Below are 72089 nucleotides of genomic sequence, written 5' to 3'. Positions count from 1 at the left end.
TGCCTAACAAAAATCCGCGTCTACTTGGGTTCGTGTGAATACTTGGCAGGAAAGCACGAGCCAATAGCTATGTTTATACATCTCTCAGACGGTTAATCTATGACTTCGTTGGGGACTTCTCGAGATACCAACTCAACCGGTTAATCCACGACTTCGGATTATGGTCTCGAGACACCAGCTGATCTGGAAGATTTGACCTTTTCTGTGGCGTTTTGAGTAGGATCGCCAAGAGAATGAACTGCTAGAGCTTCACCCTCTGTCAGATTGAATGACCACGGGCAATGGCGTTCATTCTGCAGCAGAGAAGATCAATGACTACGGGCAATGACTTTGATCACATACAGCCTGCCATAGAAGAAGATCATTCACAAGTAAAGAAGACAGTAGTACCAGAGTTACTTCAGAAAGACAAAGCAACTCCAACTCTCAACTCTATCCTTAAAGTATTAGCACCCTATTATAATAATCTCACAAATATTTATCTATCAACCTTCTGATCTGCCTGACTAAGATCTGCAAGATAACCATAGCTTGCTTCAAACCACAATCCTTGTGGGATCAACCCTGACTCGCTCAGGTATTACTTGGACGACCCAGTGCACTTGCTGGTACAACAGTACAAAAGTATGGGGATTCGTGCTACCAAGTTTTTGGTGCCGTTGCCGGGGATTGTCGAGTTTGGACAAACTGACGGATTGTCTTGCTCCCTAGATCAGATAATTTATTTTATTTTATTTTGTTGAGTCTTTTATTTTTATTTTCTTCTTCTCTCTTTTTCAAAAATAATTATAAACCTTTTTCAAAAATATTTTTCCTTTCTTTGTTTGATCTTTGATTTTGTTTGAGTCTTTCCTGTTTTCTGTTTTTCAATTACAAAAATTTTAAAACCCTTTTCAAAAACTTTTTTCAGGCAGTTTATTTTCATGTATCCTTAGCTTTTTGTTTGAGAGTCTTTGATTTTTGTAAGAGTATAACTTTGATTTGCATCTTTTATTTTTATTTTCTTCTTCTTCAAATTTTTGAAAAAATTAAAAGCTTTTCAAAAATAATTTTTATTTTATTTTGTTTAATTTTTTTTCTTAGTTTCAGTCTTTTATTTTTGTTCTTGTTAAAATTTTCGTCCCCTATAAGTTCTTCTTTCAAAAAATTTTCAAAAATAGTTTCTTTGGTTAAATCTTGTATCAAGTCTTTGAGTTTGGTGTTTTCCTGTTATTTTTCATTCAATTTTCGAAAATTTATTTGTGGTTTTCTAAAAATTTTAAGTTTGGTGTTCTTTTTTTTGGTTCTTGTGTTCTTTGAGTATTTAAATTTTGTTCTTTGTGTTCTTGTTAGTCTTCAAGGTGTTCTTGAGTCTTGTATGTGTTTTGATGTTAAAATTTTTAAGTTTGGTGTCCCATTGTGTTTTCCCTCCAAATTTTCGAAAATTGGATACACTAGATCTAAAAATCTTAAGTTTTGTGTCTCTTGTGTGTTTTTCTCTTTCATCATAAAATTTAAAAATAAAAAATATCTTTTCTAACTTAATTTTAACCATAATTTTCGAAAATTAACATAAAAATTCAGATTTCAAATTTCAAAATTTTATCTTATTCATATCTTAGTTGTAAGTTTTCAAAAATCAAATTTTTCAAAAATAAAAATCATATCTTTTTCAAAAAAATCTTATCTTTTTCAAAATCTTATCATATCTTTTTCAAAATTTAAAAATCTTATCTTATCTTTTTCAAATTTCAATCTTTAAAATTAAATCCTTTTCAAAATCAATTTCAAAATCTTATCTTTTTAAAATATTTTTCAAACCTTTTTAATTTCTTATCTTATCTTTTTCTAATTTCAAATTTTAACTTTAAATCTTGTCTTATCTTATCTTCTATCTTATTTTAAAATTCAAATCTTTTTTAATTAATATCTTATCTTCTCTCTCTTCTTTTTCAAAACCTCCTAACTAAATCGTCCCTTCTTGATTTTCGAAAACTATATCTCTTTTTCTCTCCCTTCTTTTTCAAAACCTCCTAACTAACTCTTCTCTTCCTTAGTTTTCGAAAATAATATCTTCTTCTCTCTCTATTCTTTTTCAAAACTACCTAACTAACTCTTTTCTCTCTTACTTTTTGAAAACTTATTCCTCTTCTCTCTCTTCTATTTTCGAAAATTTAACATTTAAATTTTAAATTCTTTTTAAATTAATTAACTTAATTTTTGAAATTAAATAAATAAATAAAATAAAAACAAAAATATTTTAACTCTTATTTACTTTTTCTATTTATACTGCTCTTCTTCTCACATCTATATCATTCGAACTCTACCCCCTCTCTATTCTTCCTTCTCATCTTTCATCCTTTCTTATTTACTTCTATCCCCTATTTTCACAGTATTCTTCTTCTACTTCTTTTATTTCTTTTCTTCTTCTTCTTTCTTCACATCTGACTCTAAGGAGGAGCTTCTTGCCTATTGGTACAGAAAGTTTTCTTCTCTTTCTTTCTTTTCTTTTCTTCTTGTTTATGACCAGGAACAAGGATAAAGAACCCCTCTTGACTCCTGATCCTGAACCTGAGAAGATTCTAAGGAGGCATTTACAACAAGTTAAAGCACAACACTCCGGAAGAGACCTTTCAGAAAGTTTCGAGGACATGGCCGAACCTCAAGAGGAGCCAAGGAAGGTACTTGGTGACTTCACCATGTCTACCTCTGACTTTTATGGCAGAAGCATCTCTGTACCTGCCGTTGGAGCTAACAATTTTGAGCTTAAGCCTCAGTTAGTCTCTCTTTTACAGCAGAACTGCAAGTTTCATGGACATCCAATGAAAGATCCACATCAGTTAGCTGAGTTCTTACAGATCTGTGATACTGTAAAGACTAATGGAGTTAATCCTAAAGTCTACAAGCTGATTATCTTTCCCTTTGCAGTAAGAGACAGAGCTAAGCTATGGTTGGAAGCCCAACCTAGAGAGAGTATTGACTCTTGGAAAAAGCTAGTTAATGCTTTTCTGGCTAAGTTTTTTCCTCCTCAAAGGATGAGCAAGATTAGAGTGGAAGTTCAAACCTTCAGACAAAGAGAAGGTGAATCCCTCTATGAAGCTTGGGAAAGATATAAGCAACTGATCAGGAGATGTCCTCCTGACATGCTCTCAGAGTGGCCCATCATAGGCGTGTTCTATGATGGCTTGTCTGAGATGTCTAAAATTTTATTGGACATCTCTATAGGTGGATCCCTTCACTTGAAGAAAACACCTGCAGAAGCAAGAGAGCTTATTGAGATGGTTGCAAACAACCAATTCATATACACCTCTGAGAGGAACCCTGTAAACCATAGAATCCCTCAGAAGAAAGGAGTTTGTGAAATTGAGACTCTAAATGCCATTCTGGCTCAGAATAAGATCTTGACTCAGCAAGTCAATATGATCTCCCAGCATCTGACTAGAATGCAAACTGTAGCTGGCAGTGCTCAGGAAGCTTCTCCTAAAGAAGTAGCTTATGATCCTGATCAACCCACCATGGAGGAGGTGAATTACATGGGAGAGCCTTATGGAAACACTTATAACCCTTCATAGAGGAATCATCCTAACCTCTCATGGAGGGATCAACAAAAATCTCAGCAAGGTTTCAATAACAACCAAGGTGGAAGGAACTAGAATAGGTTCAATAACAGACCACCATTTCCATGTTCTCAAGGGAACATGGAAACCTCTAAGCAGAGCCTCTCTGACTTAGTTATTTTGGTTTCCAGCCTCACTAAGACCACCCACGGTTTTATTAATGAAACAAGGTCCTCCATTAGAAACTTGGAGGTACAGGTTGGTCAACTAAGCAAGAGGATCCCTAAGACTCCTCTTGACACTCTTCCCAATAATACTGAGGTAAATCCTAGAGAAGAGTGCAAGGCCATAACCATGGAGGTTGAGGCCGAAATTGGAGAGAATGGGGTGGTGTTGAATGCCAGTGAAGGACATATCACTGGGCATTCAACGCCCACAATGGCAGCAAGCCTGGCGTTAAACACTAGTGAAAACTCCCTCACTGGGCGTTTAACACCCATCCTAGCAGAATAGTTGGCGTTGAACGCCAGCCAGGGAGCACTTGCTGGGCGTTCAACGACCAACCATGCAGCCATTCTGGCGTTGAACGACAATGAGGAACCCTTCACTGGGCGTTCAGCATCCATACACCCAGGGAAGCTGGCGTTGAACGCCTACAAGGACATCCCTGCTGGGCGTTCAACGCCCAGAATGCTAGAGGGACTGGCGTTTAACGCCAGTCAAGGTAGAAAGTAAGGGCGTTTAACATGCAATAAGCTGACAAAGCTGGCATTGAACGCCAGCCAAAGCACACCACCCTTTGAGTGCTTAAAGCCCACTCAAGAACCCTCTATCCCAGAACCAAAGGAAATCATAAAAACAATTGAGGTTCCTTTGAATGCACTCCTGCAGTGCATGAGTTCTGATGACTACTCATCCTCAGATAAGGATGAAGACACTAGGGAAGAGCAAGTTGCTCGGTACCTAGGAGCTCTAATGAAGCTGAATGCCAAGTTATTTGGTACAAAGCCTTTGGAGGAAGAACCTCTATTGCTTTCCTAAAAACTCCATGCTTTGGTTCAACAAGAGCTACCTCAGAAATTTCCAGATCCTGGATGCTTTCTGATTCCTTGCACCAAAGGCACTATGACCTTTGAGAAGGCTTTGTATGACCTAGGTTCAAGCATCAACCTCATGCCACTCTCTGTAATGGAGAAGCTGGGCATTCTTGAGGTACAAGTTGCACACATCTCCTTAGAGATGGTAGATAAGATAATGAAGAAGCCAAATGGCTTAATAGAAGATGTCTTGGTGAAGGTTGAAAACCACTATATCCCTGCAAACTTTATTGTCTTGGATATAGGAGAGGATGAGGATGAATGTGTCATCCTTAGAAGACCTTTCCTAGCCACAGCTAATGTTATCATTAATGTGGCTAAGGGAGAACTAACCCTAAAGTTAGGGGAGGACCACATCTTATTCAAGATGCCTCATCCCAATTCTCCCTCTAAAAGAGAGATAACTGTGCAACACCTTGTGTGCCAACCCTCTCTTTCTATGCAGAGCTCTGCAAAGCCCCCAGATATCAATTCTAAGTTTGGTGTTGGGATACCATCAACAAGCTCTAAGCACAAGGGTACAAAAAAGAAAGTACTTAAAGGCTGGAGGGACAAGAAAGTTCCTACTGATGGCCTCTCACCTGGCATGAGAGTTGTCTTCACTAAAATGCTAGTCTTACCACATACAGTGAGTCGTGTCCTATCTCTAAAGCATGTAGAGCTCATTCATGAGAGGACGAAAGTTCACTGTAAGGGGAAAAAATATGAGCTCATACTCACCTCCGTAAGGAGCTAAATGTCAAGCTAGTGACGTTAAAAGTGCGCTTGTTGGGAGGCAACCCAACTTTACTCAACTATATTTTTTTTTGTTTTGTTTTGTTTTTTTCAGAGTCATGATCATGTGCTTCAATCAAGAGACAGAATTCACAGCAGCGAAAATAAAACACTCCAGAAAGAGTGTCAAAGTTGAACGCCAGCCAGGGTAACCCTGCTGGGTGTTCAACGCCCCAAGAGGGGAGCATTGCTGGCGTTGAACGCCAGCCAGGGAGTAGCCCCTAGGCATTCAAACGCCAATACAGAGAAGCAGGGAATCTGAAATTCCCTAGCCTCTCAGGACATGTGGGTCCCACAACATCTTTCACCTACCCCACTGATGCACCACTATTTTGTGGTACATTTTATGCTTAATTGAGTGGATTTTATCTACTATTCTCACACTTATTCATAGATTTCGCATGTTTTATATTTTCCTTCCTAATTTTGTGCTATGATTGAAAACATGCTTCTTTGGCCTTAAATTTACTATGTTTAATCCTCTCTTATTATCATTCGATGCCTTGATATGTGTGTTAAGTGATTTCAGGGTTTATAGGGTAGGAATGGCTTAGAGGATGGAAAGGAAACATGCAAAAGTGGAAGTAATACAAGAAAATGAAGAAATTGCTGAGCTATCAACCCCGACCTCTTCGTACTAAATCGATCATAACTTGAGCTACAAAAGTCCAAATGAGGCAGTTCCAGTTGGGTTGAAAAGCTAACAAGGATATTGAGGTATTCCTCTTGGAAGATGAACCTCTTGGCAAAGAGCAATGAGCTAGTGAAAGTCCAACTTAAGGACATTAAACCAAAGTGCTAGGTGGGAGACACCCCACCATGGTGAGATCTATCCTTTTTACCCTTTTGTATATAGTCCTAAATTCTTCATTATTTTGTGACTACTTAGCTATAATATTGTTTGATTAGATTTGATTGTGAATACCTTAGATAACTTGTTCATGAAGATTTGTATTGATTTTCAATGGATGGATCGATTGTGTGGTAGAAGAACACCCCATCTTTTGTTATTGCATTGAGTTTTGGGTGTTTTTGACCCTTTTGGCTTGTTTGGCCACTAAATTCATGATAATTAGGCATTCTTCATGTTTCTGAAAAAAAGGGGGGGGGTGCGTGCGCGCACTATGCGTGTACGCGCCCATAGGCACTCGCAGCTCCTGGGTCAATTTCCAGAGAGTTGTGCCAATGTTGTGCCAATTCTGAGCCCCAGGCATAACACCACTCTCGCGTGCGTGCACTTGACGTGTACGCGCCCATGGCCCCATTCGCGCAAAGCGCGCGTGCGCGCACTAGCCGCGTCCGCACCGATGTCGCTAAATGCAATCCTGAGCCATTTTCCCGAGAGTTATGCCCAAGTTGGGCCAATATCATGCCAATAGCCTAACTCCACTCACGCGCAAGAGCACCCGGTGCGCACGCACACCTCGGAGAAAATGCACATCGATGCGTAAGCGCACCGTGTGCATCTGCGTCGATCGCGTAAAGTCATTTTCTGGTACTTTTTCCCGAGAGTTGAGCCAGAGTTGTGCCGACATTGTGCGGAGGGCACAACCTAAACGCACGCGTAAGCGCACCTGGCGCTCGCGCGCACACCTGTACATCACCACTTCATGCGTACGCGTACTGTGCGTGTCCACGCCCCTGCTAATTTTTGCCGATGCACGCGCACACGTGCATGGCGCGCGCGTGCCGGTTTCGCAAACCAATTGCATTGCAGTGCGCCCTTTTCTTTCCATCTCTCTTCCCCCTTCTTACCATCACCCTTCCTCTTCACTTCTACTCCCTTCTACCACTTCTACCACCTCTCCTCTGACCACCACCGGCGGCAACCATCACCTCCGGCGGTCCCACACCTCTCTTTCCCCTCTCCTCTCTAATACTCCTCACTTCCTCTTCTCTCACCTATATACCCCATTTCTCTTCTTCTTCTCAAGGTACTTCTCATTTCTTTTCTTGTTTAGCTCTCTCTTTTCCTTCTTCTTTTCATGAGTTACATTCCCTTACTCTTCCTCTTAGTTAGTTTCCTTTCATGTTTTCTTTGTTTGTTAGTTTTTCTTTCCTTTTCATTTTCTTATGGGTATTAAAAGTAGGGATTACTCTTGCATTGATGAGTTGGATTGTCTTAATTGCTTTTCCTTACAATGTGTGGTATGCTATGATGATTGATGATGCTTTATAGGATGTTACATTGTCACCCTTCTCTCATTTTTGTCATAAAAAGGAATGCACACCAAGTGTTTGATGGAAGACCCACATGACTTTTTGGAGTTACATTTGACTTAGCTCTTCTATTTTAGTGTTCTTTCTCATTCACTTGCGTGTTCTTATATGCATTAAGATTAATACTCTTGTTGCTTCATTTCTACATGCTCATCCCTTAACTCTTGTCTCTTGTTATTGATGTTAAGAGTGTATGCTTCTCATGCTTATTGTTTGCTTGCTTATACCACTCATACATCCCATGCTAGTGATTAGCCATGATTTTCATTGTTGCCTTAGTTACATGTTGCAGCTGTCATGTATCTAAGCCACTTATTCTCTTATGCTTTATCACTTGCATGATTATTATTTCTTGGTGCTTCTTTAAGTTTAATTTTGCCACATTTCCTTCCTTTCTAGGATGGTTATCAAGAAAGACAACGAAAAGGCGTCCAAGAAGGCACCCCCACGGTCCACTAGCAAAGCACAACAAGCGCCTAGAGCCAAGCCCCTCCTCAATAAGACAATGAGCGTTGCCAACATTGATGTTTTGGAAAAGGACAACCCGGCAAGGGACCCGAACAAGTTCCCCAACCGCTATTGCGAACTTGTCTACCCCTTGATCAAAGGAAGGAACTATCATGCGGAGCCTCTTCTAGCCCCTCCGGCTCATGTCATTCTGCTTATCATGCCCCGCATCGAGCGGCGGCAACGGGAGTTCCTATTGAGAAAGCCACGTGAAGCAAACTTGTCCTGGGTGGTAGAATTTTACACCAATTACCACTCCTCATCCCTTGTATCGGTATTTGTGCACCGAAGACAAGTTTCCGTCACAGAGGAGGCCATTCAAAGTGTGCTTAAGACCGGATCGTTAGCGGAAGGGATTGATGCATATCAAGAGATTTTGTCGGCACGATGCGAATATGAGTTTGATTGGGATGCCATCCTCAAGGTCATTGCTATACCCGAATCATTCTGGATTCGAGGGAGGATGAGACCCCGGCCCAAGGGTATCACTGCATATTTTCTCACTAGAGAGGCTCAGACATGTGCCCAAATTTTAGCCCATTATATGCTCCCAAGCACCCATGGCTCATCTATCACTGCCGAGTTAGCCTTGTTGCTTGGTGTGTCCTCACAGAGAGACCGATTCATATTCCCCGTCTCATTCACCAAGCTATGGGCCGCATCCACGCTAAGGGGAACTTACCCTTTCACACTCTAGTGACCGACTTAGTTGCCGCAGCCGGTGTTCCCCATGAGACCAAGGATCGGAGGGCCATGATCCCGATAGACGGCAATTTTGTTCCAAACGGGAGATATCTCTACCTTCTGGCGGACACTGAGGATCCGAACTTGGCCATCCCTATGAGTATTCCCACCACCTCAACCGCACCACCAAAATCATCCATGCAACGCATAGAGGACCTCTATAAGAAGCTTGATCGCTATGAGCAGCGCAACCAATGCCGATACACTTTTGTCAAGAAGCTTCTAAGTTGCCTAGCACCACCGATAATGAAGATAGCGATAATGGAGAAGATGATGGACACTCGGAAGCCGATCAACCACTGCGTCTCACTCACGGCACGGAGGACCGTGCCAACTTCTAAGTGTAGGGAGGTCAGTCGGTTGACCGGTCTTCATAAGTAACACCCGAATAAATTTTGAATCTCTTTTGTTAATTAGGATAGATTGCATGATTTGGTTTTTCACTTTTTGACATCCTTTGCATGTTAGTTATCTTTTAATAAGTCCACTTAGTTAGAGTAATGACTTCTTTCTTAGGAAGCTAAGAATTTTGGGGCAACCCTACCAATTTTGAAAATTTTGAAAACTTTTGATGCTAAGCTTGTTTGAAAAATGTAATTTGGAACATGGATTTTGAGCCAAGAACACAAGCGAGTTTTGAGCCTAATTGCGTGGCTACATCTTCTAGCCACTTACTTTCCTTCTTGTATGCATTGTTCTCTCTCTACGATTGTGATCTTTAACTTGTTTAACTCTATATGTCCATTGTTATATGTATGAATGCATGTACATGATTGATGCCATCTTCTCACTTAACTACATACCCAAATTGCCTTACCTTATAACAACCTTTGCAACCAATTTTGAGCCTACGCTTAACCCACTTATTCTTAATTTTAGCACATCACAAGCCAAAAGCGAAAAACCATGAATGTCCCTATTTGAATCCTTAAATAGCTTAGGCTAGTGCGTGTGTGCCATTCAAGTGTGGGAAAACCGGGGGGGGGGGGGGGAGGGGAGCATCGGTTGAGGTAAGAGCATGTTGTTGTTTTTTTGTTAAAAATATTGGGAAGTGGATACATACTCATGTGTTGATTGAATGAATAGACCTTATGCATTGATGTTCTTTTATATAGTTAAAAAAAATAGAGAAAAGAAAAAAATATATAGAAAAAGAAAGAAAAAAAGAGAAGCAATAAAAGGGGACAAAATGCCCCAAAGTATGACCTAAAGACAAATCAATGCATATGTATAATGATCAAAAGTAAATGCATGAGTATGTGAAAGAGTGAGGAATGGGTAGTTAGGTTAGTACATAATTGTATAGGATGTTACATAGGTTAGGAGGGGAGTTTAAGTTAATCAAAGGATTCAATCTTTAACTCACTTAGCCAAATATATAACCCTACCTTAACCCTAACCCCATTATAACCTAAGAAAAGACCCCATGATATATGTATGCATGCATAGAACAATTGTTGATTGTTAGAGGAAGAACAAATTTTGGAAGAGCATGAAGAAGGGGAAGATTGAGTGATCAACCCTATACACCGAGCGAATAGAGTACAAATACTTCCGATGAGGGGTTCGAAGCTCAATTCCTTGTTCCTGGCTCTCACGAGCGTTCTTCATGCAAGATATGCATATTCCACCTTGGTGACCAAAAATTGGTAGAGTTCATACATTGCCCATCATCTTGTCCTATGTGCATATATATATATATATATATATATATATATATATATATATATATATATATATATATATATATATATCAACCCTATACACCGAGCGAATAGAGCGCAAATACTTCCGATGAGGGGTTCGAAGCTCGATTCCTTGTTCCTGGCTCTCACGAGCGTTCTTCATGCAAGATATGCATATTCCACCTTGGTGACCAAAAATTGGTAGAGTTCATACATTGCCCATCATCTTGTCCTATGTGCATATATATATATGTGTGTGTGTGTGTGTGTGTGTGTGTGTGTGTGTGTGTGTGTTCTAGGAAGATTGAATTGCTCTTGACCAAGTATATAGTAGCATACACCCTAGTTGCATTCATGTAGGTAGATTACATCCCATGAGTCTCACTCTCTTGTGATCCTTTGGTCTTTTGCTTTCCTTTAGCATGAGGACATGCTATACTTTAAGTGTGGGGAGGTTGATAAACCCCATTTTTAGGGTTTATCATGTATAGATTTTAAGGGTTTTATCAATGATCTTCCATACTATTTCATATAAAACTGCATGATTTTGTGTTCCTTTCCCAACTTTGCTTCGTAGATGAAAACGTGCTTCTTTTGCATCAAAATTGATATATTGTAATCCTCCTCTATTACCATTTGATGCCGTGATCCGTTTGTTAAGTGGTTTCAGAAGTTATAGGGCAAAAATGGCTAAAAGGAGTGAAGGAGGCATGCATGAATGGAAGGAGCATGGAATAAAGTAGAAATTTGGAATTTGGGCATTTGCGCGCACGTGCACCATACGCGTACGCGCAGATGTGCACCCCCAGAGCAGCTAGATGGAGCCAAAGCAAGAAGCCGGCGCGCTTATACGGCTGGGCCATAAAACCTTGGTCGCGCGCGCGCATTGTACGCTTGCTCGTGAATCGCGAAAAATCCCTGGGGCGCGTATGCGTACTGTGCGCGTATGCGCCGTTGTGCGCATGTGATTTTTTAAAGGGAAAACATGACCAGCGATTTCAGGCAGCCCTAGGCCCTGATTTGGGGTAGAATTTTGGAGGGAAAAGCATAAGAAGACTAAGGATAAAGGGGGTTGGGGCAATGAGTCATAATTCGAGATATTTTGGGTAGTTAGTTACATTTTGCTTTTAGAGAGAGAAACTCCAACTTCTCTCTAGGATTTCACTTTCTCCATTGCAATTCTCCTTTGATTTCTTGGTGAGATCCATTGCTAATTCACTTTTACTTTGATACAAGTTGTAGATCTACTCTTCTTCTACTCTCAATTAGTGTTCTTTTGATTCTATCTCTTGGATCTAGATTTGAGACTTTGTTACTTTAAATTTTGATTAATGAATTGAGGAGTTTCATTCAATTGCTTGATTGTTGATGATCGTTTGGATTAGATAGCTTTAATTCAATTCGTTTCTCTCAATTACATCATGTCTTCTATGATTTCCTACTCATTATTTGTGATAATGACAACCCTAGCTATGGAGTAGATTTCTCTCACTTGGCTTAGGGGTTGAGTTATTGGAGACACATAAGTAGTGGATATCAATTGTTGATTAGGAATTGAGAATTACTAATTGACTTGGAGTGCACTAAAGCTAGACTTCCCTAGGGTGAGACTAGGACTTGTGACTCAAGTTAGTTATTTTCACTTGACTTTCCTCCATTATTAGGGGGTTAACTAAGTGAAGCAACAATCAATTCTTATCTTAATTGAAGGAAACTATAATGATGGAACTTCCAATGCTTACCCCTAGCCAAGGCCTTTATTTCAATTAATTGCTTGTCTATTTTTGTTAGCTTGAATTCTTGCACCAACTCTCAAAACCACAAAAGACTTCCTAATCAATGATGCGCATTCCAAGGCAAATCCTAGGGAGAACGACCCGGGATCAATACTCTCGGTCATAGATTTTAGAATTGTTTGATGCGATATTTACGTGTTGGTTAGACTATACTCACGATTGGATTCATTGCTAATTTCTAACCGGCATAAGAATATTACGTCCATCAAAATGGCGCCGTTGCTGGGGATTTGCTTATGTGTGCCATTCTATTGGTTAGTGTAAATATGTTAATACATGGATACTTGCATTTCTCTCTTGATTGTTTGATTGTTTGATTGTAGTTAGAATTAGTCTTTGCTTAAATATCACTTGATGTCATGAGCTTCTTATCTCCTTCATTGTATGACGCGTTCACTACCAAATCCGAGTTTAGCACCATTTGATTCGGAAATTGAAAGAACTTTGCTTCATATTTGGCAAGCTCGGAGGCAGTTAGACTTTGAGGAAGGTGAAAAGGTTTTTACCAATTCACCAACCATATCACTGTCATCCAACGAAGGCGCTAATTACTCTTCCGTTGATACTACTAATAGTTCTTTTTTTGATTTAAGTGTTGACGAAATGGCCGCTCCAAGGAGAGTTACTCTCAAGAAAGCGGGTGCACCGGACTTTGTTCTCCAACCTTTCCTTGTACTTCATTCCAACTTGAATGCAAACTTTGAACTCAAGACCGCTCTCATCAATCTTCTACCAAAGTTCCATGAACTTCCCGCACAAGATCCAATTAGACACCTCAAGGACTTTCATGGTGTATGCTCAACCACTAGGCGGGAAGGATCCGATGAAGTGGCCATATGGTTGTTTGCCTTCCCTTTCTCTCTTGAGGGAAGAGCCAAGGAGTGGTTTTATACCTTACCTAGTGATGTTGTCTCCGATTGGGACTTGCTTAGAAGAAAATTCCTTGATAAATTCATGCCTGTAGAAATGACGGACAAGCTAAGGAAGGAGATCTCTTATATTGTACAAGGCGAGATGGAGACCCTATATGAATATTGGAAACGGTTTCGCAAACTTCTTGACTCATGCCCCAACCACATGATTGACACTCAAGTATTGCTTAGCTATGTGTGCCAAGGCATGAAGGAGCAAGATAAGAATCTATTGGATGCCTCAAGCAACGGTTCTTTGTCAAAGTATAGGATGGCGGAGGAAGCATGGCAACTCATTACCGACTTGGCCAAATCCACTCAACATGCTAGGCGGAGAGTCAACCGCCCAAGGGCCGTGAATGAAGTCTCTTCTAGTGGTGAGACCGCCACCCTTACCAAGACCTTGTGTGAGATGACAAGCCTTCTAAAGTAACTCCAAGTGAATCAACCACAACCTCCACCCCCTCCTCAATACCAACAAAGCCAACAATTGGTTCCGTAAAAAGTATGCAGTATTTACTCATGCTACTCCCACTACACGGATGAATGTCCAAGTCTCCAAGAAGATAATACTCTAGCGGCTACCCACAACTTCTATGATCACTCCTACTATGAATGCGCTAATCAAGGATACCATTCACAAGGGAGCAATTACAACCAAGGGTACCCCCAATAAGGAGGCAACTATAACCAATGGAGTAACAACTCTAATCAAGGTTGGAGGGATAGCTCCAACCAAGGTTGGTGGGACAATTATCAACAAGGAGGAAGGGACAATGGAGGCAACCAAAGATGGAACACTAACAATCCTTAAAATCGCTACTCACAAAACCCTCCAAATCAACAACCAAACCAAGGAAGAAACTACCAAACCTATATACCACCTCATAGACAACCACTTCTACCCAACCAATCACAAGCACCACAAATCACCTATCGTTCCACTTCCTTAAATCAAGATGAGACACTCCGGTCCATATTCCAAGGGCAAAAAGAACTCCAAAATACACTCAACTCAAGTCTCAATGGTCTTACTTCCACCATCCAAGCTCTCATTGCTCGCATGGAGCCACCTTCTACCTCCAATCCTCAAGCTCTAACCTTTAGTGCTATACCTTCTCAACCTCTACCCAACCCCAAGGGTGGCATCAACGCCATAACCTTGAGGTCCGGAACTCAATTAAAAGAGAAGGGCTCAAAGGCACCTAGCCCAATGATAGTTACTCAAGAGGAGGATGGAGTTGAGATAGAAGAAATTGAAGAGGAGGAGGAAACACATGTGATAGTTGAAGATGAAGACCCTCAACCAAGGAGTGAAGTCCTTAGAAAGGAGCAAGTCTTAGAGGAAGTGGCCCAACCAATCCCATTCCCTACATTGGCAAGAAAGGCTAAGAAGCGTATAGAACTTGACCCAAAAATGGTGGAAATGTTCAAGAAAGTGGAAGTAACTATCCCTCTCTTTGATGCTATACATCAAGTTCCTAAATATGCAAAATTTTTTGAGGACTTGTGTATGAACAAAGATAGAATTCATGAGTTAGAAACCATTCCGTTGGGGAGTTCTATTTCGGCTTTGATGGGAGCCATTCCAGAAAAGTTGTTGATCCGGGCCCTTGTTTAGTCTCTTGTGTCATTGATAGAGTCCAAATCATTGATTGTATGTGTGACCTCGGTGCATGCGTTAGCATTATGCCTCTTTCCATTTATCATATATTGAAGCTCCCACCGTTGAAGCGGTCGGCGGCTAGGTTTGTCTTGGCAGACAATAGCATAATAACCATAACGGGTATTGTGGAAGCTGTGTTGGTCAACATAAAGGGTTTGATATTTTCAATTGATTTCCATATCATTGAAATGCCACCAAGTGAATCCAAAAGGATATCATCAATCCTACTTGGGAGGCCGTTTTTGAGGACCTCTAGATTCAAGTTGGATGCCCATTCGGGAACCTACTCATTTGAGATAGATGGGAGAGTCGTAAGTTTTAGCCTAGAAGAAGCAATGAGGCACCCACTGGAGAACCATTCCATATTCTGGTGTGACTTAATTGACAACACTATGGCCGAAGTGCATTACGCAAAGCTAGATGAGAAACATATGGTTGAAGAAAATAGTGACGACCCAAGCAAAGAAGTTCAAGTGATAAGCCAAGAGCAAAAGCTAGAATTGAAGCCACTACCGCCCCACCTAAAGTACTCATACCTTGATGAAGCCCACAAGTTCCCGGTAATTGTAGCAAGGGAACTAAATCCTCAACAAGAAGAGAAGTTGCTATGTGTTTTGAGAAAGAATAAAAGGGCAATAGGGTGGAGCTTGGCGGATCTAGCGGGGATAAGTCCCCAAGTGTGCGAGCACCGGATCTTTTTAGAAGAAGAAGCTAGACCCGTAAGACAACCTCAGAGATGATTGAATCCTACCATTTCAGAGGTTGTCAAGAAGGAGGTAACCCGGTTACTCGAGGCAGACATCATCTACCCCATTTCGGATAGTGAATGGGTGAGTCCTGTTCAAGTTGTGCCAAAGAAGTCCGGGGTAACCACAATCAAGAATGAAAGCGGGGAGCTCATAGCAACACGGGTGCAAAACTCTTGGCGAGTGTGCATAGACTACCGAAGGTTGAACTCGGCCACTAGAAAATGTCATTTTCCACTTCCGTTTATCGATCAAATGCTCGATCGATTATCCGGTAAACCTTATTATTGCTTTCTAGATGGCTATTCGGGGTACTTCTAAATACACATTACTCTAGAGGACCAAGAAGAAACAACATTTACTTGCCCTTTTGGAACTTATTCCTATAAGCGTATGCCATTCGGCTTATGCAATGCACCGGCAACTTTCCAAAGGTGCATGATGAGCATATTTGTGGATTTTCTAGAGCAATGCATGGAGGTATTCATGGATGACTTCACGGTATATGGTGATTCTTTTTATCATTACTTGGATAACCTTGAAAAAGTTTTGGAAAGATGTACTAAAACTAACCTTGTCTTGAATTTTGAGAAGTGCCATTTCATGGTTAGGCAAGACATTGTTTTAGGACATATTGTTTCCAAAGATGGAATTTTCGTGGATCCAGCAAAGATCAATGTCATATCTAGCTTGCCTTACCCCTCTTCCGAGAGGGAAGTCCGTTCTTTCCTTGGACATGCAGGATTTTATCGAAGGTTCAAAAAGGACTTTAGTAAGGTAGCGTTGCCTCTATCAAGGTTGTTGCAAAAGGACATTGAGTTTGATTTAAGCAAGGAATGCATGGAGGCTTTTGACAAGCTCAAGGTAGCATTGACCCAAGCTCCTATCGTGCGAGGGCCGGATTGGAGTCGGCCATTCGAAATAATGTGTGATGCTTCAAATTTTTCCGTGAGAGCCGCGTTAGCACAACGCGAGGGTAAGAGTCCATATTTCATAGCCTATGCATCAAAAATACTAGATGGAGCCCAATCCAACTACACTACCACTGAAAAAGAACTATTGGCCATAGTTTTCGCTTTGGACAAGTTCTGAGCATATCTACTTGGTTCAAAGGTGGTAGTGTACTCAGATCATGCGATTTTAAAGTATTTATTGGCTAAGAAGGAATCCAAACCGAGATTGATTAGATGGTTTTATTGTTGCAAGAATTTGACTTGGAAATTAAGGATAGAAGTGGTACGCAAAACCTAGTGGCGGATCACCTAAGCCGCCTTGAACACACCAAAGGCGATACCACTCCTATTAATGATTCTTTTCCCTTTGAGGGCTTGCATGCAATCTCAGAAACCATTACTTGGTATTCATCAATTGCCAATTACTTAGTATCTCACTCCTTCCCTCCTAATCTCTCCAAACATCAAAGGGATAAGCTAAAAAGTGAATCCAAGTACTATGTGTGGGATGGCCCACACCTTTGGAGATGTAGGGCGGATCAAGTAATTCGGAGGTGCATTCCACAAACCGAATTCTACTCAATCTTGGAAGTTTGCCACTCCTCTGAAGGAGGAGGCCATTTTGGACCTCAAAGGACGGCAAGGAAAATCCTAGATTGTGGATTTTGGTGGCCAACTCTTTTCAAGGACTCTTCTCATTTTTGTAAATCTTGTTCTCAATGTATTAGATTTGGTAATATCTCTAAGAAGGATGAAATCCCCAACAAACCATGCTATTTTGTGAGATTTTTGATGTATGGAGAATAGACTTCATGGGGCCATTCCCAAATTCTAATGGTTTTCTCTACATTCTACTTGCCATTGATTATGTATCCAAATGGTTTGAAGCAATACCCACCCGGACGGACGACGCTAATGTGGTCCTTTCCTTTGTGAGAAATAACATCATTTGTAGATTTGGGTCGCCACGAGCAATCGTGAGCGACCAAGGTTCACTTTTTGCAATAAGAGAATGGAAGGGCTAATGAAGAAATATGGCATCATGCATAAAGTAGCTACGGCCTACCACCCACAAACAAACGGCCAAGCCAAGGTTTCCAATCGGGAGGTTAAACGTATCTTAGAAAGAATTGTGAAATCCAATAGGAAAGATTGGAGTGCTAAGCTGACCAATGCATTATGGGCCTACCGAACGGCATACAAAATACCAATTGGCATGAGTCCCTTTCGGTTGGTGTATGGCAAAGCTTGCCACTTACCGGCGGAGATAAAGCATAAAGCATATTGGGCCGTCAAGGAGTGCAATCCAAGTTTGGGTGGAGCCGAAGTGGAGAGGAAGCTACAACTAGCAGAGTTGGAATGTTTGAGGCTTGAAGCTTATGAGAATTCTAGACTTTACAAAGAGAAAATGAAAGCCGTGCATGATAAGAATATAAGAGGTAAAGAATTTAAAGCCGGTGATATAGTCCTCCTTTACAATTCTAGATTGAGATTGTTGCCCGGAAAACTAAGGTCAAAATGGGAAGGCCCATATCAAGTAGAGAAAGCGAAACCCTATGGGGTTTACCATTTGCGCCATCCCTCAAGTCCGGATATCTTCAAGGTCAATGGGCACCGTCTCAAGTTGTATCATGGTGAGCAAACGAAGAGCAACAAGGAGATTGAGGTATTCCTCTTGGAAGATGCACCTCTTGGCAAAGAGCAATGAGCTAGTGAAAGTCCAACTTAAGGACATTAAACAAAAGTGCTAGGTAGGAGACATCCCACCATGGTGAGATCTATCTTTTTTACCCTTTTGTATATAGTCCTGGATTTATCATTCTTTTGTGATTGCTTAGCTATAATATTGTTTGATTAGATTTGATTGTGAATACCTTAGATAACTGGTTCATGAAGATTTGCATTGATTTTTCAATGGATGCATCGATTGTGTGGTAGAAGAACACCCTATCTTTGGGTATGGAGAAGAGGGAGGTTTATATAGAAGGTTAGGAAGGGGTTAGGTGGAGGGAATGGTCACGGGTTCATATGGGGAAGGGGGCTATATGGGTCACAGGTATGTCTTGGGAAGAGGGGTAGTGTTCAGGTTAAGTAGTGTTTGGAAGGGGGGCTATATGGGTCACATGTATGTCTTGGGAAGGGGGGTAGCATTCAGGTTAAGGAGTGTTGGGGAGGGGGTTTATATAGTTAGGGGGTTTGTGTCATGGGTGGGGGCTAAAAGAGATAAGGATCTGGGGGTTGATTTGGCGTTGATTTGCTGGGTAATTGTTAGGGTAGGGGCCGCGCTTTACTTGGAGTGGAGGGGGTTGAGTAATAAAGGGAGGGGGGACCACGCCTTACCTGCGCCCAAGGTGAGCAATAGTTAGGCTGTGCCTAACTTGATGCATGGGGGCGCCTTACTTAGCTGGAGGATCTTCTAGCACTGTGCCTAACTTGGAGCAATGCACAAGGCCTTGCGCTTTACTTAAAGCCTCCCATAAGTCCAAGCTTCAAATGCCTCAACCTTGCACCTAACTTGGACATGCATTGCGCCTTACTTGAAGGCTCCCGCAAGTCCAAGCATTTGATGCGCCTAACTCCACCTTCATCGTTCCTAACTTGCCTTGATTCTTCACACCTTGCGCCTAACTTGAGAATTCTCAAGTTAGGCGCAGACCCTCCAGAAACTTTTGCTCTTTGGTGCGTAACATATGGCGCCTAACTTGAGAATTCTCAAGTTAGGCACAGCCCCTCCAGTGAAAATTCCTTTCTGCGCGTAGCATGTGGCGCCTAACTCGAGATTGCTCAAGTTAGGCGCAGACTCTCCTGAAACAAATTCCTTTTTTTTTGCATGTCTGCAACCCTGTCTTTTAATAACCTGCTCTGTATCAAGACTCCTGCATGATCCAAATATACGTAAAACAAAGGAAAAACAATAAAAATTTTAACCGAAATCAAATAAATAAAAAATTAAACTAATAGAAATCAAGACAAAGGATACGAGAACATCGGGTTGCCTCCCGACAAGCGCTTCTTTAACGTCACTAGCTTGATGGTCAGAACTGCTAATTCAGCAGATGAGCGGACCTCTGGCGATCGATCTCGCCTCCAAGATAGTGCTTCAACCTCTGGCCATTCACTGTAAATTTTCTGTCAGAATTCTTTTCCTGTATTTCCACATGACCATATGGTGAAGCTCTAGTAACCACAAACGGTCCTGACCACCAGGACTTCAGCTTCCCGGGAAAGAGTTTGAGCCTTGAATTATAAAGAAGCACCCTCTGTCCGGGCTCAAAGACTCTGATGGCAATCTTCTTGTCATGCAATAACTTAGTTCTCTCCTTATAGAGCTTGGCATTTTCATAGGTTGAATGTCTGAATTCATCAAGCTCATTCAACTGAAGCATTCTCTTAATTCCTGCAGATTCTGAATTAAGATTCAGATACCGGATTGCCCAGTAAGCTTTATGCTCCAGCTCAACTGGCAAGTGACAGGCTTTGCCATAGACTAGCTGATAAGGGGACATGCCAATAGGAGTCTTGTAAGTTATCCGGTAGGCCTAGAGAGCATCATCAAGCTTTCTAGACCAGTACTTTCTTGAAACACTGACGATCTTCTCTAGAATCTGCTTGAGTTCCCTATTAGAAACCTCAACCTGTCTGCTTGTCTGAGGGTGATAGGGGGTTGCCACTTTATGACGGACTCCATATCTCTGAAGAAGGGAGTCCAACTATCTGTTACAGAAGTGACTTCCACCATCACTAATGAGTGTCTTAGGGACACCAAACCAGCTGAAAATATATCTCTGAAGAAAGCTCATCACCACTTTGGCATCATTGGTGGGTAGAGCCACAGCTTCCACCCACTTGGACACATAATCAACTGCCACCAGGATATAGTTGTTTGAATGTGAGGGTGGAAAATGTCCCATGAAATCAATACCCCATACATCAAACAACTCAACCTCAAGGATCCCCTACTGTGGCATCTCATGGTTGGCAGGAAGATTCGTGGCTTTTTCATATCTGTCACAGTGCTTCCCAAATTCTCTTGAGTCCCTGAAGAGAGTCGGCCAGTAAAATCTGCTCTGAAGGACCTTAGTAGCTGTCCTTTCGCCACCGAAGTGGCCTCCATAATCAGAACCATGACAGTGCCAAAGAATCTGCCATTTCTCCTCATCCGGGACACATCTCTGGATCATTCCATCTAAACACCTTTTAAAAAGGTACGGTTCCTCCTAAATGTAGTACCTTGCATCAGTCAATAGCTTCTTTACTTGTTGCCTACTGTACTCCCTTGGAATAAAATTCATGGCTTTGTAATTTGCAATATCTGCAAACCATGGAGCCTGCTAAATGAGGAACAATTGCTCATCCAGAAATGTCTCAGCCGCAGCTGTGGGTGGTTGCAGTCCTTGTTCAGGCTCTATTCTGGAGAGATGGTCAGCTACTTGATTTTCTGACCATTTTCTGTCTTTTATCTCAATGTCAAACTCCTGGAGGAGCAACACCCATCTGATTAATCTTGGTTTAGAGTCCTGTTTGGTTAGAAGATACTTCAAAGCAGCATGATCAGTATAAACAATAACCTTAGAACCAATTAGATAGGACCTAAACTTATCAACAGCATACACAATAGCTAATAGTTCTTTCTCTGTAGTTTTGTAATTCTTTTGAGCATCATTTAACATACAGCTAGCATAGTAAATGACATGTACAAGCTTGCCATGCCTCTGTCCTAAAACAAATCCTATAGCAAAATCACTAGCATCACACATTAATTCAAATGGTAAATCCCTGTCAGGGGAAGCTATAATGGGAGCAGAAGTAAGGTTTGCTTTCAGAGTTTCAAAAGCATACAGGCATTCAGCATCAAACACAAAAGGAACATCAACAACCAATAGGTTGCTTAATGGCTTAGCAATTTTTGAAAAATCCTTTACAAATCTTCTATAAAATCCTGCATGACCTAAGAAACTCTTGACTGCCTTAACATTGGTTGGTGGTGGTAGTTTTTCAATTACCTCCACCATTGCTCTATCAACCTCAATCTCCTTACTTGAAATTCGGTGTCCAAGAACAATACCTTGTGTAACTATAAAATGACATTTTTTCCAATTTAAAACAAGGTTTGATTCTTGACACCGTTTCAAGACCAGAGATAAATGCTTAAGGCATGATTCAAAAGAATTACCAAAGACAGAAAAGTCATCCATAAATACCTCAATAAACTTTTTAACCATATCAGAAAAAATTGAAAGCATACACCTTTGAAAAGTTGCTGGAGCATTACAAAGTCCAAATGGCATTCTTCTGTAAGCAAATACTCCAAAAGGGCATGTGAATGCTGTCTTTTCCTGATCTTGAGGGTCCACTGCAATTTGATTATATCCAGAATATCCATCTAGAAAACAATAAAAAGCATGACCAGCTAACCTCTCAAGCATCTGATCAATGAAAGGCAGGGGGAAGTGATCCTTCCTTGTAGCAGTGTTGAGCCTCCTGTAGTCTATGCACATTCTCCATCCTGTGACTGTTCTTGTAGGAATAAGCTTATTCTTTTCATTCTTGACCACTGTCATTCCTCTGTTCTTGGGAACTACCTGCACAGGACTTACCCAAGGACTATCAGAAATAGGGTAAATAATACCTGCTTCCCATAATTTCATTACCTCTTTTTGGACCACCTCTTTCATGGTTGGATTGAGTCTCCTTTGTGGTTTCACAACTGGTTTAGCATCATCTTCAAGAAGGATTTTGTGCATGCACTTAGTTGGACTAATCACCTTTAAATCACCAATAGTCCACCCAAGAGCTATTTTATGGCTCCTGAGTACTAAAATAAGCGCCTCTTCCTCTTTGGGCTTCAGGGAAGAGCTAATAATCACTGGATATGAATTATTTTCACCAAAGAACACATATTTCAGAGAAGGGGGCAAATGTTTGAGCTCAAGCTTGGGGACTTCCTCCTCCTTTGTTGGCGTGTTCATCAGCTCCTTTTGGGGTGGTGAATCATCAACTTCAACTAATTCATACTCAGAAATAGAATCTAGAACATCATCAAGTACCTCAGCTTCTAGTACTTCTTGAACAAGTGGTTCAACAACATCAATTCTCATACACCCTTTAGAGTCATTAGGGTGCTTGAGAGCTTCAAAAACATTAAGGACCACCTGTTCTTCATTAACCCTCAGGGTTAATTCACCCTTTTGTACATCAATCAGAGCTCTACCTGTAGCTAAAAAGGGTCTACCAAGAATAATAGAGGATTTTACATCCTCTTCCATGTCTAAAATAACAAAATCAGCAGGAAAAATAAATGGTCCGACTTTCACAAGTAAATCCTCAACAACACCCATAGGTAATTTAATAGAAAGATCAGCCAGTTGAAGAGAAATACGAGTGGGTTTTACCTCCTCAATTTGAAGCTTTTTCATCATTGAAAGTGGCATTAGATAGATGCTAGCTTCAAGATCACATAAAGCTCTCCGAATGGTGACATCTCCAATGGTGCAAGGAATCACAAAGCTTCCTGGGTCTTGCATCTTTTCAGGAATGTTATGTTGAATAATAGCACTGCATTCCTTGGTTAACACCACTATTTCTTGTTCCCTCCAATTCCTCTTGTTAGTCAATAATTCTTTCATAAATTTAGCATAAAGAGGCATTTTTTCAAGAGCCTCTGCAAAAGGAATGTTGATCTGCAGCTTCTTGAAGACTTCTAAGAATTTAGAAAATTGCTTGTCTTTGGAAGCCTTCTGAAGCCTCTGAGGATATGGCATTTTTGGCTTGTATTCAGGAGCTTTTGGCAATGTACGATAAGTGTCAAGAGAGTCAGGGAATGGGTTATCTGCACGCTTTGGAGGGTTGTATTCTACTTCTTCCTTCTGCTCCTCTGGAGCTTCTTTTTCAACTAGCTCCTCATTGACCTTGGTCTCAGAACTAGCTACTTTACTACTCCTCAATTGAATAGCCTTGCAATCTTCTCTTGGGTTCACCACTGTATCACCAGGAAATATATTTGAAGACCTCTCAGGTAATTACTTGCTCATTTGACCCATTTGCACCTCCAAGTTTTGAATGGAGGCTCTGGTTTCCTGTATAAAACTCTTCATCATCTCTCAATTAGAATCTTCTTGGGATTTAGAATTTGCCTGCTGAGGTGGTTATTGTTGCTTAGACTGAAATTGGCGGTTGTTGTAATTATTCTATTGGAGGCTGCCCTAAGAATTATTTTTGAAATTTTGAGGTCTCTGAGGTTGGTCCCTCCACCCAAAGTTTGGGTGATTTCTCCATCCTTGATTGTATGTCTTAGAATATGGATCATTGTTGGGATTTCTAGGACCACTCCCCATGTAATTGACCTGTTCAGAAGCAGGTTGAGCATAATCATAATTATCATTTTGTACAAAATTACCTCCCATGTCATAAGAGAACTCTTGAGGTGGATTTTGGGTGTTGATAGATGAGACTTGCATGCCACCCATCTGCTGAGTAAGTAGATTTATTTGCTGAGACATAAGCTTATTCTGAGCAATAAGAGCATTAACGGCTTCCACTTTCAGTACGCCTCTCTTCTGAGAGGTCTCAGAGTTCACAGGATTCCTGTTAGATGAGTATAAATATTGGTTGCTAGCCACCAATTCAATAAGCTCAACAGTCTTCTCTGGTGTCTTCTTCTTGTGTAATGAACCACCTGTAGAAGTATCTAAGCTCATCTTGGACATCTCACCCAAGCCTTCATAAAAGATATCTAGTTGGGTCCATTTGGAGAACATGTCCGGAGGGCATTGCTTAGTCAGTAACTTGTACCTCTCCCAGAAATCATAAAGAGTTTCACCCTCCTTCTGCCTGAAGGTCTGAACTTCCAACCTAAGCTTAGTCAGCTTCTTTGGTGGAAAAAATTTTGTGAAAAACTCTGTAACAACCTTTTCCCAAGTATTCAAACTTTCCTTTGGTTGGGAATCTAGCCATAGTTTTGCTTTATCCCTCAGAGCAAATGGGAAAAGCATGAGTCTGTACACCTCAGGATTCACTCCATTTGTCTTCACAGTATCACATATCTGCAGAAAATCATAAATAAATTGATTTGGGTCTTCGTGGGGAAGACTGTGATACTGGCAATTTTGTTGTACTAGAGTGACCAATTGTGGCTTCAACTCAAAGTTGTTTGCAGCTATAGGAGGCACCACAATGCTTTTTCCATAAAGATCTGTAGTAGGGGCAGAGTAAGAGCCCAGTACTCTCCTTTGCTCATTCTCATTTGGATTTGCCACATTGGCATTAACAGCATTATTATTATGATCCATAGTAGACTCTGCAGCCTTGTAAAGTCTTGCTTGTTGCAAACGCCACCTCAAAGTCCTTTCAGATTCAGGATCAAAGTCTAGCAGAGGTTTCTTGTCCCTGTTCCTACTCATAAACAGATAGAAGACAAGAAAAGATGGAACTCTCTACGTCAGAGTGCAGAGAATTCCCAGTGAGGTAACCTGTATAAAGTAATAAATTAAAAATACTTACTACTTAATAAAAAAAATTCGAAAATTTAAAGGGAGAATTAAAAAGAGAGATTAAAACAAAATTAACTAGGTAACACCAAACTTAATTCCTAGTGGTTGTTAATCACAGTCAATCCCCAACAACAGCGCCAAAAACTTGGTGCGGAATTTCTAACCACAAACTAACCGGCAAGTGCATCGGGTCGTACCAAGAAATACCTCAGGTGAGTGAGGATCGATCCCACGAGGATTGATGGACTAAGCAATAATGGTTAAGTGATTTACTTAGTTAGACTAACTGTTGAGTTAAGAAATTAACTAAATTAATTAGTGATGACAAACATTATTTTTGAGCAAAATAAATAATTAGTGTTAATTAATTATATTTACTTATTAACTAATTGTTTATTGTTGCAGGCCAAATGTTAATAGCCCAAATGGAATAAAAAGCAATCAGCAAAGAGTATTGGGCTGAAAGCAAAATAAAGAGCCCAAGCAAAAAGCAAAGAAAGAAACCAAAGAAATTAAATCGGGCCAAGCATACCAATACCCGATCCAAGCCCGATCTGGTTTCAGAAATGAAAATCCCTCTCTTTTGCTTAACCAAAAGCAACGTTCCTCTCCTCTCTATTCAAGTCAAATCATGGCATCAGAAAAGTAAGAAAGAGAAATAGAGAAAAAGCTTCTTCCATAAGCTAGTAACCAAAGAAGCAAGAGAGAGAGATTTCAAGCTTGATGCACAGAAGCTATAGCAGAAAATAAAATCCAAATCAAGCTTAAGAAAGGTAATCCATCTCATCTTGCATGCATCAGATCTTCATCCCTTCTTCCCAACTCTCTGCACTACCCGAAAATGGCATTCAAGGAAAAGTTGTTCTCTGCCCTATTCTGCTTGACATCTACGGTCACAAGTGATACTTGGGGACCAAGTAGTTTTTCAATGGCTAAGATCAAGTTGACCATAAGAAGATTTCTATTGTTACTGTTTTGTGGCTTTCGGTCAAGTTGGAGAAGTCAGAAGCAAAGGTTCTACTTTGATGCTTGAGAAGAAAAAGTAAGCTTGTGGGTTGGTGAAGCTCAAGGCTCAAGGTGTTGACCTTGGAAGAAGAACTCAGCCACATGCAAGGAGATATAAGAAGCTTGCTGTTCATTCAGAAAGCAAGGAGAGAAAACCAGTGAATAGAGGTTCTGTTCTGAGAGAGCTCTTTGAAGAAGTTCAACTAACTGGACAGTGTAACCTAATCAAAGGTGCATTCCGCCAGTATGAAGAACTGAATCAGAGGCTTGCTAATCTGGTTTTTCACATAGCACAGAGGCTGTTGATGAAGTCAATCTCCTTCATGTTTTACTGATTGTAATGTTCTTTTCAATGTTTATCATTCTGTAATTTCTAGTGAGAAAAGGCATTGTGAGAAAGCTCAAGTAAAAGCCATGAGTGAAAAAAGGCTGAGTGATACACTTGAGAGAAAAGCCTAGAGTTATTTTCAAATTTCTTTAGGTGTGTTTATGTCTTGTATCTTGTACCTGTGAGGTATCCCTTTCTTAGTTGGGTTAGCACTAAGAGTGAATAGTTAGGTATTAGCATAGCCAATGTCAAGTTAGGTTAGAACTTGAGTGTGAAAGGATTGGGTCAATCTTGAGTTATTGGTGTATGTAATACTGTTAACTATAGTGAAATTCTTCCATAGTTGTGGAGGAGACTGGATGTAGGTTGCATAGCACAAGGCAACCGAACCAGGATATATGCTGGTGTTAGCTTTTCTCTTCTCTGCTGTGTTCTGTTTTCTGATATTCATGAGACAAAAATAAATTGTCTCATAATTTTCCGCTGCTAAGTTAAAACAGAATCAGAATTGCAAATCTGTTTTAAAAGGGTAACACAGCAACTAAAAGGAAGGCATAGATTCAACCCCCTTCTCTAAGCCTACCACAACCTTCAATTGGTATCAGGAGCTAAGGTCTCAAGAATCAAGCTTAACCGCTTGGAGCAAAGATCCAATGGCAAACAATCTGGGCACAACCACAATTGCCTACACCCTCACTGAAGGCCAGTCAAACAACCGGCCACCTTTCTTTAACGGAAAGAACTATTCCTACTGGAAAGAAAGGATAAGGATCTTCATCCAATCCATTGACTACAACTTATGGAAGATCGTTGTGAGTGGCCTCAAGATCCCAACAAAAACAAGTGCTGATGGAGTGGTGACTCCGAAAGAAGAAGCTGAATGGAATGAAGATGACAAGAAGAAGATAGAGCTGAACGCTAAAGCAATCAACCTTCTTCACTGTGCTATCAGCTTTGAAGAGTACCGGAAGGTGTCTAGATGCAAGACAACCAAAGAAATCTGGGAAAAACTCCAGGTTACACACGAAGGCACTAAACAAGTCAAAGAAACGAGGATTGATATGCTGCGAAAAGAGTATGAGATGTTTAGCTTGAAGGATGGAGAAAGCATTGATGAAGCATTTGAGAGATTCTCAATCATAATCAACAACCTTGATGCTATGGGTACAAACTATGCAGAACAAACCTTGGTGAGAAAACTCCTTAGAAGCCTCACAAAAGAGTGGGAAAACATTGCCACTGTCCTAACCGAGAGTAACAACATAAGTCCCATAACCTATGATGAGCTGAGAGGAAAACTACTTGCCTATGAAGCCACACACACAAACACAGACTCAAAGAAAAAGGGAATAGCCCTCAAGTCACAAATAGAACCAAAAGAGAGTGAGTCTAGTGATGGTATTTCAGATGACGAACTTTTGTTTTTTGCTAGGAGATTTAGAAGGATGATGAAAAGCAAGGGCAAATACAAGGGTTCAAGTTCAAAGGAGCAAAAGATGGACTTGAGCAAGGTGACATGCCATCATTGCAAGGAGGCTGGACACTTCAAATCAAACTATCCAAAGCTCAAAAAGGAGGACAAAGGCAAGAGGGAAAGGAAGAGAGTACTCATGGCAGCTTGGGAGGATCTTGAGAATGACTCAAATGAAGAAGAAGAATCTGAAGGAGATGACAAAGATTGCTTCATGGCTGGAAACAACAATCTTGATGAGGTAAACTATTATGATTTGACCATTGAGGATTTGCATGTTATTATTGATGATCTCACTTTAAACACATCAAAACTGCTTGATAAATACAATAAATGCAGATCTGAAAGAGATGTGTTAAGAGCTAAAAATGAATTTTTAAAAGAAAAAGTGAAGGAAACTGAATGTGCTTTAGACATCATTGAAGAAAACATATTTCTAAAATCTGAACTTGAAAAATTAAAAGGAAAGCACATTGTGGATCCTTCACATGAGTTAATTGCTAAAAATAAAAGATTAAATGATATGATTAAAAGGCTGAATGGTGACTTAGCAAAATTTGCTCAAGGTTCTAGTAACTTGGACAAATTACTTGCAAGACAAAGACCATTGTTTGAAAAATCTGGTTTAGGCTACATAGCCAAGGAAGATGCATTTTCTAATATTTCCTCTATAAAGTTTGTGGCTTCTTCATCAAATACCAAAACCATACCAAACAAATCTGGTATTGAAAATGCTCCAACACTTGAAGAAAAATTTGATGAAGTATACACAAGTGAAACTGACCCTTCACCAAAAACTGAACCGAGTTCAAACCGGCCAGGTTTGGGTTATGTTTCAAAAAATGAGGCTGTTTTCAAGAAACCACCATTTTACAACAAAACCTCATATTCGAAAGGTAAAAATGTTAAAAAAAATTCTGGTGAAAATGCTTTTGCAAAGAGGAATAACTTTAATAAAAATCAGTTTGTTAAAAGAAATGCATCTCCTCCAAGAACCAGAAAATTTCAAAGCTTTAATCATTTCAAGCAATATAACTCACATCAGTTTCAGAAACACACACCAGAAAATCATTGTGTTAATTGCAAGAAATTTGGTCACTCATATGCACAATGCTTCATTGAAAAGAGAGTTGTAGGAAACAAAGTCTACAATGTTGTTTGTGATTTCAATGCACTTGGGCAACCAAGATGGATTAACTTCAAAGGATCCAAATTAATTTGGATACCTAAAGCTACTTGAAACTCATCATGCAGATTTGCCTAGCATCCAAGAACAAAAAGGACATGTGGTACATGGATAGTGGATGTTCAAGGCACATGACTGGAAGGTCAACCTACTTCATCAAACTAAATAAGTATGATGGAGGTTTTGTGACCTTTGGAGATGATGGTAAAGGTAAAATCATTGCTGTTGGAAAAGTAGGTAATGAGCAATCTATTTTCATTGATGATGTGCTTTTGGTTTGTGGTTTAAAGCACAATCTTTTGAGTATAACTCAGCTGTGCGATTTAGGATATTTAGTTGTTTTCAAAAAGCTTGAATGCTGTATTGTTAATGAAAAAACAAATGAAGTGATGTTTGTTGCCAAGCGTTTCAATAATATGTATGGACTTACTCTTGATGAACTAAAGAATCAAAATGTAGCTTGTCTTCACTCTAAAGAATCTGAAAAGTGGTTATGGCACAAGAGATTGGGCCATGCAAGTATGTTTCAAATAAACAAACTTGTAAAGAAAGAATTAGTAAGAGGTCTTCCTTTGATAAAATTTGACAAAGACATCACTTGTGATGCTTGCCAAATGGGAAAGCAAACAAAAAGTTCTTTTAAACCAAAGGAAGACATCTCTACTAAAAGACCACTTGAGTTGCTACACATTGATTTATTTGGTCCTACAAGAACTCAAAGCGTAGGTGGTAAACATTATGGTTTAGTAATTGTGGATGACTACACTAGGTTTGGTTGGGTTTTATTTCTCGCACACAAAAATGAAGCCTTTTCGGCCTTTGAACCTTTTTGCAAGAAAATTCAAAATGAAAAGGATTTGAAAATCTCTTCTATAAGAAGCGATCATGGAACTGAATTTGAAAATAATTTGTTTGAATCCTTTTGTGAGGAATTTGGAATATCTCACAACTTCTCTTGTCCAAGAACACCACAACAAAATGGTGTTGTGGAAAGAAGAAATAGAAGCATACAAGAGATGACAGGAGCCATGCTTTGTGAGAGTAATGTTCCAAAATTCCTTTGGGCTGAAGTGGTTAACACAGCTTGCCACATTTTAAATAGAACAATCATAAGGAAATTTTTGAAGAAAACCCCTTATGAACTTTGGAAAGGCTACCCACCAAACTTAGATTACTTGCACATCTTTGGATGCAAATGTTTTGTTTTAAATAACAAAGAAAATTTGGGAAAATTTGATCCAAAGGCTTATGAGTGTTTGTTTGTAGGATATTCCACAACTAGTAAAGCATATAGGGTTTATCATCAAGATGCTAGAATTATTGAGGAGTCCATACATGTTACATTTTGTGATACTAACTTGGTGCAAAGCATTTTGGAAGATTGTGATGCAGGAAATCAAGCTCAAAAGGAAGATGAAGCTGCTCAAAATCATGAAAAAGGAAATTCTGGACAAGCTGAACCAGAAACTACTAATGCTGAAAATTCAAGAGACAATTCCATTTTGTCTCATGAATCTGAAGGAAATTCTGCAGCCAGCAGCGCCCAGAATCCCTTGGTGAATGAATCTGCCTCCAAGTCCACCAGACCTCATGAATGGAGATTCTTGAAGAATTATCCTGAGGAATTTGTCATTGGGGACGTCTCTCATGGAGTGCAAACAAGGTCTTCCACTAGAAAGGCAAATGAAGGATCAAACATTGCCCTTCTCTCACAAATAGAGCCTCAAAACGTCAAGGAAGCACTCAGTGACCCTTCTTGGGTTAAAGCTATGGAAGATGAGCTTCTTGAGTTTGAAAAGAACCAAGTATGGACCTTGGTTCCAAGGCCTAGTGGAAAGAAAGTGACCGACACCAAGTGGATTTTTCGGAACAAGTTAGGAGAAGATGGTAGCATTGCAAGAAACAAGGCAAGGCTAGTGGCACAAGGATATGACCAAGAAGAAGGAATAGACTTTGATGAATCCTTTGCCCCTGTTGCTCGAATGGAAGTCATAAGACTTCTCTTAGCTTATGCTGCATTTTGTGGTTTTAAATTATACCAAATGGATGTGAAATGTGCATTTTTGAATGGAGTAATAGATAGAGAAGTGTATGTGGAGCAGCCTCCTGGTTTTGAAAATAAAGAGCATTTTGATCATGTTTTCAAACTATCTAAAGCTCTCTATGGTTTAAGACAAGCTCCTAGAGCTTGGTATGAGAGACTTAGCTCTTTTCTTTTGAAAAATGGTTTTCAAAGAGGCACCACTGACACAACTCTATTCATCAAGAACTCTAATGATTCTTTTATTCTAGTCCAAATATATGTTGATGACATTATTTTTGGATCAGCAAATGAATCCCTTTGTTCTGAATTTGGAAAACTCATGACAAGTGAATTTGACATGAGTATGATGGGTGAACTTAATTTCTTCCTTGGGCTGCAAATTAAACAAACTGAAAAAGGTATTTTCATTCATCAAGAGAAGTATGCCAATGAATTAGTTAAGAAATTTGGTATGGAAAATGCCAAACCCATGGGAACTCCCATGCATCCTAATTCTAAATTAGATAAGGGAGAAACTGAGAAAGATGTTGATGAGACTAGGTATAGAGGAATGATTGGCTCTCTTATGTACTTAACTTCCTCTAGACCCGATATTGTGCAAAGTGTTGGATTGTGTTCTAGGTTCCAATCCAAACCAAAAGAGTCACATCTTTCTGCAGTTAAAAGGATCATTAGATATGTTCATGGAACATCCAATTTTGGTCTTTGGTATCCTAAGATTGATAATTTTTCTGCAGTTGGTTATTGTGATGCAGATTTTGCTGGTGATAGAGTTGATAGAAGGAGCACTTCTGGTTTATGTTGCTTCCTTGGGAAGTCCTTAAATGTATGGTCAAGTAAGAAGCAACCAACGGTGGCCCTTTCCACTGCAGAGGCTGAGTATATAGCTGCTTCTTCTTGTTGTTCTCAGCTTTTATGGTTAAAAACGCAGCTTGCTGATTACAAATTAAATGCTGAAAATATTCCCCTGCTGTGTGATAATATAAGTGTCATTAATATTTCTAAAAATCCAGTTTTGCACTCTAGGACTAAACATATTGAAGTGAAATTTCACTCAATAAGAGAACATGTCCAAAAAGGGGATATTAGTATTCAATTTGTCAAATCAGAGGAGCAATTAGCAGATATTTTTACAAAACCATTAGCTGAAGATAGATTCTGCATGCTTAGGACTTGTCTAGGAATTTTGAGTTATGATTCCTTGTTTGAAAAATGTTGATGTATTTGCTGGAGCTTTTTGTCTCATAAACAGGCATGAGACAATTCTGGGCAAGTGATGAACGTTTCCATCAAGTCAACGTGTTCTGGGCTTGTTTCAAATGAATCTCAATCTGGGCCAACCTCAATATTCAGATTAAGAGTGGTCCAAATGTGTTTCATTAATATCATATCACCTCAAGGCCCAAATATGAATGTTACAATCTTGTTTGTTAGTTTTTGATGACTTGTGTGTTTCATGAAAGGTTTTCAATAAATGTTTTGTGGCCCAAAAGGTTTTCAAGAGGATTTAATTTTGGCCCAAAAAGGTGTTTCAGGTTAATTTTGATTGTTTCTCTCAAATTTTAAAATTAACTTCCCTTTTATTTTTTTTTAAAATCAAATAAAATCTTTCTTGAATGAGGTCATGTCTTTTTAAGTCTTTTCAAATGGTGATGCAGTTGCATGGTTTTGGAAATCCACTTTTTGGGTACGGTTACCAACACTCCCTCTCTTCCCTCCATAACTTCTCCACACACTCTTCGGTTTCTTCCCACTCACTTTACTGCTTCTCTTCCCTTAAAAGACTGAAACTAACCAAATGAGGAAGAAAACCATTCCTGAAAGGCCTCCTCGTGAGAAGATTTTCAAGCTACCCACAAAGCCTTCCACTCGCTCTCAAGACCGCACCTTTACCCCTTCTCCTTCTCCTCCTACCTCTCCTCATCGCTGTGACCCCATGGCTCGGACCAAAAATACCCCAAGATTTCCTGCCTCTGTCAAGCCGACGCCACCACCAAAGGCCACACCTTCCAAGCCTGGCTCCTCAAAACCAGGTTCAGCAAAGCCTGGCTCCTCCAAAGGCAAACGTCAGGCGACTGAGGAACCCATACCCGAACCAACACAACCAAAATCCAGGTCGGTTCCAATGCGATCTCAACGAGGTAACACTCGAGTCCCTCTCCAGAATGTTAAAGAACCAGACATTGGACCTTTTGATCACAAAGCTCACTTTTTGACTTCTCATTCGAACTATAACCCTTATAGATTCAAATCTGCCATGAACAATGATTTTTATGAGAAGGTTATCCAGTATCGTACCCTATGTCCCTCTTTTCTCGCTGATTTGCCATCTTTGAAAAGAAAAGGTTTTCCTTTTGTTGATAACTTGATTTTTCTGGACTGGAATCACCTTTTTGACATCAAAAAACCTGTTTATCCCTTGTTGGTCAAAGAGTTTTATGCAAACATGACTTATCATGAAGGCACTGCTCATTCGTATGTCAAGGGCTGAGATATCGTTTTAAACAATGAGACCATCAGTGATGCTTTGAAGTATACTGATGTTGGGCTCTGTGCCTACACGTCAGTTAGGTGGGATGAAGGAGTTGGTGTTTCTTACAATGATGCCCTAGCTAGTATTTGTGAACATATCTCCTTAATAGATGGCATTACACCCACTCACAAAGCCCTAGGATATGAGCGTGCTCAACTGCACCGAATAGTCAATCATATTATTCTGCCTCAAAGCGGCTCATATCAAAGGGTTTTCTACACTGATACTCTTGTTTTATATGCCCTTCTCACCAAAACTGAAATTTCATTTGCATATTTGATGGTTAGATACATGTTTGACTCTGTTAGAAGTGAAAAGGACAAAGCTCTTCCTTATGGCATGTTTCTAACTTGCATTTTTGAGTATTTTGGTGTTGACTTGACCAATGAGAAATATGAAAATAGACATTCATATCTAAAGGGAGGTGGTTCAGTGAAACAGCAAAAAGGACCAACTCGATCTGAGAGAATGGTTCTCGATGATGATGATGAAGAGTTCATTCCAGATGATTCTACTGCTCCTTCCACTGAGGGCACTTCCATCTCCACTGGGAAGAAATCCACTCTGCTGAATGTGGTCAGGGATGTTGCTCAAGAGTTTGTCTCCCAGTCGAATCACTTAATTGAATTGAGCAAAGAGAAAAGGAAGCTGGCTAGCAAGCATGAGAACTTCCTGAAGAAATCAAGGGATAGGGTGGCTGTGCTCATGACCTTCATCGATAACCTTCAAAATGATGAAGACGTTGCCACTGATGTTGAAGAGGAAGCTGCTTCGGAGGGGAATGGCTCTGATGCCTAGGATTTGTCTCATAAAAACTGTTGTTGCTGCTCTCTTTTTTGTCTCATGAATTCTGCTTCTTTAGTACTTTTAAACAGTTTCATTTTGGATGACTGTAATAACTCTGGATATTACTGCACCTTTGGTAGTTTAGTTAGCACTTTGAACTGTGCTCTAACTCTTTTCTGCAGGATACAAGATTTTGTTTTTGTTGATCTTGTTTATTATCCGCCCTTGATGACAAAAGGGGGAGTAATAGCAATTTGGGATTTTTGCTGCATCCATACTTGAGTTTGCATGTTGAATAATCTTTGCTGCATTAATACTTGTTTTCACATGCTGAATCTGTTTGCTGATGGTAATAGCTTGATGTTGGGCTGATTATGATATGTTGCTATCTGATTCTGACCCTGATGTATTAAAGCTCTATTTTGGACATTTAAACTATCACTGTTTGCTATACTTTTGGTTGGTACATAGCATCTATTTAGTTCCATATAAGTATATGTAAACAGGAAAGAAGAGAAGAGCATAAATTCAGGGGGAGCTAACCTTGAAAAGGAAAAGGGGAGCAACAAAAAAGCAAATGACAAAATTCAAAGGGAGTTTTCTAAACCTGACTCAAACTCATTTCCTTTTGATTATTGCTTAAATCATGTTTGTCATCAAGGGGGAGATTGTTGAGTTAAGAAATTAACTAAATTAATTAGTGATGACAAACATTATTTTTAAGCAAAATAAATAATTAGTGTTGATTAATTATATTTACTTATTAACTAATTGTTTATTGTTGCAGGCCAAATGTTAATAGCCCAAATGGAATAAAAAGTAATCAGCAAAGAGTATTGGGCTGAAAGCAAAATAAAGAGCCCAAGCAAAAAGCAAAGAAAGAAACCAAAGAAATTAAATCGGGCCAAGCATACCAATACCCGATCCACGCCCGATTTGGTTTCAGAAATGAAAATCCCTCTCTTTTGCTTAACCAAAAGCAACGTTCCTCTCCTCTCTATTCAAGTCAAATCATGGCATCAGAAAAGTAAGAAAGAGAAAGAGAGAAAAAGCTTCTTCCATAAGCTAGTAACCAAAGAAGCAAGAGAGAGAGATTTCAAGCTTGATGCACAGAAGCTATAGCAGAAAATAAAATCCAAATCAAGCTTAAGAAAGGTAATCCATCTCATCTTGCATGCATCAGATCTTCATCCCTTCTTCCCAACTCTCTGCACTACCCGAAAATGGCATTCAAGGAAAAGTTGTTCTCTGCCCTATTCTGCTTCACATCTACGGTCACAAGTGATACTTGGGGACCAAGTAGTTTTTCAATGGCTAAGATCAAGTTGACCATAAGAAGATTTCTATTGTTACTGTTTTGTGGCTTTCGGTCAAGTTGGAGAAGTCAGAAGCAAAGGTTCTACTTTGATGCTTGAGAAGAAAAAGTAAGCTTGTGGGTTGGTGAAGCTCAAGGCTCAAGGTGTTGACCTTGGAAGAAGAACTCAGCCACATGCAAGGAGATATAAGAAGCTTGCTGTTCATTCAGAAAGCAAGGAGAGAAAACCAGTGAATAGAGGTTCTGTTCTGAGAGAGCTCTTTGAAGAAGTTCAACTAACTGGACAGTGTAACCTAATCAAAGGTGCATTCCGCCAGTATGAAGAACTGAATCAGAGGCTTGCTAATCTGGTTTTTCACATAGCACAGAGGCTATTGATGAAGTCAATCTCCTTCATGTTTTACTGATTGTAATGTTCTTTTCAATGTTTATCATTCTGTAATTTCTAGTGAGAAAAGGCATTGTGAGAAAGCTCAAGTAAAAGCCATGAGTGAAAAATGGCTGAGTGATACACTTGAGAGAAAATCCTAGAGTTATTTTCAGATTTCTTTAGGTGTGTTTATGTCTTGTATCTTGTACCTGTGAGGTATCCCTTTCTTAGTTGGGTTAGCACTAAGAGTGAATAGTTAGGTATTAGCATAGCCAATGTCAAGTTAGGTTAGAACTTGAGTGTGAAAGGATTGGGTCAATCCTGAGTTATTGGTGTATGTAATACTGTTAACTATAGTGAAATTCTTCCATAGTTGTGGAGGAGACTGGATGTAGGTTGCATAGCACAAGGCAACCGAACCAGGATATATGCTGGTGTTAGCTTTTCTCTTCTCTGCTGTGTTCTGTTTTCTGATATTCATGAGACAAAAATAAATTGTCTCATAATTTTCCGCTGCTAAGTTAAAACAGAATTAGAATTGCAAATCTGTTTTAAAAGGGTAACACAGCAACTAAAAGGAAGGCATAGATTCAACCCCCTTCTCTAAGCCTACCACAACCTTCACTAACAGAAAATGATGTTTGAGAACTTAGAAGCATGAAAAAGTAAATTCAGAAAATTAATAAAGCAAGTAGTAAACGGGTTATGAAATATGTATGGAGAAACAGTTAAGGCTTCAGAGATATCTATTTTTCGGATTGACTTTTCTTACTAACTATTTTAATCATGTAAGATTCAATTCATGGCAAAGTATATATGACTAAGCCCTAATTCCTTAGACCTTCTTAGTCTGCTCTAACTTTCATCAACCGCCAATTCCTTGGTCACTTAATTCCAATTAGAGGATAAAGTTCAATTCTAGTTTATGTGCCACAGAAACTCTAATTATCCAAATATAAAAGGATTATATGTCACGTATCCCGTTAAGTCTAGATAATTAGAAGTTTAGGATAAATTGTTTTCAAGCTGTTGTTCAAGTAAAGAGCTTTTCCAAGTTATACAAGAACTCAATTAGAACAAGGGTCATACTTCCGTTCCACCCAAATTCATAAGACAAAGAACGAAAACAATTCTTGAAATAGAAATCAATACATGAATTAAAATAAAAAAATAATAGTATCAATCCATACAATAGACAGAGCTCCTAACCTTAACAATGGAGGTTTAGTTGCTCATGGTTCAGAGAGAAAATAAGAATTCTGAAAAATTGTCAATTCCGGAATGAGCTAGAAGAGAAGAGAAGAGCCCGAAGGGCTGATTCTTTTTCCTTTTATATCTAATCCTAATTAATGTAAAAATATATTTTCTAAAACTAAAATAACATCTTTTCCTATTTTTAAAATAAAATCTTCGAATAGCCTTATTTTGGATGCTGGGACCACTTGATTTAGGAAATCATGCGCCTAACTTGGGATTGTCCTTGCCTTACTTGGTCCTGGCCGCATGGATTGGAGTTTGAGTGGGTGAGGTTGCGCCTAACTCAAGGATTCATGCGCCTTACTTGGAGTGTGAGTTGCTCCTTATGCGTGCTTGTTGGTATCTTGCGCCTAACTTGAAAAATCTCAAGTTAGGTGCAGCCTAGGCAGACTTCTTTAGCGCTTTTCCTTCATTCTTGCGCCTAACTTGAATTATCTCAAGTTAGGCACAGCCTTGGCTGCGCTGGATTGATGTGGATGGCTTGTCTTTGCGCCTAACTTGAGAAATCTCAAGTTAGGCGCCACCTTTGCTGACTTGGTGGAGAAGAATAATAGACTATTATATATCATTGGAAAGCTCTAAAAGTTAGCTTTCCAACTCCACTAAAATCACGTCCATTGGACCTCTGTAGCTCCAGATATTCAGGTTTGAGTGTAGAGAGGTCAGGGTTGACAGCATCATTTGCCTTCTTCTCTTTTTCTACGCAAACTCCATCAAATCTAGCCGAATAGTACCTAAATTAAACAAAATTTCACAAGACTCAAAGTAGCATCCAAAGTGGATAAATGATAATCAATTCTTGATTTAACTCAACAATTTAAATGCAAATTCACTAGGAAAAGATAGGAAAGATGCTCACGCATCAGTATTGCATTGAGTTTTGGGTGTTTTTGACCCTTTTGGCTTGTTTGGCCACTGAATTCATGATAATTAGGCATTCTTGATGTTTCTGAAAAAAAAGGGGGGCGCGTGATGAGCAGATAATTTATACCCTTTTTGGCATTGTTTTTACATAGTTTTTAGTATGTTTTAGTTACTTTTTATTATATTTTTATTATTTTTTATGCAAAAATCACATTTCTGAACTTTACTATGAGTTTGTGTATTTTTCTGTGATTTCAGGTATTTTCTGGCTAAAATTAAGGGACCTGACCAAAAATCTGATTCAGAGGCTAAAAAAGGACTGCAGATGCTGTTGGATTCTGACCCTCCTGCACTTGAAGTGGATTTTCTAGAGCTACAAAAGCCCAATTAGCGTGCTCTCAATTGCGTTAGAAAGTAGACATTCTGGGCTTTCCAGCAATACATAATAGTTTATACTTTGTCTGAGTTTTGATGGCCCAAACTGGCATCCAAAGCCAGCCTAAAATATCTTGGCGTAAAACACCCAAACTGGCACGAGAATTGGAGTTAAACGCCCAAACTGGCACCAAAGTTGGCGTTTAACTCCAAGAACAGCCTATCCATAAAAAGGCTTCATTGCTCAGCCCAAGCACACACCAAGTGGGCCCCGGAAGTGAATTTCTGCACTATCTGCACTTAGTTATTCATTTTCTGTAAACCTAAGTTACTAATTTAGTATAAATAGTACTTTTTACTATTGTATTCGTATCCATTTTTCATACTTTGGAGCTGAGACCATTGTTCACGTTTTGGGGGCTGGACTCATGGCCATGCCTATACCTTTTTCACTTATGTATTTTCTACGGTGGAGTTTCTACACCCCATAGATTAAGGTGTGGAGCTCTGCTGTTCTTCATGAATTAATGCAAGTACTATTGTTTTTCTTTCAATTCATGCCTACTTCTTCTCCAAGATATACTCTCGTACTTAATTCAGTTAAGTCAGAATGATGGGGTGACCCGTGACAATCACCCAATCTTCGTTACTCGCTTAGCCAAGATCTGCGTGGCTGATAACCACAAAGCGGTCTACATGATGTTCAACGTAGTCATTGGACGACATCTGGAGTATATTCTCTTGGATATCTAATATATGGACCGAGTCCATGAGATTAGTATCTTCGTGGTATAGGCTAGAATCATTGGCAGCATCCCTGGGATCCGAAAAGTCGAAACCTTGTCTGTGGTATTCCGAGTAGGATCCGAGAAGGGATGACTGTGACGAGCTTCAAACCTGCGAATGTTGGGCACAGTGACAGTGTGCAAAAGGATCAATGGATCCTATTCCAACGCTAGCGGGAACCGACAGATGATTAGCCATGCGGTAGCTATACCTGGTATTTTTCATCCGAGACAAGAAATCCGACAGTTGATTAGCCGTGCAGAAACCATAGAGGACCATTTTCACTGAGAGGATCTTACAGCTTGCCATGGAAGGGAGCACGCATGATTGGAAGAAGGCAGTAGGAAAGCAGAGGTTCAGAAGCAACAAAGCATCTCCAGACGCTTATCTGAAATTCCCACCAATGAATTACATAAGTAACTTTATTTTATTTTATGTTTTATTTCTATTTTAATTATCAAAACCTTATAACCAATTGAATCCGCCTGACTGAGATTTACGAGATGACCATAGCTTGTTTCAAGCCGACAATCTCCGTGGGATCGACTCTTACTCACGTAAGGTTTATTACTTGGACGACCCAGTGCACTTGCTGGTTAGTTGTGTGGAGATGTGAAAAATGTGAATCACGATTTCCGTGCACCAAGTTTTTGGCGCCGTTGCCGGGGATTGTTCGAGTTTGGACAACTGACGGTTCATCTTGTTGCTCAGATTAGGTAATTTTATTTTATGTTTAAGCTTTTTACTTTTTATTTTTGAAAAAAAAATATATGTTCTTTAGAATTTTTAAGAATGAATTCTAGAGTTTCATGAGATATATTGAAGCCTGGCTGGCTGTGAAGCCATGTCTAATTCTTTTGGACTGAGGCTTGCACTTCTCATTAACATGCTTGTATGTTTTATGCTAAAGCTTGGCTGGCTATTTGGCCATGTCTAATCTTTTGGACCGAAGCCTTCACTTAAAACTTGGCTGGCCATTGGCCATGTCTAATTCTTTTGGACCAAAGCTTTAGACTAACATTGCATGATTCTTGGAATTCTTATTAAAAATTTTGAATTTCCTTATTCCCTTTTTCCAAAATAATTTTCAAAAAATACAAAAAAAATTAATAAAACCATAAAAAAATAAAAAATTTTGTGTTTCTTGTTTGAGTCTTGTGTCAAATTTTAAGTTTGGTGTCAATTGCATGTTTTAATTTTCCTTGAATTTTCGAAAATATATGCATTGTGTTCTTTATTGATCTTCAAGTTGTTCTTGATGATTTTCCTTGTTTGATCTTTGAATTTTCTTGTTTTGTGTCTTTTCTTGTTTTTCTTGTGCTTTTTTCGAATTATTAGTGTCTAAACATTAAAAATTTCTAAGTTTGGTGTCTTGCATGTGTTTCTTTTCTTAAAAAATTTCAAAAATATGTTCTTGATGTTCATCATGATCTTCAAAGTGTTCTTGGTGTTCATCTTGACATTCAAAGTGTTCTTGCATGCATTAGTTGCTTTGATTTTAATTTCTTATGTCTTGTATCTTTTTGTTGTTTTTCTCTCTCCTCATTAAAAATTCAAAAATAAAAAATAATATCTTTCCCTTTTTTCACTCATAAAATTCAAATTTTGGGTTGATTTAGTCAAAAAATTTTAAAATTTAGTTGTTTCTTGTTAGTCAAGTCAAAATTTCAAATTAAAAATTTCTATCTTTTCAAATCTTTTTCAAAAATTAAACCTTTTTCATTTTTCTTTCCTGTTTTTCGAAAATTTTAAAAATTGATTTTCAAAATCTTTTTCTTAATTTTATTTCATATTTTCGAATTTATTACTAACATTTAATATTTTGATTCAAAAATTTCAAGTTGTTACTTGCCTATTAAGAAAGGATCAATCTTTAAGTTCTAGAATCATATCTTTTAGTTTCTTGTTAGTCAAGTAATCAACTTTAATTTCAAAAATCAAATCTTTTTAATTTCCTTCTCAAATCTTTTTCAAAATAAATTTCAATCATATCTTTCAATCATATCTTTTTCAAAACTTAATTTCAAAATCTTTTTCTAACTTCTTATCTTTTCAAAATTGATTTTCAAATATTTTTCAATTAACTACTTGACTTTTTGTTTGATTTTAAAAGTTTACTATTTCTTATCTTTTTCAAAACCACCTAACTACCTTTCTCTCTCTTATTTTCGAAAATCATTAAGCTCTTTTTCAAAATTACTTTTCATTAACTAATTGTTTTAAATTTCAATTTAATTTTATTTTCCTTCTTAAATTCGAATTCTAACTCATAATTAAAATAAAAACAAAAATATTTTTCTTTTATTTTAATTAAAAAATTGAATACACTCTTTCTTTCTCATCTCTTTCTATTTATTTATTTATTTACTAACACTTCTCTTCTTCTTATAATTCGAACACTCTCCCTCTCTGTGTGTTTGAATTCTTCTTCTCCCTTCTTCATTCTATTTCTTCTATTCTTCTATTCACATAAAGAAATCTCTATACTGTGTCATAGAAGATTCTTATTCTTTTCTGTTCTCTTCTTTTTCATATGAGCAGGAGCAAGGATAAGAACATTCTTGTTGAAGCTGATCCTGAACCTGAAAGGACTCTGAAGAGGAAACTAAGAGAAGCTAAAGCACAACACTCTGGAGAGGACCTAACAGAAATTTTTGAAAAAGAAGACATGGCAGCCGAAAATAACAACAATAGTGGAGATGCAAGGAAGATGCTTGGTGACTTTACTGCATCCACTTCTGACTTCTATGGAAGAAACATCTCAATTCCTGCGATTGAAGCAAACAACTTTGAGCTTAAGCCTCAATTAGTTTCTCTGATGCAGTAGAATTACAAGTTTTATAGACTTCCATTGGAAGATCCTCATCAGTTCTTAGCTGAATTCTTGCAAATCTGTGACACTGTTAAGACCAATGGGGTTAATCCTGAGGTCTACAGACTTATGCTTTTCCCCTTTGCTGTAAGAGACAGAGCTAGGATATGGTTGGACTCACAACTTAAAGAAAGCCTGAACTCTTGGGAAAAGTTGGTCAATGCCTTCTTGGCCAAATTCTTTCCACCTCAAAAGTTGAGAAAGCTTAGAGTGAAAGTCCAAACCTTCAGACAGAAGGAAGGTGAATCCCTCTATGAAGCTTGGGAAAGATATAAGCAATTGATCAGAAGGTGTCCTTCTGACATGCTTTCAGAATGGAGCATCTTATGTATATTCTATGATGGTCTGTCTGTATTGTCCAAGATGTCATTGGACCACTCTGCTGGTGGATCTCTTCATCTAAAGAAGATGCCTGCAAAAACCCAGGAACTCATTGAAATGGTTGTAAATAACTAGTTCATGTACACTTCTGAAAGAAATCCTGTGAATAATGGGACAACTTAGAAGAAAGGAGTTCTTGAGATTGATACTCTGAATGCCATATTGGCTCAGAATAAAATATTGACTCAGCAAGTCAATATGATTTCTCAGAGTCTAACCAGAATGCAAGCTACATCCAGCAGTACTAAAGAAGCTTCCTCTGAAGAAGAAGCTTATGACCCTGAGAATCCTGCAATGGAAGAGGTGAATTACATGGGAGAATCCTATGGAAACACCTATAATCCTTCATGGAGGAATCATCCTAATTTCTCATGGAAGGATCAGCAGAAGCCTAATCAAGGCTTCAATAATAATAATGGTGGGAGAAATAGGTTTGGTAATAGCAAGCTTTTTCCATCATCTTTTGAGCAACAGACAGAGAATTCTAAGCAGAGCCACTCTGACTTAGCAACTATAGTCTCTGATCTATCTAAGACCACTCTCAGTTTCATGACTGAAACAAGGTCCTCCATTAGAAATTTAGAGGCACAAGTGGGTCAACTGAGTAAAAGAGTGGCCGAAACTCCTCCAAGTACTCTCCCAAGCAATAAGAAGAGAATCCAAAGAGAGAGTGCAAGGCCATCAATATACCCAATATGGCCGAATGCACAGAGGTGGAAGAGGCAGTAAATGCCAGTGAGGAAGACCTCAATGGACGTTCACTGGCCACTAAGGAGTTCCCTATTGAGGAACCAAAGGAATCTGAGGCTCATATAGAGACCATAGAGATTCCACTGAACTTACTGTTGCCATTCATGAGCTCTGATGAGTATTCTTCCTCTGAAGAGGATGAAGACATTATTGAAGAACAAGTTGCTCAGTATCTAGGAGCAATCATGAAGCTGAATGCCAAGTTATTTGGTAATGAGACTTGGGAGGATGAACCTCCATTTCTCATCAATGAACTAAATACCTTGGTTCAACAGAAATTACCTTAGAAGAAACCGGATCCCGAAAAATTCTTAATACCTTGCATCATAGGCACCATAACCTTTAAGAAGGCTCTGTGTAACCTTGGTTCAAGTATAAACCTCATGCCACTCTCTGTAATGGAGAAACTAGGGATCTTTGAGGTACAAGCTGCAAGAATCTCACTAGAGATGGTAAACAATTCAAGGAAACAGGCTTATGGACTTGTAGAGGATTCTTAGTGAAGGTTGAAGGCTTTTACATCCCTGCTGATTTCATAATCCTAGATACTGGGAAGGAAGAGGATGAATCCATCATCCTTGGAAGACCCTTCCTAGCCACAACAAGAGCTCTGATTGATGTGGACAGAGGAGAGTTAGTCCTTCAATTGAATGAGGACTACCATGTGTTTAAGTCTCAAGGATCTTCTTCGGTAACCATGGAGAGGAAGCATGAGAAGCTTCTCTCAATACAGAGTCAAACAGAGCCCCCACACTCAACCTCTAAGTTTGGTGTTAGGAGGCCATCATCAAGCTCTGAGTCTCTGTGAAGCTCTCTAAGAGCTCACTGTCAAGCTATTGACATTAAAGAAGCACTTGTTGGGAGGCAACCCAATGTTATTTAATTATATTCATTTATATTCCATTTTTATTTTATGTTTTCTTTAGGTTGATGATTATGTGAAGTCATAAAAACAGCTGCAGAATTAAAGCAAAATGAAAAACAGCATCAAAAATAAAACACCCTGGAGGACAGGCTTACTGGCGTTTAAACGCCAGTAAGGATATCAGAATGGGCATTTAATGCCCAGCCTGGCAGCATTCTGGGTGTTAAACACCAGAATGGGCAGCATTCTGGGCGTTTAACGCCAGAAAGGGGTGTCTGGCGTCTGGCTGGCGTTAAATGCCAGAAAGGGGCAGCAGACTGGCGTTTAATGCCAAGAAAGGTAGCAGAGCTGGCGTTTAACGCCATAATTGGCACACAGAGGGTGTTTGAACGCCATATTGGTGCAGGGAGCAGAATTCCTTCCCACCTACCTCACCTCTTCTTCTCTCCTCTTCACACCTTTCCATAACACTCTTCCCCAAATACCCTTGACCAATCCCATCAATAACTCTTCCCCAAATACCCTTCACCTATCAAATCCTACCCTCTTCCCCATATTCTCTTCACCACTCACATCCATCCATCATAAACCCCACCTACCCTACCATTCAAATTCAAACTATTTCCCTCCAAAACCCACCCATTCTCACACGGATTCCCTCTCTCTCTTACCCTATAAATACCCCTCCTCACTACCTTCAATTTCACACATCATACACACTACTAACCCCCTTGGCCAAAACCCCTATTACCCTCCATCTCCTCCATTTCTTCTACTTCTACTCCCTTCTTTCTTCTTTTGCTCAAGGACGAGCAAACCTTTTAAGTTTGGTGTGAAAAAAGCTCTGCTTTTTATTTTTCCATAACCATCAATGGCACCTAAGGCCGGAGAAACCTCTAGAAAGAGGAAAGGGAAGGTAATTGCTTCCACCTCTGAGTCATGGGAGATGGAGAGATTCATCTCAAAGGTCCATCAAGACCACTTCTATGAAGTTGTGGCCAAGAAAAAGGTGATTCCCGAGGTCCCCTTCAAGCTCAAAAAGAGTGAATATCTGGAAATCCGACATGAGATTCAAAGAAGAGGTTGGAAAGCTCTCACCAACCCTATTCAACAAGTCAGAATCTTAATGGTTTTTAGTTAGTTTTTATTATATTTTTGTTAGTTTTTATTTAAAATTCACTTTTCTGGACTTTACTATGAGTTTGCGTGTTTTTCTGTGATTTTAGGTATTTTTTGGTTGAAATTGAGGGAACTGAGCAAAAATCTTATTCAGAGGCTGAAAAAGGACTGCAGATGCTGTTGGATTCTGACCTCCCTACACTCGAAGTAAATTTTCTGGAGCTACAGAAGCCCAATTGGCGCGCTCTGAATTGCGTTGGAAAGTAGACATCCTGGGCTTTCCAGCAATATATAATAGTCTATACTTTGCCCAAGATTTGATGGCCCAAACTGGCGTTCCAAGTCAGCTTAAGAATTCTAGCGTTTAACGCCAGAACTGGCATAAAAGCTGGAGTTAAACGCCCAAACTGGCACAAAAGCTGGCGTTTAACTCCAAGAAAAGTCTTTACACTTGAAAGCTTCAATGCTCAGTCCAAGCACACACCAAGTGGGCCCTGAAAGTGGATTTTTACACTAAACACCCTAGCTTACTCATTTTTTGTAACCCTAGGTCACTAGTTTACTATAAAAACTACTTTTAGTAATTCATCTTGTACCTCATGACACTTTACACGTTTCATATTGTATTCCCTATGGCATGAGTCTTTAAACCCCATGGTTGGGGGTGAGGATCTCTGCTGTGTTTCGATGAATTAATGTAATTACTACTATTTTCCATTCTATCATGCTTGCCTCTATTCTAAGATATTCATTCGTACTTCAACCTGATGAATGTGATGATCTGTGACACTCATCATCATTCTCACCTATGAACACATGCCTGACAACCACCTCCGTTCTACATGAAATCAAGCTTGAATGTGTATCTCTTGGGTTTCTAATATAAGATTGGAACCTTCGTGGTATAGGCTAGAATTACTGGCGGCCATTCCTGAGATCCGAAAAGTCTAAACCTTGTCTGTGGTATTCTGAGTAGGATCTGGGAAGGGATGACTGTGACGAGCTTCAAACTCGCGAGTGTTGGGCGTGTGACAGACGCAAAAGGATCAATGGATCCTATTCCAACATGATCGAGAACCAACAGCTGATTAGCTGTGCGGTGACAGCGCATTTGGAACATTTTCACTGAGAGGACGGATGGTAGCCATTGACAACAGTGATCCAACAACATACAACTTGCCATGGAAGAAGCCTTACGTGGATGAAGAAGAAGACAGTAGGAAAGCAGAGATTCAGAAGATAGAGTATCTCCAAAACCTCAACCTGTTCTCCATTACTGCAAAATAAGTATTTATTTCATGTTCTTTTACCTTTTACAATTAAATATGAGAATTATTGATATCCTGACTAAGAGTTACAAGATAACCATAGCTTGCTTCAAGCCGACAATCTCCGCGGGATCGACCCTTACTCACGTAAGGTATTACTTGGACGACCCAGTGCACTTGCTGGTTAGTTGTTGATGCACGGAAACTTGTCTCTCAACAGATTTCCCTCGGCAAGTATACCGAATTGTCGTCAAGTAATAACTCACAAAAGAGTGAGGTCGAATCCCACAGGGATTGATTGGTCAAGCAACTTTAATTGGAGGAATGTTCTAGTTGAGCTAAGCAGAATTTGGTTTGAGAGTTGCAGGAAATTAAATGGCGGGAAAGTAAATAGCAGAAAATGTAAATGCCGAAATTAAAGAGCTGAAAATAGATGACGGAAAATAAATTGCAGAATCTTAAATGGGAATGGGGAAGATGATCATAAAAGTAATTGGCAGAAATTAAACAGAATGGATAAGATCAGAAATGGGGAGTTTGGTGTGACGAAATTGTGATTACACTTTGATTATGTAAAATTCATTGCTCTTTCTTTCCCTGGTAATGGCGCCAAAAAAACATGATGCCAATACCATGCTTCACAACTTCGCACAACTAACCAGCAAGTGCACTGGGTCGTCCAAGTAATACCTTACGTGAGTAAGGGTCGAATCCCACGGAGATTGTTGGTATGAAGCAAGCTATGGTCACCTTGTAAATCTCAGTCAGGCGGATATAAAATAGTAATGGGGTTTTCAAAAATAATTAATAAAAGAGGGATAGAAATACTTATGTAAATCATTGGTGAGAATTTCAGATAAGCGCATAGAGATGCTTTCGTTCCTCTGAACTTCTGCTTTCCTGCTATCTTCATCCAATCAATCTTACTCCTTTCTATGGCTAGCTTTATGTAAGGATGTCACCGGTGCCGATGGCTACTTTCGATCTCTCTCGGGAAAATGATCCAAATGCTCTATCACAGCACGGCTAATCGTCTGGAGGCATCACCTTTGTCGTTGGTTGCATCCTATTCCTCCCTGTGAAAATGGTCCGATGCGCTGTCACTGCATGGCTAATCATCTGGAGGTTCTCGATCATACTGGAATAGGATTTACTATCCTTTTGCGTCTGTCACTACGCCCAGCACTCGCGAGTTTGAAGCTCGTCATAGTCATTCAATCCCAGAATCCTACTCGGAATACCACGGACAAGGTTTAGACTTTCCGGATTCTCATGAATGCCGCCATCAATCTAGCTTATACCATGAAGATCCCAATATCTCGGACTTGGTCCCCTGTATTAGTAATCTAAGAGATACTCGTTCAATCGAAGGTAGAACGGGAGTGGTTGTTAGGCACGCGTTCATAGGGAATGATGATGATTGTCACGTTCATCACATTCAGGTTGAAGTGCGAATGAATATCTTAGAAGTGGAATAAGTTGAATTGAATAGAAAACAGTAGTACTTTGCATTAATCTTTGAGGAACAGCAGAGCTCCACACCTTAATCTAATGAGTGTAGAAACTCTACCATTTGAAAATACATAAGTGAAAGGTCTAGGCATGGCCGAATGGCCAACCCCTCTGATCTAAGAACCAGGCGTCCAAAGATTCCAAGATGTCTAGTACGATAGTAAAAAGTCCTATTTATAATAAACTAGCTACTAGGGTTTACAGAAGTAAGTAATTGATGCATAAATCCACTTTCGGGGCCCACTTGGTGTGTGTTTGGGCTGAGCTTGAGTGTTACACGTGTAGAGGTCATTTCTGAAGTTGAACGCCAGTTTTGGTGCCAGTTTGGGCGTTGAACTCCACTTTGCAACTTGTTTCTGGCGCTGGACGCCATAATTGGGCAGAGAGCTGGCGTTGAACGCCAGTTTGCGTCATCTAAACTTAGGCAAAGTATGGACTATTATACATTTCTGGAAAGCCCTGGATGTTTACTTTCCAACGCAATTGGAAGCGCGCCATTTTGTGTTTTTTAGCTCCAGAAAATCCATTTTGAGTGCAGGGAGGTCAGAATCCAACAGCATCAGCAGTCCTTCTTCAACCTCTGAATCTGATTTTTGCTCAAGTCCCTCAATTTCAGCCAGAAAATACCTGAAATCATAGAAAAATACATAAACTCATAGTAAAGTCCAGAAATGTAAATTTAACATAAAAACTAATGAAAGCATCCCTAAAAGTAACTAGATTCTACTAAAAACAATGCCAAAAAGCGTATAAATTATCCGCTCATCACAACACCAAACTTAAATTGTTGTTTGTCCCCAAGCAACTGAAAATCAAATAGGATAAAAAGAAAAGAATATACTATAAATTCCAAACTATCAATGAAACATAGCTCCAATCAAATGAGCGGGACTTATAGCTTTTTGCCTCTTGAATAGTTCTGGCATCTCACTTTATCCATTGAGGTTCAGAATGATTGGCATCTATAGGAACTCAGAATTCAGATAGTGTTATTGACTCTCCTAGTTCAGTATGATGATTCCTGAACACAGCTATTTTATGAGTCTTGGCCGTAGCCCTAAGCACTTTGTTTTCCAGTATTACCACCGGATACATAAATGCCACAGACACATAATTGGGTGAACCTTTTCAGATTGTGACTCAGCTTTGCTAAAGTCCCCAATTAGAGGTGTCCAGGGTTCTTAAGCACACTCTTTTTTTGCTTTGGACCTTGACTTTAACCGCTTAGTCTCAAGTTTTCACTTGACACCTACATGCCACAAGCACATGGTTAGGGACAGCTTGGTTTAGCCGCTTAGACCAGGATTTTATTCCTTTAGGCCCTCCTATCCACTGATGCTCAAAGCCTTGGGATCTTTTTTATTTGCCCTTGCCTTTTGGTTTTAAGGGTTATTGGCTATTTGCTCTTGCCTCTTGGTTTTAAGAGCTTTTGGCTTTTTCTGCTTGCTTTTTCTCTTTTTTTTTCTTTTTATATTTTTTTTCGCCTATTTTTTTTTCTGCAAGCTTTGTTCTTTGCTGCTTTTTCTTGCTTCAAGAATCATTTTTATGATTTTTCAGATTATCAAATAACATGTCTCCTAGTCATTATTCTTTCAAGAGCCAACATATTTAACATTCTTAAACAACAACTTCAAAAGACATATGCACTGTTCAGGCATACATTCAGAAAACAAGAAGCATTGTCACCACATCAATATAATTAAGCTAAGTTCAAGGATAAAATCAGAACTCATGTACTTCTTGTTCTTTTGAATTAAAACACTTTTCATTTAAGAGAGGTGATGAATTCATAGGACATTCATAACTTTAAGACATAGTTACTAACTACTAATGATCATGTAATGAAGACACAAACATAGATAAGCACATAACATAGAAAACAAAAAATAGAAGAAATAAGAACAAGGAATGAATCCACCTTAGTGATGGTGGCGTTTCCTTCTTGAGGAACCAATGATGTCCTTGAGCTCTTCTATGTCTCTTCCTTGTCTTTGTTGCTCCTCCTTCATTACTTTTTGATCTTCTCTTATTTCATGAAGGATGATGGAGTGCTCTTGATGTTCCACCCTTAGTTGTCCCATATTGGAACTTAATTCTCCTAGGGAGGTGTTGATTTGCTCCCAAAAATTTTGTGGAGGCAAGTGCATCCCTTGATGTATCTCAGGGATTTCTTGATGATGAGCTTCTTCATGTGCCTGTTGAGATTCAGGAATGTGCTCTCTTGTTTGCTCCATCCTTTCCTTAGTGATGGGCTTGTGAGATGAATCTTTCCATCTCCCATGGCTCAGAGGTGGAAGCATTTGTCTTCCCTTTCCTCTTTCTTGAGGTTTCTCTGGCCTTAGGTGCCATTAATGGTAATGAAAAAACAAAAAGCTTATGCTTTTATCACACCAAACTTAGAATATTGCTCGCCCTCGAGCAAGAGAAGAAAGAATAGATGAAGAAGAAGAAGATATGGAGGAGATAGAGGGATGTGTGTATGGATGTGAGTGGTGAATGGAAAACAGAAGGGATGACCATGAATGGAGAGAGAGAGGGTGAGGTGGGTGGGGATCCTGTGAGATTCACAAATCCTGAGATGATCCTGTGGGGTCCACAGATCTTGAGATGATCCTGTGGGGTCCACAGATCCTGAGATGATCCTGTGGGGTCCACAGATCCTGAGGTGTTCAAGGAATTACAACCTTGCACCAAATTAGGCATGTAAAATGCCCTTACACACAACTCTGGGCGTTCAGCGCCAGGTTGGTGCCCATTGTGGGCGTTGAAAGCCCATTTGTTGCCCATTTCTGGCGTTGAACGCCAGAACCATGCTTGTTCTGGGCGTTCAGCGCCAGCTCTTCTCCAGGGTGCAAGTCTGGCGTTCAGCGCCCAGATGATGCCCATTTTGGGAGTTCAGCGCCCAGATACTGCCCATTTTGGGCGTTCAGCGCCAGAACCATGCTCTGTTCTGGCGTTGAACGCCAGGCAGATGCTTCCTCCAGGGTGTGATTTTTCTTCTGCTGTTTTTGATTCCGTTTTCAATTTTTATATTTATTTTGTGACTCCACATGATCATGAACCTATAAAGACATATAACTAGGAAAAATATAGTTAGATAAAAATTGGGTTGCCTCCCAAAAAGCGCTTCTTTAATGTCAATAGCTTGACAGTGGGCTCTCATGGAGCCTCACAGATGTTCAGAGCATTGTTGAGACTCTCCAACACCAAACTTAGAGTTTGGATATGGGGGTTCAACACCAAACTTAGAGTTTGGTTGTGGCCTCCCAACACCAAACTTAGAGTTTGACTGTGGGGGCTTTGTTTGACTCTGCTTTGAGAGAAGCTTTTTTTGCTTCCTCTCCATGGATGCAAAGAGAGATCCTTGAGTTGTAAACATAAGGTTGTCCTTATTTAATTGAAGGATCAATTCTCCTCTGTTCACATTAATCACAGCTCTTGCTGTGGCTAGGAAAGGCCTTCCTAGGATGATGGATTCATCCTCTTCCTTTCCAGTATCTAAGACTATGAAATCAGCAGGGATGTAAAGGCCTTCAACCTTTACTAACACGTCCTCTACTTGTCCATAAGCCTGTTTTCTTGAATTATCTGCCATCTCTAATGAGATTTTAGCAGCTTGCACCCCCATAGATTCCCAGTTTCTCTATTACGGAGAGGGGCATGAGGTTTATCCCTGAACCAAGGTCACACAGAGCCTTAAAGATCATGGTGCCTATGGTACAAGGTATTATGAACTTTCCAGGATCCTGTCTCTTCTGAGGCAATGTCAGTTGATCCAGATCACTTAGTTCATTGGTGAACAAGGGAGGTTCATCGTCCCAAGTCTCAATACCAAATAATTTGGCATTCAGCTTCATGATTGTACCAAGAAACTTGGCAGTTTGCTCTTCAGTAACTTCCTCATTCTCTTCAGAAGAGGAATACTCATCAGAGTTCATGAAGGGCATAAGGAGGTTCAATGGAATCTCTATGGTCTCTAGATGAGCCTCAGATTTCTTTGGTTCCTCAGAGGGAAACTCCTTATTGATCACTGGACGTCCCAGGAGGTCTTCCCCCTTGGGATTCACGTCCTCCTCTCCTTCTTTGGGTTCGGCCATTTTGGTTATGTCAATGGCCTTGCACTCTCCTTTTGGATTCTCTTCTGTATTGATTGGGAGAGTACTAGGAGGGATTTCAGTGATCCTTTTACTCAGCTGGCCCACTTGTGCTTCCAAATTTCTAATGGAAGACCTTGTTTCATTCATGAAACTCACAGTGGCCTTAGATAGATCAGAGACTAAGTTTGCTAAGCTAGATGGATTCTGCTCAGAATTCTCTGTCTATTGCTGAGTGGATGATGGAAAAGGCTTGCTATTGCTAAACCTGTTTCTTCCACCATTATTAAAGCCTTGTTGAGGCTTTTGATCCTTCCATGAGAAATTTGGATGATTTCTCCATGATGAGTTATAGGTGGTTCCATAAGGTTCACCTAAGTAATTCACCTCTGCTATTGCAGGGTTCTCAGGATCATAAGCTTCTTCTTCAGAAGATGCCTCTTGAGTACTGTTGGATGCAGCTTGCATTCCATTCAGACTCTGGAAAATCATATTGACTTGCTGAGTCAATATTTTATTCTGAGCCAATATGGCATTCAGAGTATCAATTTCAAGAACTCCCTTCTTCATAGGCGTCCCATTATTCACAGGATTCCTCTCAGAAGTGTACATGAACTGGTTATTAGCAACCATGTCAATGAGTTCTTGAGCTTCTGCAGGAATTTTCTTTAGGTGAATGGATCCACCTGCAGAAGTATCCAATGACACCTTTGATAACTCAGACAGACCATCATAGAATATATCCAGGATGGTCCATTCTGAAAGCATGCCAGAAGGACACTTTTTGGTCAACTGTTTGTATCTTTCCCAAGCTTCATAGAGGGATTCACCTTCTTTCTGTCTGAAGGTCTGAACATCCACTCTAAGCTTGCTCAGCTTTTGAGGAGGAAAGAACTTGGCTAAGAAAGCCGTGACCAGCTTATCCCAAGAGTTCAGGCTGTCTTTGGGTTGAGAGTCCAACCACACTCTAGCTCTGTCTCTTACAACAAAAGGGAAAAGCATGAGCCTGTAGACTTCAGGATTTACTCTATTAGTCTTAACAGTATCACATATCTGCAAGAATTCAGTTAAAAACTGAAAAGGATCTTCAGATGGAAGTCCATGAAACTTGCAGTTCTGCTGCATCAGAGAAACTAGCTGAGGTTTCAGCTCAAAGTTGTTTGCTCCAATGGCAGGAATGGAGATGCTTCTTCCATGTAAATTGGAATTAGGTGCAGTAAAGTCACCAAGCATTCTCCTTGCATTATTGTTGTTGGGTTCGGCTGCCATCTCCTTTACTTGTTCGAAATTTTCAATAAGGTTGTCTCTGGATTGTTGTAATTTAGCTTCTCTTAGTTTTCTCTTCAGAGTCCTTTCAGGTTCTGGATCAGCTTCAACAAGAATGCCTTTTTCTTTGTCTCTGCTCATAAGAAAGAGAAGAGAAAAAGAAAAGAAGAGGAATCCTCTATATCACAGTAAAGAGGTTCCTTATTGTTAGTAGAAGAAGATAAGAAGAAAAACTCGAACACAGATAGAAGAGGGGGTTCGAATTTGGTGAGTGATGTGAGGAAGAGATATTAGTAAATGAGTAAATAAATAGAATAAGATGATAGAAGGAGAGGATTTTCGAAAATTATTTTTGAAAAAGAGTTATTGATTTTCGAAAATTAAAATAAAAAATTAAAATAATTAGTTAAATAAAAAAAAAGAAATTTTGAAAAAGGGGGAAGATATTTTCGAAAATTAGAGAGAGAGAGTTAGTTAGGTGGTTTTGAAAAAGATAAGAAACAAACAAAAAGTTAGTTAGTTAGTTGAAACAAATTTGAAAATCAATTTTGAAAAGATAAGAAGATAAGAAGTTAGAAGAGATATTTTGAAATCAAATTTTGAAAAAGATAAGATGAGAAGATATTTTTGAAAAGATATGATTGAAATTGGTTTTGAAAAAGATTTGATTTTTAAAATCACAATTAATGACTTGATTCACAAGAAATCACAAGATATGATTCTAGAATTTAAAGTTTGAATCTTTCTTAACAAGTAAGTAACAAACTTGAAATTTTTGAATCAAAACATTAATTGATGATGTTATTTTCGAAAATATGATGTAAATTTAAGAAAAAGATTTTTGAAAAATATTTTTGAAATTTTCGAAAATAACAAAAAAAAATTGAAAAAAAATTTGATTTTTGAAAAAGATTTTGAAAAGATAAGATTTTTTTTTTAAATTTGAAAATTTGATTTGACTCATAAAAACAACTAGATTTTTAAAAATTTTTGAAAAAGTCAAATCTGATTTTCGAAATTTTAAGAGAGAAAAAGGGAAAGATATTTTTTTGATTTTTGAATTTTTATGATGAGAGAGAAAAACAAGAAAAATGATGCAATGCATGAAAGTTATGGATCAAAATAATGAATGCATGCAAGAATGCTATGAATGTCAAGATGAACACCAAGAACACTATGAAGATCATGATGAACATCAAGAACACATTTTTGAAAAATTTTTAATGCAAAGAAAACATGCAAGACACCAAACTTAGAATTCTTTAATGCTTAGACACTAAGAATTCAAGAATGCATATGAAAAACAAGAAAAGACACAAAATATGCAAATGCAAAGATCAAACAAGAAGACTTACCAAGAACAACTTGAAGATCATGAAGAACACTATGAATGCATGAATTTTCGAAAAAATGCAAGATGCACATGCAATTGACACCAAACTTATAACATGACTCAAGACTAAAACAAGAAACACAAAATATTTTTGATTTTTATGATTTTATAATTTTTTTGTATTTTTTTTTAAATTTTTTCGAAAATCATTTTGAAAAAGAAAAATAAGGATTCCAAAATTTTTAATATGAATTCCAGGAATCTTATGCTCTTTTAGTCTAAAGCTCCAATCAAAGGGTCAGGCATGGCTTAATAGCCAGCCAAGCTTTAGAATGGAATTACATCCATTGAGGTGATTAGTTGAAGACCAATCCCAAAGGAGTTTGGATATGGCTTTACAGTCAGCCAGGCTTCAACATGCTTCATGAAACTCTAGAATTCATTCTTAAAAATTCTGAAGAAAAAAATATTTTTGAAAACTTTTTTTTTTCAAAAACAGATGAGAATTTTTTTTTTTTGAAAGATTTATGAAAAATTTTTGAAAAGAAAACAAAAAGAAAGTTACCCAATCTGAGCAACAAGATGAACCGTCAGTTGTCCAAACTCGAACAATCCCCGGCAACGGCGCCAAAAACTTGGTGTGACGAAATTGTGATTACACTTTGATTATGTAAAATTCATTGCTCTTTCTTTCCCTGGTAATGGCGCCAAAAAAACATGATGCCAATACCATGGTTCACAACTTCGCACAACTAACCAGCAAGTGCACTGGGTCATCCAAGTAATACCTTACGTGAGTAAGGGTCGAATCCCACGGAGATTGTTGGTATGAAGCAAGCTATGGTCACCTTGTAAATCTCAGTCAGGCAGATATAAAATAGTAATGGGGTTTTCGAAAATAATTAATGAAAGAGGGATAGAAATACTTATGTAAATCATTGGTGAGAATTTCAGATAAGCGCATAGAGATGCTTTCGTTCCTCTGAACCTCTGCTTTCCTGCTATCTTCATCCAATCAATCTTACTCCTTTCTATGGCTAGCTTTATGTAAGGATGTCACCGGTGCCAATGGCTACTTTCGATCTCTCTCGGAAAAATGATCCAAATGCTCTGTCACAGCACGGCTAATCGTCTGGAGGCATCACCTTTGTCGTTGGTTGCATCCTATTCCTCCCTGTGAAAATGGTCCGATGCGCTATCACTGCATGGCTAATCATCTGGAGGTTCTCGATCATACTGGAATAGGATTTACTATCCTTTTGCGTCTGTCACTACGCCCAGCACTCGCGAGTTTGAAGCTCGTCACAGTCATTCAATCCCAGAATCCTACTCGGAATACCACGGACAAGGTTTAGACTTTCCGGATTCTCATGAATGCCGCCATCAATCTAGCTTATACCACGAAGATCCCAATATCTCGGACTCGGTCCCCTGTATTAGTAATCTAAGAGATACTCGTTCAATCGAAGGTAGAACGGGAGTGGTTGTCAGGCACGCGTTCATAGGGAATGATGATGATTGTCACGTTCATCACATTCAGGTTGAAGTGCGAATGAATATCTTAGAAGTGGAATAAGTTGAATTGAATAGAAAACAGTAGTACTTTGCATTAATCTTTGAGGAACAGTAGAGCTCCACACCTTAATCTAATGAGTGTAGAAACTCTACCGTTTGAAAATACATAAGTGAAAGGTCCAGGCATGGCCGAATGGCCAGCCCCTCTGATCTAAGAACCAGGCGTCCAAGGATTCCAAGATGTCTAGTACAATAGTAAAAAGTCCTATTTATAATAAACTAGCTACTAGGGTTTACAGAAGTAAGTAATTGATGCATAAATCCACTTCCGGGGCCCACTTGGTGTGTGCTTGGGCTGAGCTTGAGTGTTACACGTGTAGAGGTCATTCCTAGAGTTGAACGCCAGTTTTGGTGCCAGTTTGGGCGTTGAACTCCACTTTGCAACTTGTTTCTGGCGCTGGATGCCAGAATTGGGCAGAGAGCTGGCGTTGAACGCCAGTTTGCGTCATCTAAACTTGGGCAAAGTATGGACTATTATACATTGCTGGAAAGCCCTGGATGTCTACTTTCAAACGCAAGTGAAAGAGCGCCATTTTGAGTTCTGTAGCTCCAGAAAATCTATTTTGAGTGCAGGGAGGTCAGAATCCAACAGCATCAGCAGTCCTTCTTCAACCTCTGAATCTAATTTTTGCTCAAGTCCCTCAATTTCAGCCAGAAAATACTTGAAATCACAGAAAAACACACAAACTCATAGTAAAGTCCAGAAATGTGAATTTAACATAAAAACTAATGAAAACATTGCTAAAAGTAACTAGATTCTACTAAAAACATACTAAAAACAATGCCAAAAAGCGTATAAATTATCCGTTCATCAGAGTTCATCGGGCTTAGGAGATGTTGAATCCTCCAGATCAATTTCATTTTCATCTCTTCCTCAATCAATGCATTCATTGATCTCCTTGGCAATCTTAAGTGATTGAATTCCAATTCCTTGGTAATTCAATCTCTCAAATCTTGATCAATGGCCAATTCCTTGGTCCAATTGCTCATGAGAAGAGATGAGGTATGGTCACTGATTATACCACATGTATTTTCAAATCAAAGTATTGGTAGGATTATATGTCACCATATCCATCCAAACCCTAATTTGGTCCAACATGAGAAAGCATTTCTAGCATGATCTCTTCATTCCTCTTCCAAGGTTCCGAAGAGATCCAAGTATGAATAGCTTCTTTTCCAAGATAACTACTCAATTGGGTGAAGATTGAAAGCTTTCTAGTAAAATCAAGAGAAAAGAAAGAAGAAGAATAATGAAAACTATTATTGATCCATCAAATTACAACAGAGCTCCCTAACCCAATGAAAGGGGTTTAGTTGTTCATAGCTCTGGGAATGGAAAACAAAGATAGAGAATGCATTCTGAAAAGTTAAACTAGAAGTTGCAGAGAAAGTAAAAATACAGAGAGTAATTCTAATAATGCCCAAAAGCTCCTTTCTAGTTCAAAGTTCTCCCTATTTATACTATTCTTCTGATCTTCTAGTTGCTTCTTCAAGTCTTGGATATGGGCCTTTGGGTCTTGAGTTGAAGCAGTTATCTTCTTCAGTGGGCTCAGCTTTACTTGCAGAGAAAGTGTGCAGTAGGTATGGACTTTAGCTTGGGGCGTTAGTGGTGTTAACGTTAAGTGAAACTGTGGGGTCGAGAACGTTAGTGATAATCACCTTTTTCACTAACGTTCCTAACCCAAAACTGGTCCACGTTAACTTCAACGTTAGTGGCACTAACGTGACCACTAACGTTGCTACTTGGCCCTTCGCAAACGTTACTGGGGTTTACCTTTTCCAATATCGTTGAGAGTACCCATTTCTCCCTACGTTAGAGTTAACGTTAGTATAGTTAACGTGGCCTTTAACGTAGGCTTGCGAAATCTTCGAGAGCGTTAGTGACACTTACCTTTGTCACTAACGCTTCAAAACACCCCTACTTCCCACGTTAAAGTTCACGTTAACTAGGTTAACGTGACTTCTAACGTGGTATTGATAGCCATCTCCAACGTTAGTGACAAAGGTGAGTGTCACTAACGTTGGCTCATCATTCCTCTTCTCCACGTTAGCTTCCACGTTAATGTAATTAAGGTGGCAACTAACGTGGCTCATAGTGGCTTAATCCAACGTTAGTGACAAAGGTGAGTGTCACTAACGTTGGTGATTCCTTGCTCCCTCCACGTTAGAGTCCACGTTAACTAGGTTAATGTGACTCTTAACGTGGAAAATATGAGCTTAGTCCAACATTAGTGACAAAGGTGAGTGTCACTAACGTTGGCATTATCTTCCTCATCCACGTTAGAGTTCACGTTAACTGAGTTAACGTGACTCTTAATGTGGCCAGCTGCCACTTTGGAACGTTAGTGACACTTACTTTTACCACTAATGTTGGAGTTCTACTTCTCTTCCACGTTAGCTTGCACGTTAACATAGTTAACGTGGCAACTAACGTGGGCTATGATGGCTCAAGAAGGCGTTAATGGCGATCACTTTTCTGATTAACGTTATAAGGTAGCCTCCATTCCACGTTAGTGGTCACGTTAGCTAGACTAACGTGGCTACTAACGTGGTTCTTCCTTGCTTCCTTTGTCCTGAAATCAAGCAATAAAGTGCATCAAAGCTCTAATCCAAGTTATGAGACATGCATCATTCAATTTTGTCATTTAATTCATGCATAATTCTCATGAAATCATGTAAAATTCACAATGTTTGCTTGAATCAAGATGTAAGTGCTTATTTACCTAAAAGTTGCTTATTTCCTAAGAAAATGCATGAAACTACCCTAAAACCATAAAGAAAAGGTCAGTGAAACTGGCCAAAATGTCCTGGCATCAGTTGTGCGGAGTTACAAAAGTGTGATTGTAATTTTATGCACCAAGTTTTTGGTGCCATTGCCGGGGATTGTTCGAGTTTGGACAACTGACGGTTTATCTTGTTGCTTAGATTAGGAATAATTTATTTTTGTTGGTTTAGAGTCACTAAATTTAAGTCTTTTATTTGAGTTTAGTTTCATATTTTAAGTTTGGTGTCAATTGCATGTTTTTATTTTCTTTCAATTTTTCGAATTTGCATGTTCCTAGTTCTTTCTTGATCTTTAAAAATTCTAAGTTTGGTGTCTTCTTTGTGTTTTCTTTTAAATTTTTGAAAATTTGTGTTTGATTTTCTAAAAATTTTAAGTTTGGTGTTTTTGTGCTTTTATTTACTTAAAAATTTTTCAAAAATTTGTTCTTGGTGTTCATCTTGATCTTCAAAGTGTTCTTGGTGTTCATCTTGACATTCAAAGTTTTCTTGTTTGTTCTCTTTGTTTTGATCTAAAATTTCTAAGTTTAGTGTCATTTTGTTGTTTTTCTCTTTCCTCATTAAAATTCAAAAAAAAAAAAAAAATATCTTTCCCTTATTTTGCTCATAAATTTTGAAATTTTGCATTAAATTAGTCAAAGATTTTCAGAATCATATCTCTTTTTTTTAATCAAGTCAAAATTCTAATTTCAAAAATTGATCTTTTCAAATCTTTTTCAAAAAAAAAAATCAAATCTTTTTAATTTCTTCAATCATATCTTTTCAATCATATCTTTTTTTTAAATTGCAATCATATCTTCTCAATCATATCTTTTTCAAAATAATTTTCAATTATATCTTTTTGATTGCTAATTCCAAAATCTTTTTAATTAATTAATTAATTTAGTTTTCAATTTACTTTTATTTTATTTTCTTCTAATTTTTGAAACTTTTATTTTATCTTCCATTTTTTTGTTTTATTTTATTCGGTTACTTTTAATTAAATAAAATAAAAATATATATATATAATTTATTTACAATTCATATCAATTCGCTTTTCTCTATCATAGACAAAAGTGGAAATAAACAGTCCAGAAGGACTCTGGGGTCATATGCCAACCCCATTACAGCTGCATATGGGAGTAACATCTGTATACCTCCTATCAAAGCAAGCAGTTTTGAGTTAAATCCTCAGCTCATTATCATGGTGCAGCAAAATTGCCAGTATTCTGATCTTCCACAGGAAGAACCTACTGAGTTTCTGGCACAGTTCTTACAAATTGCTGACACAGTACGTGATAAAGAAGTGGATCAGGATGCTACAGATTATTACTGTTTTCAATTTTGTCATTTAATTCATGCATAATTCTCATGAAATCATGTAAAATTCACAATGTTTGCTTGAATCAAGATGTAAGTGCTTATTTACCCAAAACTTGCTTATTTCCTAATAAAATGCATGAAACTACCCTAAAACCATAAAGAAAAGGTCAGTGAAACTGGCCAAAATGTCCTGGCATCACAACACCAAAATTAAAGCTTGCTTGTCCCTAAGCAAGTACTGGAACAAGAGAATGATGAATGAAATGACAAGATGAATGAATCATTCTTGTGGAATTCATGTCCTTGGTTTTATGGGGTTTCATGCATAGCAACCTAGGTTCATTCCTTTACTGGCTTTCAGACCTTTATCATGCCTTGGAATACTCACTTGATGGCACCCTTTGAGACTGTTATTTATTGATCCCTTCATCTTTCCAAGGTTTATTGCATCCTTAGGCTAAGTGTTCTGTGAGAGGGCGACTCTTTAAGATAAGTTTTCAGCCAACACTCCCGAACCAGTTGGTTCAAGGTACTAGGTGTTGAAACACCCCTAAGGACTTACTCCCTTAAGTCTCTCTCCCCCATACATGCACACCACAGGCACATGGTTTGTTATTTTCTTTCCTTGAGGTCTTGGTGTCCAGCACCTCTTTGGGTTACTAAATGTTCTGTAGCAAGGTTGCTTTTGATAGTGGATTTTCAGTTGATAATTCCGGGTTAGTTAACCCAAGTTACCAAGTGATGAAGCACTCCTAAGAACTTATTCATCCAAGCAGATCCTTGGTACAAGTGCATCACAGACACATCCCTCAAGGTTGAAGCCCTTGGTGCCTAGCCTTATTCTTTATTACCCTTCTTTCTTTTTCAACTCTTAGTGTTCTTTTCCTTTTTCTTACTGGGATCTTATTATTTAGCTAGTCTCATGGGGTGTGTTTCAAGCATATGATTCAGGACATATAGTTGCCTTCCCACCTTGTTGGTGAACCAACTTAGCTAAGTGATTACTACACCACAAATTTAAGGACTTACTCCACAAATTGAACTCCACTCTGGTCTTTCATAACATCTCTTTTTATTTAGCTTAAAAGGACAAACATACAATAAGCAAGATGCATATGAAGATAGGTAACTTGAACCAGCACACATATGACCTAAGCAATGAAAATACTAAAGACAGAATTGAAAATTCCTAAGCTACTATGGAAGCATGTTCTATCTCATACATGATTTTCCTTATTTAAAATTTAAAAAAGATGGGATAATGAGGGAACTCCACCACCTTTTACTCACGGGATTGCTCATGCTCTCCCTCTTGTTTGTCCTCTTTGTGTTTTTCTTGAGTGCTTGAACTCCCACTTCCCTTTCTTTTTCCAATCAACTTTTTCCAGAAGCCAGCATCTTCCATCTTCTTTTTCAATGTTTCCTTCTGCTGTTTCACCTTCCTTTCCTCTTGTTCTATTAGCTCTTTTTGGACTTCATCATACCTAGGAATTGCAGAGTGCAGATGATGCATATGACCAGACATATAGTTTAACTTGGCTTGAGTGTTTATGTTGAACTCCTCCCTATGTAGTTGCCGTCCTTCATTCAGTACGCTGAACTCATTGAATGCCTTCATCTGAGCTAGCTGTCGTTGGTTGAGTTCTTGAAGGCATTTGTCTTAACGCTCTTGCCTTTCAATCACTTGATTGATGGCTTGAGTGAGCTGGGAGTAGTGTTCCATTTTCTGTTTCTACCACTCCCCTTGTTGATTCATCCAATTAGAAAGCAGTTCTTCTTGACGATCCATCCTTTGGGCTTGAATGTGCAGTTGTTGTTCTTGTCCCTCCATATAACTCCTTGCTAGCTCCTCAATGGCTCCGTGAATGTGATTCAAGTTGATGTTGGTTGGATTATAGTACTCTTCTTGCTGGTATTCTTCTTGATGAGATTCTTCTCGGTGAGGCCCCTCTTGTGCTGTTCTTTTTCCTATTTGAGGTCTTCTATGTTGTTGGGCGGGTGCCACATGAGTTATTCGCTGTAGCATGACTGACCTTTCAGGGTTTACCCAACTTGGATTGCTGTCCTCGAAGACTACCTTGGCTTTCATGCACAGTCTAAGGATGGTGCTGGGGTACCAAAGTCTAGCACCTGGATCATTCTTCTCGGCTGACTCTTGAATCTCCTCAGCTATAATCTCGTGCACATTGATGCCTCCACCATTTATTAAGCAATGTACCATAGTAGCTCGAGTAGTGTTAACCTCCGAATTATTTGCAGCTGGGAGGATAGATCTCTTCACGAGCTCAAACCATCCCTTGGCTTCCGGGATGAGGTCTCCTCTTCTGATGAACCGAGGTCTTCTATCCGAATACCTTTCCCAGTCAGATCCTATAACACACATATCATTCACAATTTCTTCAAGTTCATCATTGTCGGGGCCACTACTTATTCTCACGTGATAATTGGGCTCATCAAAATGTGGCGATTTCAGCTGAAGAACCCTCGTTATGGCATTGGGGCTGAAGTCCACCTCTGTTCCTCTCACATAACTTTTGAAGGTAGGGGCCTTAGTTTTGTCTTCTCTGACCACATTTTCATAGAATTCTTTGATGAGGTTTGCATTTATCTTTGCTTCTGGGTTCGTGAGCCTTTGCCAACCCCTTTGTTCGATCTTTCCTCGAATCTGTGGACATTCATCCTCGTTGAACTGGAATGTTAACTTAGGCAATATCATTTTGAGCTTTATCCGTTCAAATTCAAGTTCATGAAATGCAGTTTTGAATTTCCCTTCATCAAAAGGGATGCCCTCAACCGGTTCCTTTCTCTTTTGCCTCTTGGAGCTCGATGATGCCATGAGTAAGAGTTTATGTGTGAAAGTGTTGAGGGGTTGTGGATAAATGGTGGAATTTGGTTGGGCTTGGATAGGGTGAGATGAAGGGATTTGGGTTTCGAATGTGTGAAGTATAAAGAATGGGAATTAGAATGTGAAGGGGAGTACGGACTAGGAATCACTTATATAGGAAAGTGATGAGTGAATGAAAGGTGTGGATTGATGGGGTGGTTGTGTGATGGACGGATGGGGTTTAGCAATGGATGAGCACAAGGATCATCAACTTTATGATGGGGTTGGTTCAGTTTCCAAGCTTGTTCTTCTTCCAATGTTGCATGGCAACAATTCCCAATGCAATCCCCTTGAAGACACGTGTATAGTCCTCTCTTTTTATGGTGGCCGAATCCTCCTTCAATTGTCCCATCAATTCTCCTACAAAATAAAAGAAATATGATTAATAAAATTGTGGAAAATGGCGGCAAGATTTAAAAAAAAAGAAGAGAAAGAGTAACTACTTTTTAAAATTTTTGTTTCTAGTTACTAATTGCTATTCATGAGTGCAAACCAACTAACCAACTAAATGTCCATCTATGCAACATTGGTGACACCAAACTTAGTTTGTGGCACTGTGGTGTAAGAAGATTTGTTCAAGGTGCTAAGAGTGATATGCTATGAGTTGCATTCATATTCTCTTAATGTGCCTTGAACACCAAACTTGTTCTTCACTATATGTTCCATTAAAGGATATGTCAAAGTTGATTTGAATTTCATGAACCTTGTTTTATTAACTACTTTAAAATCATGTAAAATATGGGTTGCCTCCCATGAAGCGCTTCTTTAGCGTCACTACCTTGACGTTCTGCCTTTTGTCAGGGTGGTTGGTAGTGCTTCAGATCTTCTCCTCTTGCAGTGAACCTATATCCATTGGCTTCATCAAGGATCTCTACATGTTCTAGGGAGAGAACTTTGTTGATGGTGAAAACCTTGGGTAGTTGAGATGGGATGGTGGGGAGATGAGGTGGGATATTTGGGAAGTAAGCTGAGATCACTTTATCCCCTGGAGAAAAATCTTCTGTAGGGATCTTCTTGTTCCTCCATCTCCTTGGTGCCTTCTTCTTTGTTTCTTTTGCTGTTATCCTGCTCTTTGTGGTCTCTTTTCCTAGGGAGATTTTATTGCTGGTCTCATGATTCTGGTAGTTTTGGCTCCACTTGAGTTTCCTTTAGCTGTGACACCTTCTGGCTATTTTGCTTATCAACCAAGGGGATTCCCAGGTGTACATTTTGTGCTTCAGTGCTTGTTTCTTCCACCAATACTTTGTTGTGATTTTTCCTTGGTTCTTTGTTTTCCTGGTCTGCTTCTTGTGAGGGTTTGAAGACATTGAATGCGAGTTTTTCATCATGTATCCTCAGTATTAGCTCTCCTCGCTCCACATCTATGACTGCTCTGGCTATAGCTAGGAACGGTCTTCCCAATATGATTGGATGGATGGGACTCTCTTCTATTTCCAATATGACAAAATCTGTGGGGAGGAAATAGTTTCTCACTTTCACCAACACATTTTCAACCACTCCCACTGCTTATTTTTGAGTTTTGTCAGCCAGCCTGATGACTACGTCTGTGGGCATTAGCTCATTGATCTGCAGCTTCTTGATTAGAGATAGAGGCATTAAGTTGATGCTTGCTCCTAGGTCACAGAGTCCCTTATCAATCAGTGTTTCTCCTATGGCACAGGGGATGTAAAAACTCCCTGGGTCTTTCCTTTTTGTAGGCAACTCTGTTTGAATGAGAGTACTGCACTCCTTATTCATCACTATTGTTTGTCCTTCCTTGAGTGAGGTTTTCCTGGTTAGCAGCTCCTTCATATACTTAATGTATAAGGGCATTTGTTGGAGGTCCTTGATGAATGGTATGTTTATATGGAGAGATGCAAACATGTCAAGAAACCTTGAGTATATTCTCTTCTCTACACCACCATTGAGTATTTGGGGAAAGGGTGCATAGAGTCTGAGCAGCTCCTTCTATGTGATTGTGGTTTCTTGATGATTCTCTTCCTGCTTTCCTGCTGATGTATCTTCAGGTTGTTCTAATGGTTTGTTCGGCTCTTCCTCAGTCTCCTTATCACTTATAGTAACCATCTTGCAATCTTCCCATCTGACCTTCTTTGCTTCACCTCTCGGATTTTTCTCTGTGTCACTTGGGAAGCTATCAGTAGGTTTGGGGATCTTCTCAGAAAGGTATCCTACTTGAAACTCCAGCCTCTTGATGGTGTCTCCCTGGTTCTTGATATTGGCTCGCACCTCCTCCTTGAACACCTTGTTATCTTGGATTTTCTTACATATGCCCTCAAGTAGAGTCTCAATCCTTGATAGTCTTTCTTCCGATGATGGAGAGTTGAGATTGGAAGGATGAGAAGGGCCATTTTGACTTTGGTATGGATGTTGAGAAGTGTTGTTAGGTGGGTGTTGATATGACCTTTGTGTGGAGTGTTGGTGAGCTGCATTGTTGTTGGGGTTGTGGCGTCTCTGATCTTGGCCTTGATCCTGTTGGTTTCCCCACCCAAAGTTTGGGTGGTTCCTCCAACTGGGATTATATGTTTTGGAGTATGGGTCATGGTGCTGCCTAGGTGAATTTCCAATGTAGTTGGCTTGTTTCTAATCACCCTCTGCTTCTTCATTCACTCCTTCTTGAGCTGTTGCAGAGGTGGTAACTGCTGCCACTTGATTCCTCTCCATCTTTTTGGTAAAGTCAGCCAACTGCTTGGTAATAAGCTTGTTTTGAGCTAGTAGTGCATCCACATTGTTCAGCTCCATCACTCTTCTAGTGTTGCCTCTTTCAGAAGTATAGAAGTAGTCATTCTCTGCTACAGTATCAATGACATCTATGGCTTCTTCAATGGTCTTCTTCTTGTTCAGAGATCCCCCGGATGAGTGGTCTACTGCCTTCTTTGATTCATACGAAAGGCCTTCATAGAAAATATGCAACTGCACCCATTCATTAAACATATCTGGCGGGCATCTTCTTGTCAGGTCCTTAAACCTCTCCCATACTTCATATAGAGTCTCACCATCTTGCTGCCTGAAGGTTTGTACCTCAGCTCTCAACCTGTTGATTCATTGAGGAGGATAGAATCTTGCCAAGAATTTGTTCACCATGTCTTCCCAGTTTGCTAAACTCTCCTTTGGAAAGGATTCCAGCCATTTAGATGCTTTGTCCTTGAGAGAGAAGGGAAATAGAAGTAGTCTATAGGTGTCAGGATGAACACCATTAGACTTCACAGTATCGCATATCCTCAGGAAGGTGGTTAGATGTTGATTGGAGTCTTCTTGGACACTTCCTCTGAATGAACAATTGTTCTGAACAAGGGTGATGAGCTGTGGCTTTAGTTCAAAGTTGTTGGCATGTATGGTTAGCCTTTGGATGCTACTTCCATAGTTTCCTGGATTTGGGTTGATGTAAGAACCCAGAACTCTTCTCTCTTATCCAGCCTGATGCGCTGGACCTTCTCTGCCATGGTTGTGAGCCTCTTCTTCATGATGGTTCTCCATATTCTCATCCATGTCTGGTTCAAAGTACTCCTCCTCTTCCTCAGCACCAACTACTCTCTTCTCTCTTGTTTCCCTCCTTAATCTAAAGAAGGTCCTCTCAGGTTCAGAATCAAAGGAAGTTGAAGCCCTGCTTCTTCTACCTGTCATGCACCCAATAAGGCACAAGCAAGAAAGATAGATGCAGACAATATTTTCTGCAAAAATGCTGTTAGTGTGAGTGATGCAATATATCAAACAGTTAGTGGGTCAGTGAACCAAATATTAAAACAAAATGCAGGTAACACCACTAATGGGTGAAGGGTAAAGGGAAAGAAATAACTAAAACTGAAAGTAAATTACTCAGATGAAACTAAATCAAACAAAAGGAAAATGCTCAATCTAGTTATCCACCAATTTAATCATTGTTGATACAAAATCAAACCCCGGCAACGGCGCCATAAACTTGATGCACGGAAACTTGTCTCTCAACAGATTTCCCTTGGCAAGTATACCGAATTGTCGTCAAGTAATAACTCACAAAAGAGTGAGGTCGAATCCCACAGGGATTGATTGGTCAAGCAACTTTAATTGGAGGAATGTTCTAGTTGAGCTAAGCAGAATTTGGTTTGAGAGTTGCAGGAAATTAAATGGTGGAAAAGTAAATAGCCGAAAATGTAAATGCCGAAATTAAAGAGCTGAAATAGATGACGGAAAATAAATTGCAGAATCTTAAATGGGAATGGGGAAGATGATCATAAAAGTAATTGGCAGAAATTAAAGAGAATGGATAAGATCAGAAATGGGGAGTTCATCGGGCTTAGGAGATGTTGAATCCTCCGGATCAAGTTCATTTTCATCTCTTCCTCAATCAATGCATTCATTTATCTCCTTGGCAATCTTAAGTGATTGAATTCCAATTCCTTGGTAATTCAATCTCTAAAATCTTGATCAATGGCCAATTCCTTGGTCCAATTGCTCATGAGAAGAGATGAGGTATGGTCACTGACTATACCACATGTATTTTTAAATCAAAGTGTTGGTAGGATTATATGTCACTATATCCATCCAAACCCTAATTTGGTCCAACATGAGAAAGCATTTCTAGCATGATCTCTTCATTCCTCTTCCAAGGTTCCGAAGAGATCCAAGTATGAATAGCTTCTTTTCCAAGATAACTACTCAATTGGGTGAAGATTGAAAGCTTTCTAGTAAAATCAAGAGAAAAGAAAGAAGAAGAATAATGAAAACTATTATTGATCCATCAAATTACAACAGAGCTCCCTAACCCAATGAAAGGGGTTTAGTTGTTCATAGCTCTGGGAATGGAAAACAAAGATGGAGAATGCATTCTAAAAAGTTAAACTAGAAGTTGCAGAGAAAGTAAAAATACAGTGAGTAATTCTAATAATGCCCAAAAGCTCCTTTCTAGTTCAAAGTTCTCCCTATTTATACTATTCTTCTGATCTTCTAGTTGCTTCTTCAAGTCTTGGATATGGGCCTTTGGGTCTTGAGTTGAAGCAGTTATCTTCTTCAGTGGGCTCAGCTTTACTTGCAGAGAAAGTGTGCAGTAGGTATGGACTTTAGCTTGGGGCGTTAGTGGTGTTAACGTTAAGTGAAACTGTGGGGTTAAGAACGTTAGTGAAAATCACCTTTTTCACTAACGTTCCTAACCCAAAACTGGTCCACGTTAACTTCAACGTTAGTGGCACTAACGTGACCACTAACGTTGCTTCTTGGCCCTTCGCAAACGTTACTGGGGTTTACCTTTTCCAATAACGTTGAGAGTACCCCTTTCTCCCTACGTTAGAGTTCACGTTAGTATAGTGAACATGGCCTTTAACGTAGGCTTGCCAAATCTTTGAGAGCGTTAGTGACACTTACCTTTGTCACTAACGCTTCAAAACGCCCCTACTTCCCATGTTAGAGTTTACGTTAACTAGGTTAACATGACTTCTAAAGTGGTATTGATAGCCATCTCCAACGTTAGTGACAAAGGTGAGTGTCACTAACGTTGGCTCATCATCCCTCTTCTCCACGTTAGCTTCCACGTTAATATAATTAACGTGGCAACTAATGTGGCTCATAGTGGCTTAATCCAACGTTAGTGACAAAGGTGAGTGTCACTAACGTTGGTGATTCCTTGCTCCCTCCACGTTAGAGTCTACGTTAACTAGGTTAACGTGACTCTTAACGTGGCAAACATGAGCTTAGTCCAACGTTAGTGACAAAGGTGAGTGTCACTAACGTTGGCATTATCTTCCTCATCCACGTTAAGAGTTCACGTTAACTGAGTTAACGTGACTCTTAACGTGGCCAGCTGCCACTTTGGAACGTTAGTGGCACTTACTTTTACCACTAACGTTGGAGTTCTACTTCTCTTCCACGTTAGCTTCCATGTTAACATAGTTAACGTGGCAACTAACGTGGGCTATGATGGCTCACGAAGGCGTTAATGGCTATCACTTTTCTCATTAACGTTACAAGCTAGCCTCCATTCCATGTTAGTGGTCACTTTAGCTAGACTAACATGGCTACTAACGTGGTTCTTCCTTGCTTCCTTTGTCCTGAAATCAAGCAATAAAGTGCATCAAAGCTCTAATACAAGTTATGAGACATGCATCATTCAATTTTGTCATTTAATTCATGCATAATTTACATGAAATCATGTAAAATTCACAATGTTTGCTTGAATCAAGATGTAAGTGCTTATTTACCCAAAACTTGCTTATTTCCTAAGAAAATGCATGAAACTACCCTAAAACCATAAAGAAAAGGTCAGTGAAACTGGCCTAAATGCCCTGGCATCAGTTGTGCGGAGTTACAAAAGTGTTATTGTAATTTTGTGCACCAAATTTTTGGCGCCGTTGCCGAGGATTGTTCGAGTTTGGACAACTGACGGTTTATCTTGTTGCTTAGATTAGGAATAATTTATTTTTGTTGGTTTAGAGTCACTAAATTTGAGTCTTTTATTTGAGTTTAGTTCCATATTTTATGTTTGGTGTCAATTGCATGCTTTTATTTTCTTTCAATTTTTCGAATTTGCATGTTCCTAGTTCTTTCTTGATCTTTAAAAATTCTAAGTTTGGTGTCTTCTTTGTGTTTTCTTTTAAATTTTCAAAAATTTGGGTTTGATTTTCTAAAAATTTTAAGTTTGGTATTTTTGTGCTTTTATTTACTTAAAAATTTTTCAAAAATTTGTTCTTGGTGTTCATCTTGATCTTTAAATTGTTCTTGGTGTTTATCTTGACATTCAAAGTTTTCTTGTTTGTTCTCTTTGTTTTGATTTAAAATTTCTAAGTTTAGTGTCATTTTGTTGTTTTTCTCTTTTCTAATTAAAATTCAAAAATAAAAAAAATATCTTTCCCTTATTTTGCTCATGAATTTCAAAATTTTGCATTAAATTAGTCAAAGATTTTCAGAATCATATCTCTTTTTTTTAATCAAGTCAAAATTCTAATTTCAAAAATTGATCTTTTCAAATCTTTTTCAAAAAAAAAAATCAAATCTTTTTAATTTCTTCAATCATATTTTTTCAATCATATCTTTTTTTTAAATTGCAATCATATCTTCTCAATCATATCTTTTTCAAAATAATTTTCAATCATATCTTTTTGATTGCTAATTCCAAAATCTTTTTAATTAATTAATTAATTTAGTTTTCAATTTACTTTTATTTCATTTTCTTCTAATTTTCGAAACTTTTATTTTATCTTCCATTTTTTTGTTTTATTTTATTCGGTTACTTTTAATTAAATAAAATAAAAATATATATATATAATTTATTTACAATTCATATCAATTCGCTTTTCTCTATCATGGACATAATTCAAAATGAACAGTCCAGAAGGACTCTGGGGTCATATGCCAACCTCATTACAGCTGCATATGGGAGTAACATCTGTATACCTCCTATCAAAGCAAGCAGTTTTGAGTTAAATCCTCAGCTCATTATCATGGTGCAGCAAAATTGCTAGTATTTCGGTCTTCCACAAGAAGAACCTACTGAGTTTCTGGCACAGTTCTTACAAATTGCTGACACAGTACGTGATAAAAAAGTGGATCAGGATGTCTACAGATTATTACTGTTTTCATTTGCTGTAAAAGATCAAGCTAAGAGGTGGTTAAATAACCAACCCACAGCAAGCATAAAAACATGGAGACAGTTATCAGACAAATTCCTGAATCAATTTTACCCTCCAAAAAGGATGACACAGCTAAGGCTGGACATCCAAGGCTTTAAACAAGAGGATCATGAATCCCTTTATAATGCCTGGGAGAGGTATAGAGGGATGCTAAGGAAATGCCCCTCTAAAATATTTTCTGAGTGGGTACAGTTAGACATCTTCTACTATGGGCTTACAGAAAGAGCTCAAATGTCTCTAGACCACTCAGCTGGTGGATCTATACACATGAGAAAGACAATTGAAGGGGCTCAAGAACTCATAGATACAGTTGCAAGAAATCAACATCTGTACTCAAGCAATGAGCCCTCCAAAGAAAAAGAAGCTATGGTAGCAACTACAGATCATAATCCTCAAGAACAGATTGTTGAACTAAATCAGCAATTACTTCTAATGACAAAACAATTAGCAGAATTCAAGGAGATGCTCCAAGACACTAAAAATGCTAACAAGAATATAGAAGCACAATTAAATCAGATAAGACAGCAGCTATCTAATCAGATAACAGAAGAATGCTAAGCTGTTCAACTAAGGAGCGGGAAGACATTGAATAATTCAGTTCAAAGTAGCAAAAAGTCAAGAAAGGAACAAATGACAAAGGATGATCAAACCACTGCCCAAAATCCCTCTGAGGACAGCAAGAGCCCAGAGAGGAATAATTCTGGCGTTCAAATGCCAGAAAAGGGAGAAAAGTTGGCGTTAAACGCCCATTCCTTGCCCAGTTCTGGCGTTCAAACGCCAGAAAAGGGAGAAAAGTTGGCGTTAAACGCCCATCCTGGACCCAATCCTAGAGTTCAAACGCCAATGTGGGATCAGACACCTGTAAGTGCTGATAGTAACCTGATGAGCGGATAATTTATACGCTTTTTGGCATTATTTTTACATAGTTTTCAATATGATTTAGTTAGTTTTTAGTATATTTTTATTAGTTTTTAAATAAAAATCACATTTCTGGACTTTACTATGAGTTTGTGAATTTTTCTGTGATTTTAGGTAATTTCTGGCTGAA

General features: G+C 39.0%; 3 non-coding genes across 3 annotated transcripts; 2 read left to right on the top strand and 1 right to left on the bottom strand.

Annotated features, from left to right (window-relative positions):
* Positions 1-42517: 42517 nt before the first annotated feature.
* LOC148565134 (small nucleolar RNA R71) lies at positions 42518-42625 on the bottom strand. Its single transcript, XR_015885254.1, has one exon. It is a non-coding gene; the product is annotated as a small nucleolar RNA R71 (small nucleolar RNA).
* A 10446-nt stretch (positions 42626-53071) lies between these two features.
* On the top strand, positions 53072-53175 carry LOC148565133 (small nucleolar RNA R71). Its single transcript, XR_015884135.1, has one exon. It is a non-coding gene; the product is annotated as a small nucleolar RNA R71 (small nucleolar RNA).
* A 13197-nt stretch (positions 53176-66372) lies between these two features.
* Positions 66373-66479, top strand: LOC148565132 (small nucleolar RNA R71). The gene has a single exon (XR_015884983.1). It is a non-coding gene; the product is annotated as a small nucleolar RNA R71 (small nucleolar RNA).
* Positions 66480-72089: the final 5610 nt, after the last annotated feature.

This window comes from Arachis ipaensis, chromosome B5, assembly GCF_059453495.1.
Source record: "Arachis ipaensis isolate K30076 ecotype BB chromosome B5, ASM5945349v1, whole genome shotgun sequence".
Classification (NCBI taxonomy): domain Eukaryota; kingdom Viridiplantae; phylum Streptophyta; class Magnoliopsida; order Fabales; family Fabaceae; genus Arachis; species Arachis ipaensis.
This window is presented reverse-complemented; position numbering and strand designations above follow the sequence as displayed.